This window comes from Rosa chinensis, chromosome 6 (assembly GCF_002994745.2).
Source record: "Rosa chinensis cultivar Old Blush chromosome 6, RchiOBHm-V2, whole genome shotgun sequence".
Taxonomy (NCBI): domain Eukaryota; kingdom Viridiplantae; phylum Streptophyta; class Magnoliopsida; order Rosales; family Rosaceae; genus Rosa; species Rosa chinensis.
Window position 1 is genome coordinate 31,018,973 of NC_037093.1, and position 72,089 is coordinate 31,091,061.

Here is a 72,089-nt window from a genome sequence, read left to right on the forward strand (position 1 = left end):
TAAAATAGGATCACAAGATTGGGATAATGTTTGATGATATTCTTTAGTTAATTATGATTTATAAAAAGCATATGAATGTGTAGTAGATATGGTGTATGAGTAACTTTAGTACAGAATATGAACATGTGGAAGATGAGTTATGATTCATAATAAACCCTTGTGAGAATTTGAGCCATGTGCCCTTTCTTTGTTGAGTGATAAATGGAAAAATGAATTATATTCTTATTTTCTTGGCGATGAATTTGTTGATCTCATTATTCTTTCATCTTGATTGATTACTTGCCATAGCTCTTAATGGACTAGAGAATGCTAGAATTCACTTTTATGCTTGTTGAAACTTTTATTAATATATGTCCCTGATTTTGGAAAGGATAAAGACACTTAGGATTTTTACCACCATAGCCAAATATAGCATGTGTCCCTATTTGTGCCCGTCATGGGACTCCCCTAGTTTAACCCCTTTGAGCCTACATTGAGTTTTTTTATTTCATCACCTTCTAAATCCCTTAATCTTTAACCCTTATATCCTTACCCTTTGTTCTAAAAACTTAGTGGAGCATATTTTTTAGACTTTGCTTGGAGTTTTGGTGTCAAGAATGATTTTTGAAGACATGAAGAAGAAGTGTGGGGGTAGACTTGTCCATGAAGAAAAATATATGTAAATGCCGTGTGAAAGAAGAGAAAGAAAGAAAAAAATTGAAATAGTAAAATATATATATATATATATATATATATATATATTACAGCAAAATAAAGAAAAATTGTGTTAATGTTTATTGTTTATGGATTTTAGTCCCCTATACTTAGTGAGTTTGGAGATTGTTTTGAAGTGAAGGCCCATTATTGAGGAATTTGGTCTTTGTCCAATTCACACTTGTTCAGAAGAAGGTTAGAATGAAGCATGAGCCCAACATGATGACATTTGGCCCTTTTATAAAGTCCAAAGGAGGACATGACGTCTACACTGCATGGTGGAATTTGAAATTTGTCTCTACATCTACAAGTACTCTACTAGGTTTTTAGGATACTTTGTGATTTCCCTATCCCTTCATTTCTTTAAACCTTAAGCCTTGGCCCCATTACAACCTTTTATATAGGACATTTTTGATCCTTAAGATGGGACAACCTTTGATCTGTGGAAGATGAGTTATAACTGTTAAACATATGGTTTGGGTCCATTTGTGTATGTAATTGATATCTTTCATGAGATCTTTTGACAAAAAATGATATATATATATATGTGCTTTCGTTTCTTATACATATGTGATATCTTTGCTATTCTTTCACATATACTTGAGTAAATAAGCTTTTAAGCATGAGCCTTGAATCTGAGAGAAGAAAGAATGATATATCCATGTGAGGTTTGAATCATGACTTGTTTGAAATATGTTGAGCTCCACCCATCACTATTGTTTACCCCTAAGTCTTACATGCTTATATGTGGATTATCTTTTGACAAAAAATGATATATATATATATATATATATATTTGTGTGTGTGTGTGTGTGTGCTTTCGTTTCTTATACATATGTGATATCTTTGCTATTCTTTCACATATACTTGAGTAAATAAGCTTTTAAGCATGAGCCTTGAATCTGAGAGAAGAAAGAATGATATATCCATGTGAGGTTTGAATCATGACTTGTTTGAAATATGTTGAGCTCCACCCATCACTATTGTTTACCCCTAAGTCTTACATGCTTATATGTGGATTATATTTTGTAATTAGCTCTTGAATATCTTGATGATGTGATTCTTGGTTAAGTGCTAATCTTTGTGACTTGAAAGTATGAGATTTCTGAGACAATATGTTAAAGGGCAATAGAGTCTTTTGTGTGTCTTTGTTGTGACGTTTCTGCCTTGGTTTTTGTCTTAAGTTTCTACGTTTTTCTTGTTTGTGAGTCTTTGTGTTTTTCGTTTTCTGCACTTAGTATTTTTCGTTGGTTTCTTTGTTTTGTGTCTTAATCTTTTTGGTTTGTTATGTTGATTTTGCTAAGGGACTAGTAAAAGCTAAGTGCGGGGGAATTTGATAGGAGCACAAACTGTGACATTTTTAATATGTATTTTCCCTCATTTGGCTAATCTATTCTCTTAAAATTACTAACTCTAACATAGTTTCTGTTTTTAGGTAAAAAAAAGGTTGGAAATGGAGAAAAGAGGTGCAAAAGAGTATAAATGAGCGTAAATGAAGGATGAGTTATTTTACAAACTTTCCTCTTTCATTTTAGGAAATATTTCCTATTTTGTTTTAGGGAACTTTCTTCATTTGAACTTTCATATTTCTGATTTTCTTGTTTTAAAGAGAGAATTTAGGAGTCCATCAAATTAAGAACTCTTGAGTGATGAATTCAAGGAAAACTTAAAAGAAAAGAAGACTTACATAAATCAGGAAGAATTCAAGGAGATAAAAGGGAGTGTTTATAGTCAATATTTATTCTTGATTATTTTATTTTCTATTGATTATAGATACCAATTAATTTATGATATTTCTTGATTATAGGAGTTCATTGTGTGCACAATTCATGAAAGAAGAAATTAGTGCAATTCAAAGGAGAGGAATAAGGGATGTATCTGGTCACTATTCAAGGAATATACAATGAGTCATTAAGGGGATAAGAGATCAAAAAAATCAAGACTCTATCAGAAGAAAATCAAGAAAATTTGGATGAGAAATCACCTCTAGATGATTGGCTAAGATTGCATCACAAGAGAGGAGGATTTCACTATAAATAGCAGTCGTTCTCTACTCCAAAATCATCACTTCTTCACACAAAATTCAGTTCATTAGCTTAGCTCTCTTCTCTCCAAAACCCTCTCCAAATATTCAGAAAAAGCCTTTTGTCGTGAAGAGTTTTAGGACTTCTCCAAGGCTGTTCGTGTTCTTTAAGGCCTATCCCTGTGTTCTCTTGACGTTCTCCAAGCTTCCTTGAAGATCAAAAAGTGTAATCCATGGCCCTTATTTTTGTTTTCATACTCTTTAGTATTGAATTTTAGATTTTGATTATGAACTTTGTTATTGGAGTTGGATTTTTGTTAAGAACGAGTTTATGTTAATAATTTTCAGATTTGTTTCTTTATGTTCTTGAGTTGTTTATGATATCTTTGCAATCTGATTTTGTGCAATCCTTTTAAATCTTTAAGCGTATGATTTTGGTTGAACAATGATGTTAATCGGCAGGTTAATAAAGCCAAATTTGTGTTCCAATTCACCTAATCGTTTTAGGGCAGAAATTAAAGTGGTAAAGGTACAATGGTCGAGATTATATGCTACATGTTCGTGCGTTTGTAACTTCTTATGGATGCATACATGTTTGAATTCAGAATTCTAATTGCACTTAATGATTCATATTTAATGTTGACGGATGCTCTTCAATATTAACGTGATGTTTTATATGAAATATTTTAAGTTATGGACTTTTCCTAACTTAGGAGATTAAAAAGAAGAATTAAAACTCGATCTCTTCAGACTTGTACTTCGAATTCATTTCTGATATTTACTGTTGGCATGATTTTAGGTTGTATAGATTGAAACAACTCGTTGCATGTTGATATGGTTTGAAAATTCTGATTTGAGTGTGAAGAAGTCGATCACATGTATATAATTATCTCTTTGTTTTATTTTTTAGGAACTTAGAAACCAAAAGTTGAATCCCCCCTTTTATGGTTGTTTCTTGTGTAAATTTGTAGATAAATACTTGTTTTAAATAATTGACCCATCTTTGCAAGAGTACCCTCAATCCCCGGTTAGAACGATCCCTACTTGCTTATATACTAACGAATGACAACAGGGTTTTAAATTGTGAGGCTACTTTAGCTGCATCACTCTGCTCTGAATAAGATATATATATATATATATATATATATATACACATACATATATATATAAATAGTTGTAGAATGAGAGAATTTGGGAGAACACTAAGATACTTTCATTGATAATAAGAAGAGCCTCTTTGTATAGAGGATTATATGTACAATTCCTTGGAGTACAAGTCATCCTAATCAAATATGAATGAGGAGATTTTACCATTTTATAATTAGAAGAAGTAATCATGCTTGGGTCAGGCACACAAGATTTGGGTTTCCTTCAACACTCCCCCTCGTGCAGTCCAAATATTGGTGTTTCTTACATTGCCTCATTAAAAATCTTGTCGAGTAACAAAAACTCAGTGAGACCAAAATAACATTGGTCAAAGAGGAAAAAGAGTACAACACACCCTTCACATTTTGAAAATACAAGGACCGAATGTGTTTTCTAGAAAATGGGAATTGATAGACACGTTGCAATCTGTACTGGGCAGAAATCAAAAAATTCACACAGAAAGCCCAATTTTGGTTACGCAGTGAAAACCTCAATTTTGAGATTAAAAACACTGTCGGGCTCTTACTCTTGAGAACCCAAACAAAATCAATCAACTTATTGATGAAGGATATGGTTGTTTACAAACACATATAGCTCTCTACGCGGCTACAATCTCTAGACTCACTAGAGAGGTGCTTGTCTTGAATCTTGACCTTCTTCTTCACTTGAACGATCTGCAAATATAGCTCCACTTGCACCAGCAATCTTCTCTACTGATCTCGAGAGAATCAATGCATGTATATGAACACTTAGACACGGAACAAGTGTTTAATGGACTCCTATGAAATTCTTTCTAAGCAAGCAAGACACACAATAATTCTTGCGTCAAAATCCTTACACAATCAACGTTTCTTTTATGAATATATTGAGGAGAAAATTAATTCTCAACAATTAAGACTTAACCCTAATTGGACTCCTACTAGGAAAGATCTTTTAGTAAAATATATCCATTAAAATGAACAAATCCTAAATCACCTAGAACTTCAAAAACACAATTTTATCAATTGAAAAATATCTTTATAAAATAAAATCTAAAAACCAAAAGATACTTTCTAAAATTGGACTCCCAAAAACGTAGGGTTGACTAGGACTGACTCGATGATTGCAATCCCGTGTTTATGCATGAGATGCAATTACCTAAAATTCTCCGAGATCAGTTTTGATGAACTTTGTAGGCTCTTCAGTGCTTTGTATAGGGATGCCAACACATCAAGTGTAAACCTTATACCTACAATCCACCCCTTTGGCATTCCTATACAAAACATCCTATTTTAGGCACACTCCCCCACAACAAGTACTTGAAGACCATCATATTCTATCAGCAATATGTCTTTCCTGAAACACTTATCAACACACCTTGTAGAAAGCAAGTTAAAGATAAGGCATAGGAGTGTCAACACAATTTCAAGATCAATATCAAAATATTTAAACAATCAAAACACAAGTTGATCAAATTCACTAATATCTCCCCCTTTTTGTCTAGGAATGACAAAGGCAACTTATGTAACTGAAGCTATGTAGAATCAATCAGTTGGAAATAGTCCAAGTATCAATACTCCCCCTAAGATTGATCATGCTATAAAAGATGCAAGAATGAAATGCAAACACACAATGAGTGGATTTGTATCCTTGTACAAATGACAGAAACAAAAACATAACTTTTAGACAAGAGTGTTAACAATAATCCTCAAACATGAAAGTAATAAGTTAAGGTCACATGAGTGAAGAGATTTTGACAACAACAAAGTAAGCAAGAAGATGATCGAGTATTCTGTACCTTTGTTGTGTAAGTGAACATAGCTCAAAGTGGGGTTTGTAAGAATCTCAGAATTAGAGAAAGTATAACACACATAAGAAGTGAAAAAAATTATCACAATCAACTCAAATCTCCCCTTATGATACCGTGTGGGCATAATATTTTTTTTCTTTTTGCCTTTCACACACTATGAAACTTTTTCACATGTTTTTTCTTTTTTCAAGAAAACTAAGACTCATGTAACAAGTTTTATGCCAGCAACTCCTAAGTCAGTTGACTTTAGGGTACTAGATGTAACAAGGACATCCCAAAGGACATATCAACTCGAGTCAATAGTTTCACAATCCACTGGGGTGACAAAACCATTCCATTTTCTTCCCAAACCTCATATCGTTCACCACGATCAAGGCCTGTTTACTTTGAGAATAGCCTGGCCTTGCTCCAAATATTTGTACCTTTTTAACAGGGAGCAACAACAATATTTACTCACTTAGTATGTGTGAACTAAAATCAAATCAACTAAGAGGATACTTACCACCACAAAGGAGTATGTGTACATGTGAGAATACAAAGTGATAAAGATATGTTGTTCATGCTCAAGATTACAAAGTGATGCAAGAACCCATTCAAAACATGTTATTCGACTCATCATAATCATATTTAAGGAAAGGATTAGAACACTTGTCAATCTAAGTTCAATTTGATCTGTCAAACACGCTGGGATACAAACCTCACATGCAATCCTGATTCTCCAGAAATCTGAAAACAGAAATAAAAAGAGCAATGCACCTATACTAATATGATATCATACACGATGAATTAATGCAAAATGGATCAAGCGAAGTGAGAGTATCAATACTTAGAGCATCCACTAATGGTGCTTCTAAGTGATTCAAATCGAGCTGTGTTTAAGGGCTTAGTAAATGGATCACTAATTTATGTTCAGTAGGAACAAAAGCAAGCTCAAGCATATTGTCAAGATTATCCATATAAGTATAGAACGGTGTCGCTAGTAGCTGTAATAGGGGAGGTGGAGGTTCTTCGATATGTAGAGTTCGATTCCACGATATTGGAGTTTTGGTATTCTCTCTGTAAAGATAATACATGCCTATATCTATCATATCTTTTAGGTATCGAAAAATAGTCTTTCCACCAGTCCAATGACGTTGTGTTGGTGCTAAGCTATATCTAACTAACAAGTTCACCGTGAATGAGATACCTTATCTTGTGCTTTTTGTTAAGTACAATAATGCGCCTATTGTGCTTAAATAGGACACTTCGGCCTCTAGCACATCTTTACCATCATTCTTGGGATGAAAGTGATTTTTTAAGATCAAGACTTCGAACGATCATGGGAATGCTAACAGGCTTCACTTCATCTTCATTAAAGTGCCTGAGCATCTTTTGTATATCTTCATTGACACGTGCTCAAGTTCTAAACTGAGACAAAACCAACATGGTCAACCCTATATACGCTTATACTTCTCTAAGGGTAGCCAAACCACGGGAGATAAATCTACCGAATTGTTTACATTGGTTGACATAGCTTATCCCCACGAGTATGAATGCAGACAGATAAAGAAAAGAAGTTGCAAGGGAGTGGTTATGAACATTTTAGTTTAATGGGTATTTAGAGTTTAGTACTGACAAAGTGTATCAATGCTGAGATGAAATGTCACGCCCCTGATTTTTAACACAAATAAAAATCGATATATAATCTCATAATTATACATGCTCGATTGTTCAGCTATCAATACAAAATACATGGCACTTCAAAAAAGAATTCAATTGGCCACAGTGCAAGGCCGTCGCTAAAAGCCAAATTGCCGTCGGAAAAGACCAACGGCAACGGCTAGGCGACGGTAAAATTGCCGATGTCGTTGGTGGTGTCGCCATTGCTATTTGCGACGGCAATTACGCCATCGCATGAATTTTGGCCACGGTATTTACGCCATCGCATGATTTTTGGCGACGGCATAATGGCGACGCCATTAGCGATTTTGCCGTCGCCAAAGGTCATTGGCGACAGCAACATTGCCGTCGCAAAAGTGCATTTATTGATTTTAAAAAAAAACAAAAAAAAACCTAACATGCAATTTTGCATACCAGATTTTCTTTTTGAGCAAAAGAAGCCATATATATAAATCATAAATTTCATGTTTTTTCACATTATTTCTCACCAATCTTGAAAAATACAAAAACATTCAAAAATTGAAATACATAATCCTGACACCCAGTAGGCTAAGTATCATGACCTACATACTCTGAGCTATTAAGGTGATTGAAAAGCTTCTTTGCCTTGATGAGCCCATATTCAATTGCTGACTCATAAACCTTGGACGTTGTAGCAGTCGATACTTGATAGGACTCATTGTTTTGACAAATCCCCTTGATTAATGCATCTTGTCCCAGAACATATCCCTTGGCAACCATTGTTTTGACAACTTCCGCTATGTTGAGCTCATTAACCAAATAATTCCATGCAAATGACGCATCTTGAACTCCGATTGGATCATTACTTGATATCAAGCTGTCTATCCCCTCAATCTGTGATGTCAGCTGTTGTACAGTGAGGATCGATGTCAAACTAGCTGTATCGCTCGAATTGATAATCAACACCACAAACAACCATATAATCAGCACTAGCCATCCTAGAGTGCTCACAGTGTTCTCTCCTGAGCCAAGTTTAGTAACAGAGGATGTTAGAAGTTCCTAACAGGAATTGCATTCCTGAGATCAATGAAGATTAAGCATGAAATACATACTATGTGAGAAGAACATCGTCGAGAAACTAAACCTACAAGGAAAAAGCAGTTTCAGTAAAATTACACAGCTAAAATAAAAAATTTACAGGCAGCTGTAGTCATATTCTTACTCCATAAACTACAGAAATCTCAAGTTATTCACCAATTTCATAACCATGCCAATTGCTGCACATGTCAAACCACAATCATGATTTTCAGGACTTTTTTTGTTTTTCAATTACATCACCAAGTGATTTAATAGGCACCCCACACCCAGGCAACATCTAGGTCCATCAATTAGGGAATTTGGGCATTTTTCTTTCCAGAAAGACACCTTATGACTATATGAATCAGAAAGTCTCAAACAAATCAGAGGCCTTAAAATGTAGAACATACTAACCAAAAAATAGTCATGAGCTGTTCCCTTGGTGGACCACGGAACTCGTGATTAATCCTGTGCTCTATAATCCAAACAATGACTCCCACAAAAAGGAAGAATGCACCGGTGACTAACCACATCTCAATAGTAAATGGCTTCAGGAAAGCCCAAGGGTTTGATTTTACCTGTTTGACAGGAACAACTACAACTAGTCCTGATTCCATGTAAGGCTGTGTAAAATCAACCATTCTTGTCATATTCGTAGTTATTGTAACATCCCCAACGGCTACATCAAAGTTCTGCAAAAAGGAATTGAGCATTAGTCAGCAATCCAGAATCCCAAACCAAGCCCATGTAGTAATAGGATAATACACTTCTGACAATTCTTTATCAAGAAATGATAATTGTAACATATATATACAGGTTAAAATCATTCAGTGTCTGAAATGACTTTGAAGTTGCTTTGTGACAATTACAATCTTTAAGTTTCTTGATGTGAATTATATGGGATTTATAAAACCTGAGAAGTGCCATCATTTGGATTAGTATTAACACCCACATAAGAGATAAAGAAAGAGAACAAGAGATAAATTACCTGCATCCTAGCCTCATCCTGTTTCCCAAGACCTCTCCATATAGTTCATCCTGAAACATGATACCATTAGAAAGAAAGGGGGTAAAGGTAAAAGCAAGAAATATGTCGAGGAGACTAGAAGTAGTCCTTAAAATCATATTGCTCCCATGATACCACTACTGAAAAATCATATAGCAAATACATATAAATGCATCAATAGCATATCAATCAAAATCTGAATCAGAAGCATTCCCATATCTTATGAATTCAAGAGGGAAGAGAAAAGCAGTTACTGCTCACTCCAACTAGGTACGCAGGTTTATTCATGATATGTATTTCAACTAATATAATAGTATATAAGAGTCCCACAATAATGGCAAAGAAGTAGTAAACCTCCAAAATTCTAGTGACCCCTTGTCATTAAGCTCTAGTATAATCGTGTAACTTTCTGGCTAGAAGTAAATATAAGTCGTAAAAAGTTATCTCAATTGGTTTCACCATTCAGTAAATTATCCTCTTAAGTTAAACTGATCGTATTCAGTCCAACAGGAAGCCTGTCTGGGTTATCCAAGTGCTAATGATCATACCTACACAATTAATTAGCATTGAATTGAGAAAAGAAAATATATATCACTTTCAGACATTGGTGGAATCATCGGTCTCTTCTGTTTCTTTATCGGTGTATTTTATAAGAGTGTTTTGTACGTGATTACTTATCCAGGTTCATAGTTTACAGATTACCATTGCCCGAAAAGAACTAAACTTGAATGTATCCACACCATTCTAAGCTTAACCAAATCAAAACCTCTAGCATTGCTTCACAACAAAACTGGCAACGGAATTGAAACAATGAAGCAACATAACCATCCAATCACTTTAACAAGAAAATAACCAGAAAAATTCAAAACAATTTCAATTACATTATCAAATTCAAAGCTTCAAAGCAACAAAGAGAGTACCTTAAACAATCAGTCCGACTCCTCCGCCTCCAGTTATCTATGACCCAGTGCCCATTTCTATACAAAACATCCATGAATTGAAAAACTTACTCTCAGTTCTGAAGGCGTCTTTCTTTTCACTAGGCCAACCTTCATCGTTCCGCCGCCAACCTTCACAGCAGCCGGCGTAAAGAACTAGATCCAGCAACCTCGGCCATACCTTTGCCTCAAAACACTATCGACTGCAGATCTTTCCCTAGATATTTTGAGCATCGATTCAATATGTTAGAGAAAGGAACAAAAAAATGAATCTACGCAGTCCAACATCTCGATTAAATCACCATTGATTACAAGAACCCTAATTTGTCATCTGAGAATAAATTACCAGAAAAATTGCATCAGAATCTGGCAATTTGTATAATTTGAGCATCGATAGAAGAATGTCTAACCTCATCGAAGAAGAGAGTTCCAGAGAAGAGGAATCGAAAATCAAAATCCGCGAAAATCTGAGTGCGAAGTCGCGTCGAGGGAGATGAATTGCTGTGGTTTCTGTCGATTTGCCCCAAAATGAAAATTTAGGGCAAAAACAGAGGAGAGAGCGAGTTACTAGAGAGAGAGAGATGCAGAAGTGAAGCCAATGGAGAGATGTCGATGTTTTGATGCACAAGAGGAGGAGACGACCTCGCTTAGCAGTAAAAGAAGAAAGAGTCATGAGACGGAAGATGGTTGCAGTCGCAAACCCAAGTGATTTTAGCAACGGCATCTTATTGCTGACACAAATTTATTATGCTTTTGCGACTACATGTTTTGCTAGAGCAAATATATGAGCTTTGGCGACGGCAATTGAGTGCCGACGCTAACCTTGTGTAGCGATTTGAATTCTTTTTTGTAGTGATGGAGACATCTTCCCTTTACAGCAAGTACATATTGATGCCCTGAACCCACAATTTCAAATATTAACCCGCTCCACAGAGTCATATATTACAAAACTTATGAATTAAATTGTCATCACAAAATAAAATGTAAATGCTCCTCAGAGCTTACTACATAACGGAAGTCATAACAATGGCAAAGCCAACAAAATTTTCTTCCTAGCCATTCAGCTGCCAGCAAGCTACCTCAGCTTCAGCCACGATTACCCTGACCTGCAGGATTAACCCCTACACCATATAATGGTGCACCGGGTTTCCACACACAAAACCTGGTAAGCTTATGAAAGCTCGTATGAGTAACTCATGAACATCAATCAACAACTCACACATATCAACTTAAGGAAAACATGCAACCATAATTCCTTCTAACCTTCCATATCCTTTCCACTGAAAGGACAACATAAGTCACCGCTGTGACAATGCTATATTTGCTAACTTAACCATCAAGAAGCAATTCAAGTATCGTCTAGACAATAAAAGAAGAATACTCTCGGAACTCTCCTTTAAACTACATACTTATGAGTCTCCAGCAACCTCGACCGTTACCCCCATAAGCTATAATGGCAGACAGACTAGAACTCTGACTGAAATCGTAACCACTCGTCCAGCCAAGGACGTGATTACCCATTCCTACATTGGTCACCATCTGCGACCTGTCACCATCTGTGACAAAATCATAATAATTGAAACTCTGACAATTAAATATGATACACAATTCCTCCCCGGACATTTAAAAGAAAGAATCCCTGAAATTCTCTTTTAAAAACACATACTCATGAGCATCAGATAGCTCCCCGCTACCCCCCATGATGTACCAACAACAATTCAATCCAACCTGGACAAAACAACACATCAGCACATACCTCAATCATATCTATCGTTAACCTAACACATAGAATATGATTCACAAGTCCTCCTAGGACATTTAAAAGAAAGAATTCCTGAAACTCTCTTTTAAAAACACGTACTCATGAACATCAGATAGCTCCCTGCTACCCCCCATGATGTACCAACAACGGACTAGGGCTCTAACTGAATGTAACCACTCGTCCTACCAAAGGCATGATTCCCTAATTCCTTGCCTCGGTCACCATCTGTGATATATGATCTTCAAACCCCGTCTGGTCTTAAAATCACCCATTAAGTAGGTCACACCGACCTAGAAACGTTACAAACATCTAGTTTCGGCTTTCCCAATCCCTGCTCACCATCTGTGACCCTTGGTACAAGGACCAATACATTTAAAATGAGTCACGCTTGACTCAAAATATAACATCAAGCTCAATACTTTTCAAACAATAGAAAACATCTTTTTCCACAATATCGTTTCCTGAAAAGTCACATTCAACAATAATATGAACACCATCATGCATATTATTCATCACACATCATCCACAAGAGTATATATATATTTCATGTAAATATATATATACGTAGTCATTCGCTCAAGAATGCCTACTAATACCAACTATAGTTTGCAGTTAAAAGATTAACGCCAAAACAATAATGGTAATTCCGTTCATAAAGAACCTTGTGAGATTACTCACCTCGAAACTCCCGCTGCGTCTTCAATATAGAACAAAGCAGCTCAACCACAATTTAACCATCCAAGGATACTTCGTCAAGTATCTAATCACATACAGTTTCAACTTAGCAACAATTCACAAACGATTTAAGTCCGAAACCCCTGTTTTGAACTAAAATCCCCAAAGTGGCGCCAATCAAGGCGAAACCACATTCGAGACCTCCCAAAGTCTCCGGAATACTTCCACGATCAATTTTTCCAAACCACAAGTCGATCGGAACCTCGAATCCTCACAGATCGAATAAATCGACCGGTATGAAACTGTAAAAATTATAACAATTCCATACGAACTCCAAAATTTGCATATTATATGTCGAAACGCTCATATCAACGAGTAGAACAATAAAATACCAAAAACAGTTCTCTACATGGCCGGAAAGCTACCAGAACGCCGCCACAGGAAGTGGCGCACCACCGCCGGCCAAAACTCAATATTTCACAAAACTCCCAACATCAAAGCTGTTCATCTAAGCATGCTTGTGAATTTTCATAACTAGCTCGAAGTCAGAAAACAAGCATAAAGGGTTGAAAACTACCTCACAAGCTTTGGATTTTTGCTCAAACTGAGTTGAACCGATTTCCACATAAATCGATCAAAACAAACACCATAGATCGATTAGGGAACCTTCTCTGAACTCAACCAAGGAAGCATGGAGCCACGAAGTTGCCGGAGCTGTGTTTTCCGGCCAGGTCCGAATACACCAAACTCCGCCGCCTTCTAGGGCCATCACCGCAGCGAATCGCTGCTAGAGGACACCACAGGGAGGAGCGGACGGCAACAACGAACCGATATGGAAAGTTTCGTCCCCGGAGACTTGCGGGTTTCTAATATGTGAATCGAGCATTCGGTTTATGTTTTATAGACTCACGGCACTGTGACGTACTCAAGCTGGTGAGGTGCAGTTTGGGGCGTTACAATATCAATTTTCTAGAAGAAGTTATGGCCAATTTAGTGCACGAAGATTAATCTGCCCGGAAATCTGCTTTGCGCGAATAAAGAGAGTTTGGACATGAATATTTTTTGGACGAGTTTGGGAAGGTCTCTACTCCATATTTGATTTGATTTGGAAGATATATTGCAGCCATGAAGATGTGGACCAATGAGAAAATTCGAGAGGAAATCTACATCAACACAAAGAAGGAAATTGAATCAGAATTGAAGAAGGAGACCTAGGGTTGACGTCTAAAGCTTCCTATATATAGAGAGAGCATTGAGCAACGTTTTTATCATCATCAAACCTAGAATCAAATTTGTAACTCCTTCCCTTTACTTTCTAAATTTCGATCCCTCTCCATTGTTCAAGCATTGAAGCCTTGAAGCATCTCCACCTCCTTGCCGTGGTCATCATCAACGTCCTCCATCCTTTTGAAGTCGTTCTTGCGTTCTTGAATCTCTTCAAAAGTGTAACCATGTAATTCTATCTTTTGTTTTTGGTTTCTTTGTTTTGTAACATTAAAAACAATTATACTAGCGTTCTATGTTTTTATTTTAAATGGATGTTTCGAATATTTGTGAGAATAAAGTTTATGTATTGATGTTTAGTTTCCAATAATCATGAAGTATGAAAACGTTTTAGGATTTTCAGATAATAATTTGCGATTTCTTTATCTGTTATTGGATTTCTGTTGATTTTGTGCTTCAATCCCACCTTTTTTGTGTTTATCTTAGTTGTTTCGAAACAATTAGGGTTTGCATATATTGATACACTAAAAGTAAGTGTATAATTTAATCCTAAAAATGTTATCGTTAGTATATGGTAAATAGGGATCGTTCTAATCCAGGGATTGAAGGTACATCTGTCATTGTAAAACAAATAAAGAATTGGGTTTTTGTCCATTTACACCATTTTTAGAGATTTTTTTCCCACTTACCTCACTAAGTTTTTTAATTCCCTCTTACCCAAAACACTCTAAGGAGGTCTTCCCTAATAACCCATTAAGATTTTTTTTTTTGTTTTTTTTTTTTTAATACCATTTTACATTCACCTTTGTTACTTAGAGCTAGAGAGAGTGAGAGAGAGAGAGAGAGAATGGAAGAGAGAGAAACCATAGGAGACTTCGCCAGAGCCCGGTCACCGGCCGCCGAAATCCGGCCAACTTCGCCGGAATCCAGTCACCGACCTCCGCCCACCAGAATTTGCTGAAAATCTCACCGGAAAGGTTTTTTTGCCCCTAATAGACATCTATTGCCCCCCCCCCCCAATAGACATTTATTGCCCCCTATTGCCCCTCAATAGACGCCTATTGCCCCGATAGTCTATTGCCCCTTAATAGACGTGTATTGCCCTCCTATAGAAGACTATCAACCATGTATTGCCCCCCAATAGACGACTATTAGCCATGTATTGCCCCCCAATAGACGTTTCGATTAGCGATCATTAAGCTGAGGATAGAATAGTAATTTTCTTTTAAATTGGGTTAGTGGGAACAAAAATCTGTTGCTGGGGTAAGTGGAATAACTTTTGCTCATTTTGGTGCTATTGGTCAAGGACCCTATTTTTATCATCGAATCTTGTGTTGTAAATTCTAATAATATTAGATGCCATATAAGCTTCAGTCATCTTTCTATTATTGCGATCGATCCTTTTTTGACCGATAGTTGTGACCCTAGAATTTTGGTTCTTAAAATATCTTTTGTCGTCAAAATAGAATATGTGCACCTTTTATATGCAATTATGTATATATTAATTTCACACAGCTGAATGGAGCTTGAACAGAGTACATGGACTTTTTTTTTTTTGGAAATAATACACTTTGGTTTTTAGCGGTTCACAAATCTTTAGAAATTTTTGATTTCTGAAATAGAACCAACACCTGCAAATGAATTGTGAAAGATAGCAATTATATATAGATGGAGGATATATAACAGCTCTGTTGCTCTATATCGGCACTGCAGACCGAAGAATTATTGAAAAGCAAATAGAATACAAAATAAAACAATTCAAGCAACAGATAGATCTCGATCTAGGCTGCAAGTTTCATGGTCGAACCAGTGAAATCTAACTTGAAGTAGCAAAGCAAGCAACAAATCTGGATCTAGGCTAGTATGTGATCGAATGTGGACTTCATGTAGTTCTTGCCGCTCTGCTGAAGCTGAATGTACTCCTTGTAGTTCATGGCAAGATACTTGGGAGGTTTGCCTTCTCTTTCACACAGCTCTGGAGCTGGAGCAATGGTTGTATCTACAGAAGGTCCATGTGGTATGGCTATTGATATCCTCGTTGCTTTGTTGTTCACAGTCGCCCTATGCATCACACTCTTGTATTTACCGTTGGTAAGAATCTGCAATCAATCAGGTATATATAATTGGCTCAGTGAAAAAGGTGCATCTACCTCTTTCAGAAAAGCTAGGTATAAGGTACAAATCACTCTTAAGTATGCATGTGAGATTCTCAACTTTTAATACAAGTGTTTATCTGGTTTTCCATTAAGTAGTTAATTAGTACCTGCATTTGATCAGCAAGGTTAACAAAAAATCCATTGGCAGGGCCGTTTACGGTGAGCCATTTTCCTTTGTGTTCGACTTGGAGGCCATTCATCTCATTCTGGATGAGGAGTGTGACTAGACCGTGATCGGTGTGATGTGGTATACCAATGGCATGTTCCGGCTGAGGGCAAGGAGGATAGTAGTTCCCGGCCAACAATTGTAAGCCACGATCCATGTTCATCTTTTCGTATATGTAATTTGGCTCCAATCCCAGGCTTTCGGATATTGCTTTTGTGATTTCTAGTGCCACTTCTCTTGTTCTTTTGCCAAACTCCATTGAAACCTCACTAAAACAATTAATATTTCAATGAACACGCGCGTACAGCTGGTATATACCGTGAAAAAGAAAGTGCAGTGTTTCGATATATCATAAGAGGAAGTGAAGGTACCTGAAGGTAGCCGGTTTGTAGAGGGAGTAAAACTCAGGATGGGTTCTGACCTTGAAGAAGTCCCTCCAAAGAAGGACCTTATCCAAGGCAAGGTTATAACTGGTACCATACTTGAACATTTCTAGCACATCATTCCCTGATTTGAATTCCTTCTTCTCCTCGTCTGGAAGACTGAAGAAGCCATGACATGCGTCAATCATCGCCTTCATTAGGCTCTCTGGTACTCCATGGTTAATTGCCTGTAGGTTAATCAAGTAATTAAAATCATATATTCCCCAGAATAAGGTAGCTAGCTAGCTAGATATATAATTAATAACTCATGAACAAAAGGATCATGTACGTACTATGAAGAAGCCCCATTCTTGACAAATCTTGACGAGGTCATGGATGATTTGGGAGCGTTGTTCAGGAGTACCAGATGTGAGAAGTGACATATCGATGATAGGAATTGCGAATTCGGGATCTTTTGGATCTGCTTCGTCATTGGGGTTTATGTTGAAGGCATAGGCTGAAGGGACAGTGTTTAGAGCAGAGGACTCAGCTAGTGATTTGATGCTGGTAACAGATGAGGGGGTCTCTAAGGCCTGAGCAACTGCAGCCATGGGAGAGTGAGCTTTGCTATCTAGCTTGCAAGTATATCAATCAATCGAGAGAGAGGGGGCGGGGGTTTTTGGATGGGGTTGAGTTTATTGTGGAGGTGGATGAAAATATAGCTCAATTTATAGGCAGAACAACAAATTCCACGTTGTTATAGACCTAATAAATGTATTAGCCGTCATGGATTCTAGTGATGGCGATCGGAATGCACTTTATATCTTTTTCATTTTTGTTATGATCACCTGCTAGTGTTGTTCACCTACCAGTTTGTTAAGCAGAACAACTGATACATTATATACAAAGGCAGTCTAGATCGATGATGAGAAGATAAAAAATAAAATATTTTGTTTAAATGATACTTTCAATTAAAAAAAAAACTTGATAGAAATTTAAAAAGCTGGTGGGAGAAATGAAAATCATACAAAAAGTTGGAAACTAAATTGATTACAGGTAACCAACCAATGCTGTTAATATAGTAAACAAAGAAGTCACATGGAGGAGTTGAACCTCAGTTGCTCTAGACTCGTTATAAAAAAATGAAAACTGACGAGTCACATGAACTGATGAAAGTGAGTATGGAGAGTTGACCAGAAGGAAAAGGGATGGATGGGTTTCCAAAAACCAACTGCGGTTAAGATTGAGATTGATGCTACCTTTCAACTCCGTTATTTGTTGGACGACTGAACTGTGAGATGCTGCTATAAAGTTAATTAAAGTTGCGACTTGCGAGTCAAACGGAGTACAGCCCGCCAACACTGGAAAATATGAATGACAATGCTAGGCCAAATCCACGCACTAACAAGGAGCGCACATGGCGTTCTCTTTTTCTTTTTTTTTATATTTATGATAACATAGTAATTTCTGTCTCTTTCTGTTTTTTAACTCGAATTTCATGGCTGTTTCTGAACAATTATATAAATAATGCAACGTTTAGATTGCAATGACCTCCTACCGAACGAAGTCAATTTCATATTTGGTGAGCTGAAGATTGGAGAAAGATACTATGCATTCAAATCTTAGGAGACTTCAGTCGGTGAAATTGCAATGGAAACGTGGTTTAATAATGTAAAGTTTATATTTCCACTTTTTTCTTTTTTTACTTCTGGAAGTGAAAATAAATGGATACACTACTAGCAAAATAACAACACACACAGATTTACTGTAGTTAAAAGCCACAGAAATCCATGTGAAATATAAATACTAACATAAATCCGTGTGAAATGAGCATAATTGAGCCCACAATAATTTATACAACAAAAATATCAACGGAAATCCGTGTGCATAAACAACAGTAACAGATATCTGTGTAAAAACTAAAACATTTTCACACGGATATCTGTGTGAAAATCAATTAACACTGATTTCTGTACGTATTATAAATTAGTTTATTTCGAAATCGTTAATTTTTTATATTATGTGATTTATGGAGGGACGGATTTCCGTTACAATAAGTTTTTGGTACAGATTTCTGTGTGAAATGAATATCAGACGAATATCTGTGTGACATGTTAACACTGAAATCCGTGTGAATAAATAACAGTAATAGATGTCTGTGTAAAAACTAAAACCTTTTCACACGGATATCCGTGTGAAAAGAACAATTAGCTATAAAATTCGGTGTGAAAAAGTATACACGACTAGCAAAATAACAACATACACGGATTTACTGTAGTTAAAAGCCACAGAAATCCTTGTGAAGTAGAAATACTAACAGATATCTGTGTAAAAACTAAAACATTTTCACACGGATATCTGTGTGAAAATCAATTCACACTGATTTTTGTACGTATTAGAAATTAGTTTATTTCGAAATCGTTAATTTTTTATGTTATGTGATTTATGGAGGGACGGATTTCCGTTACAATAAGTTTTTGGTACAGAATATCTGTGTGACATGTTAACACCGAAATCCGTGTAAATAAATAACAGTAACAGATGTCTGTGTAAAAACTAAAACCTTTTCACACTGATATCCGTGTGAAAAGAACAATTAGCTACAAAATTCCGTATGAAAAAGTATAGGTGTATACAACGTTGACCACTTATTTGATATCGAAATAACGGCGGATTGAGTTAATTTTTTTACACAATACCTATTAATACACTATAAATAGATGGGTAATGTCAAATTTATTAATTTTCAATTTTTATTTTTTAGTTCGCACAAAATTCTTATATGTCTACTAATGTGGTATAACTAGTTTATTAGTTGTAAAGAAAAGTATACCTTCCATGAGCAACAATGTGGAGGAAATAGACTTTATCAAAATCGACCGTTGGATGTTGTCATGATTAGAATAAATAGTTATGGTCAAAATTTCAACTATTTTTATTATCGTTTAGGTCTCGATTTACTAGATTAACCCCTGAACCCTAAATACCACATAAAACTAATATGCACATAACCGCTCATTCGCAACTTATTTTTTCGATTTGTTAGCTCTCATACTCTCATGAATATGAGGTATACCAAATAATGTAAAAATTTTGAAAAGTTTATCTCTTCGTGGTTTTACTCCCCTTCAGAAAGTATAGGTGTATATAAGGTTAACCACTTTATTTGATATTGAAAGAACGGCGGATTGAGTTATTTTTTTTACACCATACCTATTAATACGCTACAAATAGATGGGTAATGTCAAATTTATCAATTTTCAATTTTTATTTTTTGGATTGCACAAAATTCTTATATGTATACTAATGTGGTATAACTAGTTTATTAGTTATAATGAAAAGTATACATTCCATAAGCAACAATGCGTAGGAAATAGACTTTATCAAAATCGACCATAGGATGTTATCATGATAAGAATAAATAGTTGTGTTCAAAATTTCAGCTATTTTCGTCGTCGTTTGGGTTTCGATCTAGTCCGTCAACCCTAAACCTTAAATACTACATAAAACTAATATGCTCATAACCGCTCACTCGTAACTTATTTTTTTGATCTGTAAACTCTCATGCTCTCATGGGTAGAAACTATATCAACTAATGTAAAAATTTTATCTCCTCAAGAGTCGGCTCCCCTTAGGGAAGTAGAAGCGTTTAAAGGGTTGACCGGTTTTTGGTACAGACATCTGTGTGAAATGAATAACACACGAATATCTATGTGAAATCTTAATACGGAAATCCGTGTGAAAAGAACCATTAGCTACAGAATTTTGTGTAAATAATAAAATGACAATTAACATGACAGTTATTAGATACCGAGATAAATACACACAGATATCAGTTGTAAGTGTATATGTATTTCACACGGATTTCCGTGAGAATTCTACTTATAATTTAGAATCCCGCTCACCCTTTTTAGCTAAATTCTAATTTCCCACCCTACTTAACATTATTTTGGAAAAAATGAAACCTAACCCCAAACCCAGATCTCTCCCTTCATCTCTCATCTTGTTTCCTCTTCTTCTCTTCATCCCCACTCATTGATGAAAAGGCCGATGCCAATAATCCGGTCATCAGGTGAGCCCATCATCGGGTGAGTACTTCTCTCTCATCTCTCCCAAACTCAATTGGGGCTTGTTTCTGATATTTTGTTTTTATTTTTTGAATTCCTTCAGATCTAAGGAAGAACATGCAGCTGGTGTTGAAGAAGTGTGAGCCCATTTTTGAATTACTTGGAAAATGAAGTGAGCCAAGGAGGAGGACGGCGAGGAATTTGATGAGGAATTGGAGGAGTCTGATGATGATGAGGTGGCGGAAAATGAAGAAGAAGAAGATGAAGATGAGGACGAGGAGGAGGAAGAAGAAGGAAATGTAGAAGAAGAAGAAGGTGGAGGCAAGAACGAAATCGAGGATGGTTTCTTTAATAGAAAGGCTACGGAAGCAGGGGAATATGGGAATGACAAGGAGGATGAAGAGGATGAAGAAGAAGATGGTGAAGATGAGGAGGAAGAGGATGATGCCCAGGAGGTGAGGCTGGTCTTTTATTTACTTGGTTTTGGTTTAAGAATTTTGCTGACTTTTGCTCATTCGAATTCCTTTTGCCTGTTTAGCTCATGAATGTAGGGGAAGGTGAGGACGACGGGGATGGCATGGATGCAAGGTACTGCATTCATTCAGTTACTTGGGTTTTGCAATTACTGATTGATTATAAATACATTGTTCATATTCCGGGAGCGATGTAGTTGGTTAAGATTCATATTCCAGATTTATTGCCTCCCCTGACCTAATATCAGCTCTTGAATTTTGATATTGTCTTCATCAAGGTTTTGGATTCTGTGTTTCTTTGTTGCTATATATTCAATGCAGAAACTGAGATCTCTCTCTCTCTCTCTCTCTCTCTGCACTAAGGATTATTTAATATCCTTGTTAAAAATTTACAAACCTTTTAGCAGATTTCATGCTGGATCTGCTTTTGCTGCTCTATAGTGATACAAGATATCCTAATTTATGCTCTTCCTGATTTGCATTGCTCGTTTTCATTATACATTGGTTTGTTGATGTGGTTGTGATTGAGATCTTCCTTTAAAGCACAATTGCCTTACTATATCCTTATATCGGAACAGTGCCTCCTTGATTCACCTATATGTTGCTGTAATCCTAAGAAAGAGGTAGCATGAATTTGAGAGTGCTTGTATGATGCAATGTTCTGACATTATTTTGCTGCTTGGTCAATCAGAATCCATGGAAACTATCTAGCAGAGATGCCGTTTATTGGAACCCGCTATATGTATAGGCGTCAAGGAATGTGCTGCCGGCTTCTAAGTGCGATTGAATCTGTAATGTTCATCTCAAATATAGCATCTTGCTTGTCTTTACATGTGCTTTAACCTATGACTTAACTTCCAACTTTCTTTTCTTTTTATTTCGGGAGTTGAAAACGTTTTTGCAAGTTGCTGCCTCTTGATTTCACGGATCAAAATATGGTTAAGATTTTCTGGTTTCATTTCATTATGTCTACTCCTCAGTATCTGAAATTATATTTTTCCCTTTTTTTCATTTGAGAACTTGTCATACTATAAAGTGTTCAATCAATATTTTCAATCAATAAAAGATTGATATCTTTCTGCTAGACATAAGATACATTTAAGATATCTTTCTGATATCCCGTATAATCAGTTTAAGGAAAAACAACAGTACAGGAATAAAACTATATAATTATGCTACATTTACTTGTTCAAGATAGAGTATTAAAGTTGCATAACATTTGGTTCCTTTATTTTGGATTCTGGTGCTTTGTGTACTTGGTGTACAAGCAGGTGTACCGTAACCGTAATGATGAGTCGTGGCCATTGGGCCTGTGACTCCAACCGTGGATGAGTGCTAGCATAATCTCATATCATATAGGTGCATGTAGAACTTATAGATAGAGGAACACGAGTCTCTCTATCTATTGTCAATTAATTTTGAATGAAAATAAAGTTGTAATGTTTACACATACGTCATCATTCATCACCATTGTGCACTACCATTCATATTCTGTGCTGTAAATAGGATGACAGATGTGATTGTGGTAGGAGCAAATTTAAACCAACCTTCAATAATACCAAACTATAATAGAAGCTAGCTAAATATCTACCAAGACATTGAATCATGGAGCTTATATAGGCAGATAACAGTTAGCATATAAATGCAAATTTATTTGATTTAGAGCACATTTCTGGTTATTCGCGGAAGGTATTAGGCAATGAGCAAGTTCCGTGACTTGGTCTTCAATGTAAGTAAACAATTATTGTGGGAGATATATATTCTTCAAACTAGGCAGACCTGTACTATTATCTTCTTGTCTTTGTAACTGGGACAAAACCTTTTTATTTTTCTTGTAATTAAATTATATTGTTCAATCAATAAAAGATTGATATCTTTCTGCTAGACATAAGATAGCATTGCTATACATTTCTCTCTTCCTAATTGTATTGGTATTATTCCTCATATACTATCACTTGAAAGTTGGGAATGGAACTAAGCTGCGAGTAAATATTCAGATTACAGAACACTTGGAGATGCTCACTTGCAAACACAAATTACATATATGTAGTTGCTCACTTTAAGTTTTATAATCTGTCATTTGAACAACTGATCTAAGCATTTGAATTGGAAGACTAATGTATGCATTTTGTAAATGTTTCAATGTCCGTATAGCTGCTGATCAGCTGAAACCATTGTGTTGATGATCGAACATAATAGGGAGATCAGATTTTAGATCACCAAGCAACTTGCAGCACACGGACAACTCTTTTAAAGAAGAATCAGATAGTAGTGTAGTGCCTTAAAGTTATAGGAGGAACAATATAGAGCTAGAGGCTCTGGAAACAATTTTGGAGGCAGGAAACTCTCTTATATTTTGCATTACTATTTGATACACTATACTGATTAATGTGATATATGATGTTTCTCATTTTGATCAAGAATCAATTCACTTCAGTTATAACTTTCATTATTGCAAATTGTCAGCAACAATAAATCCAGTGGCAAAGCGCGGGGTACCATTGCTAGTGTATACTAGGAATGTAAAGAACATCTTGCTATGAATGTAAAGTTTATTCATGTTCGATTGAGTTGTGGATTTGTTCACTTGATTGTAAATATTTGAAGTGTATTTATTGTACATAAATCAAAACTATTATTATGTTTGGGTTGCAAATTAATTAGCAGAAATTTTTTTTTTAAATGCTATCACTATTACACACAGAAATCAGCATGGTTCTAAAAAACGCTAGGCGCTAGTTGGGCGGTAGTCCGGGGCCTAGCACCCAGAGGCCTAGGCGGGAGCCTAGGCGGGGACTAGGTGGTTTTTAATTTTTAATTTTTATTTTATTTTTATAACATATAAAGAGTAGTTTCTCATATTCATTACATATAAAGTGTAGTTTGTCAAGAGTTATTTAGGTGTGTTCTTGATGACTTAATCATTTATGAGAATCCTTCTCAAAAAAAAAAAAAATCATTTAAGAGATTATTCAAGACAGAAAATATCATTCTTTTTTCTTCTCTTTTTTTTTAGAATAGACCGACCTTGGTTCGTCTATTTTAGCAGCAAACTAAGCAGAAAAATTAATACTATAATTAAAGGTGTCAATCACCTTTTCCTAGATCCATCCCATAATATTTAATACATTTTTCTAGATCCATTCCGTATTCATACAATCACACCCACAGCTTTTTGACTTCACCTTTCTCTTCTCCCTCAAATTCTCGATCTCCCTTTTTCTCACAGACCCACCATGGATTTAGCCTCCAAGCTCCATCGCCTCAACCTTCCTTGCCGGCTCCGCCCCTTTCAACGCCCGGATGACCTCTCTCCCACCTCGCCTCCGCTCCGTTTCGCAACGAATCACCGCTCAATCAACTATAGGTAACATCAACTTACAAAACCAGTACTTTATTCAAACCCAGAAGACCCAGTTCTCATATATGAACCAGGTTGTCACTGCCGTCGATGGTCGAGAGAGAGATCTTGGTTTTCAGTTTTGGGTTTTTGTCCGACGGTGAGAGAATGAAAAGTGAGAACAGTGTTGAGAGAAGATTGTCGTCTTAGACCGAAAAAAAAAAAAAAAAAAAAACTCCCTCCCAGACCTGGCGTCTAGACCGCCTAGCCACCTCCCAGACCGCCTAGGCGGCCGCCGAGCAGCCTCACGCCTAAATCAATCGCCCAGGGCAAAATCGGGTCGGTGACGAGACGCCTAGCGCCTAGGCCGTTTTTTAGAACATTGGAAATCAGTGAGAATTAGGGTACATGGATCTCACACAGAAATCTGTGTCAATAAGGTTATGGGTTTTGACACAAAAATCCGTGTGAAACACATTTGGCACAGAAATCCATGTGAAATGGAGTTTATACATTTGCTACAGAAATCCGTGTGAAATAGAGTTGTTCACACGGACTGTGTTCCATTATGGTAATTTATATTTATAGAAAGATAGTGGGGTCCACGTCTAATATTCACACGGATAACATAATCCGTGTGAGATGAGCATTACCCCCCCTCCAAACCACACGGTAACTCAATCTGTGCGTGTACCCTGGGTAAAAGCTATCACACACTGGAATCCATGTGAGAAAGTCTTATTACCCACAAATCACACACTGAAATCCGTGAGAGAAAGTCTTATCACCCACAGATTTTAATCTGTGGGTAATTTTGTTTTGCTAGTAGTGATAGCACTACATCCAAACATTTGTTTGGAATAATTATGATGGCTATACCCCATTCGTTTGTAAGACTTTTGTTTTTTTTTTTTGTCTGAATGATCATTTCATAACACAAAGCCACAAGGGCGAGAACAATATAGAAAGGAAACAAAGGAGCAAAAGCAAGAAACAAACCCTACAAACTGAAACTAGAGAGAAAACTAAATTAAAAGAACTAGCAACCAGCTGAATTTGTAGAAGGGGACCACGCAGACCATCACTTCTCAAAACCTAGAGGAGAGTTTGTAGGTCAATTAGCTCATTCCTGAGAGCACAACCTAATTTTAGCAAGTTTTGCTGCTGCATCCGCAACATGGTTAGTTTCTCTGGAGATCCAGCTCCATCTGATCCTATTGAACAAAGGCATCAAGTGAGCAATTCTGTTTAGCATTAGGGAGATCTTCCAACAATAGATGGTGGAAAGGTCGTCCAAAGCATCGATTACCTCCATAGCAATCACTTTCCAGAACAACAATTTGAAGATTCAAGTGGGCAGCATGCTTAAGACCCTTGAACACAGCATCTGCTTCAGATTCAATTGAAGAATTGTGGTTCCCATGACTACTACATCACAATTTTATACCTGGGAACTGCACCTTGTTCGAAATCGGGAAAGGGGTGCTTTGCATATGAAAATTGGAAATTCAAATTATATACTAATCTAGTTGGAGTGCTTTTTTTTTTTTTTTTTGAATAAGGACGTCAGATTATATTGAGATAATAGAACTATTGTGTACATAGCGTGGCTAAGAAGCCACTGATCTCCACGGGAACAAACCCACTCCAATACAAGTTAAAATCCGAAACTAGTGCAAAGTACTTGGCAAGCTTATGGGCTACCTTCTTAGCATCTCTACAGATATATGTAAAACTTGAACCTGGTAAAGTCTCCAAACAACTTGAAATGTCATCATAGATCCTTCCCAAAATCGAGGTATTCTCACATAAAGAAGAAATAACATTGATTGCTCCTTGATAATCAGATACAAAGCTCACCGGGGAAAGCCCATATTGCTGTACTAAGTGACAGGCAGCTCTGCAGGCCAAAGCATCTACATTTTGTTGTGTCACATCCCGTACCCAAACTTATCCCTTTACTAGTCATGGGGACTGTAAACGATAATTATCCTTACTTTTCATTTTTGTTTCGGACTTTTTAGGGGTTTTATGATAGGAGCATTTTAATGCGATGTTTTAATAGTTATTTCCTCATATTTTACTTAGTTATTTCCTTAAATAAATTAGTTTTAATGTAGTTTCTATTTTTAGGTGCACTAGAGAAAATGGAGAAGAAATGAGCTTAAAGGAACATGAGAAGCAAGGGAACGTTGAAAATGATAAGAGGAAAGGCACGAGGGCTGCAGAAATAAGCTGAAATGAAGAAATGAAGTTTTCCTGGTCCAACCAGGAAATCCTGGTCTGACTAGGAAACCTACTCCTTCCAGGAAAAGGAATCCTAATGACACAAGGAGTCCCAGTTGAACTAAGAAAGCAAAAGAAGATTCTGAAAGGTTCAAGAACATTTCATGTGAAGAGTCCTCGTTGGACTAGGAGTCCTGATGACAATAGGATAACTGGGTGGACTAGGAGAGCCCAAGAACAAGCTCAAAACGTCCTCTACAAAGGTGATATGGATTGGGAGTCATTTTTGGCAAGAAAAGATGGTTAAAATTAAGATTTTGGGTCCGCGTTAGACACAAAATGATTTTGGCCGAATTTCAAGAATATTTATGGATAATGACATCTCAATGAAATCCTAAATGCATCTAGACATGATTATGGCCAAAGGGAGACTTCGACAGATAAGGAAGGAAAATTTCAAGGGATTGCAACAAGCAGAAAGGTTGAAAATAGGTCCAGATACATTCCTTGATGTCCACATTCACTCTTGGCTGAAAATTGAGGAGATAAATCAGAAAATAATCATGTAATTAATGCAAAAATAATCTCCCTTAAATCAAAGTGTTATTTTGGAGGTTTCTCATTGGTTGGATGATACAAGAATGATGACGTGGATTTATCTGGTTGGTTGGAGCTATGTGACGCAAGCAGATAATTCCTAGAAATTAAAAAAAGGATCTAGAAGGCTTGGACATCCTCCTATAAATAGGAGCGTCATTGACACAACTTCTTCACACACCAAAAATTCTCTCCATTCTCTAGTCTTCAGAAACTCTGTGTCTCAACCAAGGAGGAGAAGAAGTCATGCAATATATCAAGATCCTAGCCGCCATCCACCCTTGTGTCATCCCTAGAAGATTGCTTGCTTTCAAGGATCTTCAAGTTCTTCGTCTCAAGGCTTGTCATTCATTTTTCACGGTGTATTTCATACTTTCTTTTGTTTTCCTTTGTTTGATTCGTAGAGTTATGAATTCTAGTTAACGTGACGTTAAGGGCAAAGTTTAAAGCCCGTTTATATGTTTTGAAATAAAGTTGCAATTTCCTTATATGTTAATTTTTATGTTGCTTATGTGAGATTGCTTGATTAATTTTGGATTATAGAAAACTTTTATATGTATGTGTTCTTTGGTGGCCAACTTAGGATATATGCATGTAATTGGTGCTAGATTTAGGTAAACAATTCACCTAATAGTTTTGTGACCCTATTTCATAAGTAGTGAAGGTTTTGGACAAAAGTCGAAATCAATTAAGGAGGATTGTAAATAGATGAGCTTTCTCATACTAGGTTGTGCACTTTGGTTGACATCCTTTCTTCGTTCTTCATGCGTTGAATGTGTTCTTGATTAGCTAGCTTTCTAGACTATGATTGCATGTTCAATAGGTTTAATTTAGGTGGTTTCACTTAGATTAAATATTGAAGGAAAGTAAAATGTGGGAAATTGTTTGCTTTTTAACGTTTCACATGGTCAACTTCTTTCTCATGACATAGATAATCAACTATAGGAATTGTAATTGGATTTCTTGCATATGGATGTGGTTTTTGTTCCTTGCGTTCCATCTCTTGTACATATGTTTTTACATTTTCTTTATTTTATTTATGTAATTTTTGATTTAATAATCCTAAAACCCCCCTATTTGTGTTTACTTGTATATATTTTTATTCTTTGTTTTATTATTGTAAATAATACTTTATACTTTTTATTGATTCTATCTTTATTTGTCTATGCAATTACAGGTGTACCCACAATCCCCTGCTAGAACGATCCCTACTTATTCTATACTGACAACTACATTTTATAGGATTAAATTGCGCGCTAGCTCTAAGCGTTGTCATTTTAAGAGTTGACTTTTTGTTCGGGTCCATTTTTGAGGAAACTTTCTTCTAGAAAGATGTAGAGCACATCAAACCGAGTTCGTATACATGCGACACGTTAAAATCGAAGTTGTAAAGAAGAAGTTATATGAGTTGAAACACAGTGACAATTTGTAAATTTGGGAGATCTTTTGGTATATTGGGGTGTTTCCCAAAGGGGTAACCCACTAATTTCAGGGCTTCCATTTTGGGAAGCCGGAGAGAGAGAGAGAGAGAGAGAGAGAGAGAGAGAGAGAGAGAGAGAGAGAGAGAGAGAGAGAGAGAGAGAGAGAGAGAGAGAGAGAGAGAGAGAGTAGGGATGGCAAAAATCCCCAGCGGGGCGGAGCTCCATTGGATACCCACCCCTAATGGGGGGAGAATTTGGAGACAAATGGGGAATGGGGATGGGGATCCCCAATCCCCGCTATCTAAGATTGGGGATGGGGCGGGGATGGTATTGTGATCCCCAAACCCGCCCCAATAATATATACATATATTTAACTTATATATATTTTAGTTTATTTTTTATAATATAAAGGGTTAAATACTTGTTACTCCTCAAACTTTTGCCCGAAAAACAGTTTAGTCCCTCGCCTTTCAAATTAAACTGGATAGTCCTTATTCTTTCTAATTCTCATACAACAGGTCCAAAACATGTCTAAAATGACTATTCTACCCCCATGATCTTTTTTAATTTTTGTCTCTCTCTTTTTCTAATTTTTCTCTCTTTTTTTTTCCTTCTCTTTTGTACTTTTCTCTCTCTCCCTCTCCACAGATCGATCTGCGCCTGGAGAAGCTTCAAATCGGCGAAATTGTAGAAGATCTTCTAGACTAGAACGACGACGAAGCGGTCACAGTGGAGCTTGACGGCCTTGACCTCGGAGCGGAAGGAGAGCTCACCGATGCTAGATCATGACCTTGTTGGGGGCGTAGAGGGGGTTGGGGTCGTCGCCGACGATGGTGAGGATGTTGTAACGGAAGCGCATCTGGACCAATCTGACAGCGCCGCGTGGGCCGAAGTCGCGGCTGAAGATCTCACGGAAGGGGTCGCATTTGTAGATGCGGAAGTCGAGGTTGGTGCCGGTGGCGAAGCAGCTGTGGTTCTGGTTGAAGGAGAGGTTGAGGATCTGGGCTGGGGGAAGAGTCGGAGTCGGAGTCTGGTTTTGGGCAGGGGAGGGACAGTAGGAGTCGTCGGGGGCTCAGTCAGAGGCTATTAAATCGGGGACCGGGAATTAAATGGGAGAGAAAGGAGAGAAGGCAGTGGGTGATGAAGGAAAAGCAGGGGTGCACTTGAGCCGGAGGCGGCGGAGCAAGTGTGGGCAGAGTAGAGGTCGGATACGAGCTTGGAGAGAGAGAGAGGAGCTGGGCTGGGGGAAGAGTTGGAGTCGGAGTCGGGTTTTGGGCAGGGGAGGGATAGTAGGAGTCGTCGGGGAGAGAGAGATACGAGCTTAGAGAGAGAGAGAGAGAGAGAGAGAGAGAGAGAGAGAGAGAGAGAGAGAGAGAGAGAGAGAGAGAGAGAGAGAGAGAGAGAGAGAGAGAGAGAGAACCAGAAAAAAAAAAAAAAAAAAGAGAAGAAAAAAAGACAGAGAAATTAGAAAAAGAGAGAAAAAATAAAAAAAAGATCTTGGGGGTAGAATAGTCATTTTAGACCTGTTTTGGACATGTTGTGTGAGAATTAGAAAGAATAAGGACTATCCAGTTTAATTTGAAAGGCGAGGGACTAAACTATTTTTCGGGCAAAAGTTTGAGGAGTAACAAGTATTTAACCCTAATATAAATCACTAATATATATATTTACTACTTTACTTTAATAGCTACTGTTTTACTTTAATGGTGTTTTGACTTTTGCACTTACTGAATTATGATTTATGAATTTAATCATATTTTAAATTTATTTATTGTAGATTTTGATTTTAAAAAAGGCAATATGAGAAAAAATTATTTTATTTATTAAATTCTTATTGGGGATTTGAGGCGGGTTTGGAGGCTTAGTCTCCAATGGGGATGGGGACGGGGAATCCCCAATATATTTTTATTGGGGATTGTGGCGGGGATGGGGTTAGAAAATGACCCCGGGGATGGGATGATATTGTGATACTGACAGGACCCGACCCAGGAATCACCCCAATTACCTGGATACGAGCCTGCGGGGCCCACGTTAAGCGAAATCCTACTGAAAATTCGGCAGAACCTCCCCTAAATATGGGCTACCCAAAATTTCACAAACTTGGACATGATTACAACTTTAACTTCTACTCAACTTACAATAACTTATTTACAACCCAAGCACATATATTACATTCGGAAATTTCAAATCCCAACATAACCTTCGTAAGCAACCACAATCCGAACAACAACATCCATCAAATTTAAAAGAAAAGGGGTTATCAGAGCAACACTAAAACTAAGCCGATATCATACAAGGTAGGTTAAGTAATAACCTACGGACAAAAACGGAAGCGCTGATTTCCAAAGTCCTTTGAGCCTGGACGTGATCTCTGCTAATCTGAAATCTGGGCATTAGAAAACGAAGGGCCCAGGGGAAAACATATAAAATCCATTAGAGTGAGTGGACAAAACCGAAACGAGAATCAAAACAATTTATGGTATGCTTCCCCATTTCTCTTTCCAACAAAACAACCATGCAGCGAGACTTCATAAAAAAAATTTCCAACTCACTCTTTTTCCAAGAAACTCATTTGATGACTAGGAAGGACTGCTTCCTAGGCATCTCATGCCATCGGGGAGGGACTGCCACCTGATGACGCATCGGAAGGGACTGCCAACCGGAATAGGAGGCGGTGATTAGTTGGGACTGCCAACTAGCCACAGGTAGTAGACGAGACTGCCGACTAACTACCTCAAGTCATCTGGAAGGGACTGCCAACTAGATGACGCATCGGATGGGACTGCCAACCGAGCTGTAGTCTGGAAGGGACTGCCAACCAGACTATTACCTAGAAGGGACTGCCAACTAGGTAAGATACGCATGCGCCAAAACTGGCCTCCTTGTCAACTGCTTTCTTTTTAAATCCTTTCTTTTCCACAAAGTCACATTTACTCAAATAATATTCCAACTGAAAACTAAATACCATGCTGCATGTATTATTTAAACAAAATAAAAGTCCACTCACAAGTGAGTCCCGCAGCTACTCCTGCTGCCTGCCTGTGTCCTCCTCACTTGAGGGCTCAGTACGTCCTGTCACAATTGCATAGGATATAATTAACTATAATAAGGAAATACTCTCAAAAACAACTCATTTCCCTCGGAATAGGCATCCGTTGTTCATAAGTTGTTATAAAACTTCCACACTTCAATTTGGGATTAAATTCTATAATTCCAAACAATCTCAATGCCCTCCAACTCAAAACAACTCAACCGATTTTTAATTCGATTCCTCAACCATTCAACGACCTCACTTAATCTAAACCTTCACAAGGACCATTCGATAACTTAATAAATTTTAATTTCACTTCCTTCATCACAATTTACCACCAATTTAATATAAATCCTTTTCCAAAATTTCCACATTCTTTCTTAACTTTCCCTATTTCCAATTCACAATTCCAACTCCAACATTCTCAAATTCTCTCTACTTCCTAACAAATAATTTACAATAGCCCTTTATCAAGAGATTTCACCCAACACTACAAACATGACAATTCCAACAACCATGCTGAACAACAAAATCCAACAAAAACTCAATATCCAACAATATCAAGTTAACACAAAACTCAAAGTTTAAAACCGATACCAAACAACCTGTCTATTCCAAAATCAACTCCATAACACACACAACCACCTCTATACCTGCAACAGCCACCAAAAACAAGCAGAAAAAGTTGAAATTCACACCCAAAGAAATTCAAGAACTCGGCGGCACTGTTCACGTCTCCAAACACCCTCAAATCTTCCTCCACCGGCCAACACAAGCTGCAATAGTTAGATAAGATCATCAACAACAACCCAGCGACCCAAGACTCCAAAGAAATCTGGCGGAAATCGCCGGAAAAACCAAATCGGAGCCAAACCCCGATTTTTCCCCTTTTTGCAATTCTCCTCAAATCTCTAAAACCGAAGCTACCCAAGGTGAAAGACTTACATGGCTAGAAGGAGAAGGAAGAGAGGATCATGCCGTGCCCAACGATTCGTCCTGGGGTGGCCGGACGGCGATGAATTCGCCGGAGGAAGTGCGGCGGCGAAAAAGAAAGGGGGGGGGGAGATGGCTCGGGTTCGTCCCGTTCTCTCTCCTTTTTTTTTTTTTTGATTCTTTTACTTTCTCTCTCTTCCCATTTGATTTTAACCCCTCCTTACCACAAATAGAAGCTCACAAAAAGAAAACCATGCCAAAAATAGAAATTTCTATTTTGGTCATAACTTTTCCGATATAAATCCAATTTAAACAAACTACGTGTCCACGAACTCGATTTTTCGTATTCTACGACAATCTCAAAGAAATTTCCTAATTTACCGGACTAAAGAAAAAGTCACTCCTCGGTCAACCACGGTAAAAAGTAACTAGTAGGTACGGGGCATTACAGATCCCCATCCCCAAACCGCCCCATTGCCATCCCTGAGAGAGAGAGAGAGAGAGAGAGAGAGAGAGAGAGAGAGAGAGAGAGAGAGAGAGAATTGGCCCGCAGCAAGCTGCCCGGCCTCACCGACGACGTTTCCGGCCACTCCCGGCCTTGAAACCAACCCTTTCTGGACCGCCTCGTCTTCCTCTTCCTCCCTGCGGCAGCAGCGTAAGACGTTAATGACAGTAGGCAGCATAACAAACTATATCCCGGCGAGCACGTTTTCGGTTTTTTCTCAGATTTCCGACCATTTTAGGCGGCGCCACCATCTAGGCTTTTCAGCCCCTTCCTCCACGGTCCTAACCCACCAACTTTCTTGCTTCAATTCAGTCGGAGGAAGGAGAAACGAAGATTTGAGCAAATTTTGGGGATTTCGGGTTTGAGGTAAAATCTGCCCTATACACTTGAAATTGATCAATGTTGTAGTTATGAAAGATGTTTAGAATGTTGAGATGATGATGTTGGTGAAATTTGGTGATCGGAATCAGAGTTGGCCAGCGGCATGTGGAGCCCATGCACTGCCGCTGTTGGTGGCACGTGGAGTCGTTTCTGAATCTCTATTTTTGGCTAGATAAATCCATTGTAAATTATAGAACTTGTAGATATGATTTTGGTGGAAATCGGAGAGGTTTGTTATTGATTTTGAATTTCTGAAGCTCAATAGTTTGGTTATCGATTTACGAGAATCCGACCGTCGAATTTCTCTCAGTTCCGCCCTAGAACCTTTAAATTAATGAATTGTTGTTATTGGTGAAGTTTGGGTTAAATCAGATAAGAAATGGAAATATTGATTTATGAGGATATGTTGTTGGAATTGTATTTAATGGTCGAATTGTTAATCACAAATTATAATTGTGTACAGGGCGATGTATCGAGCTACTGCTCGACGAAGAAAACTGTATGCATGGTCGCCTAAATAGTACTATGAGTGGAAATTTGATTTTAAATAATTATGCATCCAGTATTTGATTTATTTTAATATGTTCCTGTTGAGATTTAGTATATGATTTTAGGATATAATGATTTCCTTTAATTGTTGATTTATCGGAACCTCCTAATTTATATTTAGTGGCATGCTGATAATATTTGAGTATATGATTTATCGAGATTTATTGAAATATGCTTCCGGTGATTATTGTGGATTTACAAAATTAATATTGAGTTTCTTTTTTCGGAAGCATTTATTGACCAGGGCAGGCTGTACCCTTCTAGGGGTTGATGTTCATGAATGAGATATCCAAGGGGTGAGCATTCCCTTTGTTGTGTTACAGTTTGGCCTCTAATAGAAATTTTGTTGCTTCTGAATTTACTAGCAAAGGCTCATTTGATATAGAAACTCCCGTCCCACAGTTCCTATGTTCATGCTTATATCTTTCTTTAAGTTATATTAGGTGCCTAAACCCTTTATTGGCCTAAACCCTTTATTGGTGCCTAGTTCAGGTCCCTTAAGGTTGGGGGCTGCCTTTATTAACACTTGTTGAACTGTCTTCACACTTATGACCTTTTTCATCTTAGTAAGTATAGCCTATGTGGGATGATGTCTAGAAAGGGGACAACGTTCATGACGGATTTTTGAATCAAAAGTGCTTCGAAATTGGCCTAAACCACTATGTGGGAGTAGCTCATGCCTGTTAATGTTAGAAACTGAAGGCTCTAATTAATGTTAGAGAGAGAAAGAGAGAGAGAGAGAGAGAGAGAGAGCAAGACACAAGAAGTATAGTGGTGCTACGCCCACTTGAATATTTTACTATGTGTATTTGGGCCTTGTGGCCCAAGTTGATTACAAAGTGTGTAATGGAGTGATCTTTCTAAGTGGGAGTAGAGGTCCCTTTTATAGGTAAGGGAACCCCTCTCATTTACATTTTCTTCAATGTGGGACAAAGAGTCCCATTTATAGTCTTCAAAGCATGTTGCAAGCTGGCAAGGCCAGGAAGGTTGCTTCCCGGCGAGGTCTTGGCCGCCTCCTACCACCACGAGGTAGGTTGGATGTCGGGTTACGAGATGTATGTCTCAGTTGGGCCCCACCATGGCTTGTGGGCCCCCTAAGAGAGTGCTACTTATACTTGGTGATGTAGCAAATCTTCCATATTGTTGGAGGTATGTACAAGTCTCCGAAGTCCCCAAGTAAGAGGAGCTTCTTGGTTGGGGAGTTATACACATAATGTCATTAAGCATAAGTAACGTCCGGGAGGCGCCTAGCACCTACACATCCCTGAACTCTTTAAGCAACAAGGGACTCTTTAACCTGTAAAACAAATATAGGAACATGCGCACGTAGGATGTTTGTTGTATTGGGAAACATATGTGAGTTAAAATGATATGCATTGGCATATACGAATGTATGAGGTGAATGATACATGTTGATGTATACATGCGAATGGTGCAGAGTATGATCGATTATGACATATAAACTCGAGAATGCGTATGGTTATGTGAACATATCACGAATAAGCATATGATGCGCGTGGTTCTCGCAAGAGGAAGAACGAGGTCGACTTGACGAGGTTACGCTTGATGTAAGTTGAATAAGTGCCATGAAGGCAAGCGTTTGTATTTCATGAGTGATGAATACGCGAACGCTTGTGTTTGTTTGGTTTTCACTCGTATTAATGGAACGGGAAAAGAATTCAATTTGTTGCAAACGACAAATGGTAGAAGAATTCAATATTCCATTAATGTGTATTAGGTTGGGAAGTTGTGAGTGTGAAGCTCAGGATTGCCTTTATGGGAAAAGCGCGGAAGCTTGAGGGTGCCAGGGAGGCGTGAGCGTGAAAGCTCGGGGATGTCGGGAAGGCATGAGATTGAAGCTCGGGGATGCCGTGAGGCCTTAACGGGTAGCTCGGTGATGCCCTAAGGCATGAGCATAACCATTGCTAATTATGTTGGGCTGTATGTTCAAGTCCCCAAAGTCCCAAGTTAAGGAGGGCTTTCTTGTGGGGTTGATACTAAAGAGTAGCTTTGTGCCGTATATCGAGCATAATTAGTGCAAGTGTGTCATCCATCTAGAATTTGTCGAAGCGAACGCTTATGCCCTTTCGGGTAGGCCCCTGCTAGGCCCTCCGAGGAGTCCCCCACTCCTGGCTATAGACCTCCGTATGGTTGGAAAATTGTTTGATGAGGGGAGCTACGTATAAGCAGTGGGCGTAAGGTAGCGAACCTAATCTTTGATACCCAAGCATCCCGGTTAACTGCCGGATCAATGGCTGCCTTAGGCTACGTTAACCGGTCCTTTTACTCTTTCCTGGAGGAGATAAGCTTGACTACAATGTCGTGTAGCGGTCATTCTCATTATGAGGCGTTGCCTTACGGCTTGGCGGTTGGTCGTGGACCATAGACTCGTGGAGTCTTAGACCAATTTAGGTCTCTTTCCCGTGGGGAGAGTTTGACAAAGTATGGTGCCCGAAGGCTAGACCATATGTTTACATATAGAGTATATGTAAAGTTTGTAATTGTATGAACAATAACAAATAAGTATAGCAACTAATAATATATGGATCTTATGGCCATGTGACATGCATATTAGATAATTGCAAGTGTGATGGGTGTCTATATAAAATTTTAGGAGTAGCTTCCGATGAAAGCTATGAAGCATTGTGAACCTAGAGCTTAACTAAAGCATGTTGGATGTGTTTGAGTGAGTTAGATTATGTTCAAGCAAGTTGGGTGTAGTTGAGCGGGTAGGAGCTGTGCGAGCATGTGGGGCGTGACCCAAGCAAATCGTGGCCATGCTCGATACTGATGGAATTCCTGCAAGTATACAGGGTGGATGTAGTATGGTAATGGAAGAGAAGGGGTTGTCGTTCCCACGAGGATATTAAGTCAATTCACAATATGAAAACCTAAATGAATTAAAACTAAAAACACACAAAACAAGAAACACAAATCGATTAAGACACACATAATGACTCAAACTAAGACTGATTTTCATGGTTTTGAAAAGAGTTGTTGATAATGGGAAAATAACTTGAAAACAGAAACTTAAAAAGTGAATCTAAATAAACTGAAATTGAAAAGAGTCTATAATGATTGAAAGTAGGAATATGATGATGATGAGCCGAGAGTGTCAGAATCAACCACAAGCAATCTTATCTACATTTTGAACCAACCAATGGATTCTTTCGTTTCTCCAGATGATAATTCCCATATCTAAATCCTTCACAGGTACTCTAGACCATAGTTTTCCTTAAGTGCATGATTCTCTCCCTCTCGGGTAAAGGTCGTATATCCTAACTATGTAGTTTATTCTTCTCAGGTATAAATTTAACATGCAGGACTCATTACGCTTTAGAAAACAAGGGAATCAAGCAAATCATTATTCTTTCTGAAGTAATAATGTAATTTACAATTCTTAATCACATGAAGTTAATACGAATTATATTGTAGCTATGCCTCAAATTCATCTTCTAAGAACTAGATGCAAAGCCCTAATGGTCGCGAATCAATAGAACTTTAACATAAGCAACGATTCAAGTAGAGATTAAGAATTCATCTGAAAAGAAACTAATAATCCATCAATTGAATATCAAAACATGTAAACAATCATGCTAGGGCCTCATCCTAGCCCTAGAAAAGAGGTTTAGAAAAATAAAACTAAATAAAACATAGGAAAAACATGAAGAGAATGGAAAGGGAAAAGAAGGGGAAGATGGGTGAGTCGTCTCCGCTCCTTAAGCGTCTTCAATATGCTCCCGAGAAGCCCTCCTCATGTAAAATTTGTGCTCCCTTATATAGGGAAGATTTATGGTCATCTTTGGCTTCAAGTTTCCTTGCAAAACTTGGGTTTAGATTCCTTTCTTCATTTGGAATGGGAAAACCTTGAAATATGTCTTGTAGAAGTAGGAATAATTCATCATTTAATCCTCATCTGAATTAACTTCCTTGAAACATTAGGATTGATGATCTTGTGCCACGAAACTTGAGTTCTCCCACGAATGTTTGTAAATTCCCGAGCTGGTTTCCTGTCTGACCTATCTTCACTCAAATAATCATAACTTTCTCTAGAAGTATCGAAATCGAGATCCGTAAAATTATACAGAAAGTAGACATCCGTAGCTTTCCATACATATATACAAATTGTCTGATTCTATCTGAGAATTTCCCAGTAATTTGGCGAAGTTTGGTATTTTGCACAGGCAAATTCCCAGTCTCAGATTGCACATTGCCTTTCAATCCTAGTTAGCTCATTGTAGCTTCTTTTCTTCTTTCTATGAAACAAACCTTCAAAAACATTAAAAGATGTAAATGAATCATAAATAAAGAGAACTAAACATAAAAATCAAGATTACGAGGCATAGAAATGTAGGATAATATGAGCACATTAGATACCCAAGCGAGTCGTAACCCAATTAAGTCGTTATCCAAGCCTGTTTAATTAAGTCATAAGTGTCACAAGCTTTTAGATGTGACATAATTTGTTTAAGTGAGTGTCACATGTTTATTTAATTGAATTGCAATTAAATAGAAGCATGGAATATGTGTATAGCATGTACTTGTAATGAAGTTGCTAATAACATTTTGCATTTTGTAAACATGCTTAAGAATCATTGAGACCGGTATGTGAAGCATGACATATCTAGCATGTGAGGCCTAGAAAGTGTTGCCAAATCTACGAAATGTTGTAGGCATGCTCAAAACTTATGAAAGCAGAGCATGGCAATAGCTCAAATTAAAGAGCGTAAAAGAGAAGATATAGTTATTTATCTTATGCCGATTTGGAGTGAGTTGGAGTTGTCCAAGCATGACGCTCCATGTGATCGACGAATGACCGCAAATAGCTTGTTTTGGCTTTGTTCGTACAAGAAGGTGCCTGATTGGGTGAATGTGCTCCTCCAAACAAAAATGATTAATATGAGTTTATGCTTTGCCATAAAAGTGTCATCAGTTTGTTTATTATGAGGTAAAGAAGGCAATTTTTTCCATAATAGTTGTTAATGTTTGGATCCGTGGGGATCTAATTAACGTAAAAGAGAGCGAGAGAGAGAGAGAGATAGAGAGAGAGAGAGAGAGAGAGAGAGAGAGAGAGAGAGAGAGAGAGAGAACGACACAAGCGAAGTATATTGGTTCGTTTCTCACCTTAGCGGGAAATTACGTCCACTTGAATGTTATAGTATGTGTGTTTGGGATTACAAAGTGTGTAATGGAGTGTATTGAGTTGTGGGAAGAGGCATTCCTTTTATAGGTGAAGGAAGCCATCACCTTTACATTTTCTTAGATGTGGGACAAGAATCCACTATTCTAGTCTTGAAGCCATGTTGTGAAGGCAACTTTACAAGGCCGGAAAGGTGGCTTCCCGGCGACATATTTGCCACTTCCGGATACCGTAGTGTAGCTTGAACATAGGGCTACAAAATGCCTGTAGCGGTTGGATCTCACGAGGGTGTTGTTTATGCTTGGTGAGGTAGCAAACTAGCCTTGCTAGTAGAGGTATCTACAAGTCTCCAAAGTCCCTGAGTAAGAGGAGCTTCTTGGCTGGGGAGTTATAATCATGAAGTCATCAAGCATAAACAATGTCCGATAGGCACCTAGCCCCTACAAGTCCCCGAACTCCGTAAGCAAGAAGGGACTCTTTTAACCTACAAAATGAGACAAAAATGCGCATATGTAGAATGCTTGTTGTTTTGGTTACCGTTTGTATTAATGGAATACGAAAAGAATTCGATTTGTAGCGAACAACAAATGGTAGAAGACTTCAATATTCCATTAATGTGTATGAAAATGTAAAATATTGGTAGTTGTATATGTGAATCTTATGGCCATATAACACGCACAATAGATAGTGGCTGATACGCTCAAAGCAAGCATATAATTTAACCCTAGAAATATCATTAGTAGTATAAGCAAGTAGGGATCGTTCTATTCCGGGGATTGAGGGTACACCTGTCAATGTAAGACAATTTAAACAATTAAAATAAAAACAAAGTATAATATTCACACATATAAACATCATTTACGATTTAAAGGGGGGTTTTAGGTTTTTGGTTTTTGAAAATTAAAAGAAAGAATAAAGCTAAGTATAAACACAAACACAAATACAAGAATGAGACATAAGAGACAAAGATCAAAACCAAGTTCATAATTAAATTCGATTCAACCCTACAATTGTTCTTCCAAGTCATGAGAAAGAAGTTGATCATGTTAAACATTTGAAGCAAATGATTTCCCATATTTTACTTTCCTTTACTAATTAATCTAAGTAAAAGCACAAAGATCAATCCTATCAAACATGCAATCAAAGTCTAGAAAGCTAGCTAATCAAAACATGTTCAACGCAAGAAGCATAGAGAAAGGTTATCAACTTAAGTGCACAACCTAGTATGAAAAAGTTCATCTATTTGCAATCCTCTTCAATTGAATTCGACTTTTGTCCAAAGCCTTTACTACTTTTGATTTAGGTTCACAAAACTATTAGGTGAATCGTTTACCTAAATCTATCACCAATTACATGCATATATCCTAAGTTGGCCACCAAAGAACATAAACATATAAAAGTTTTCTGTAAAGCAAATTCAATTGAACAAACTCACAAAAGCAACTAAAGAATCACAATCATAAGAATCGAAATCTTCATTCAATCATAAAATTTCAGAATTAAAACTTTGTTCAAACATCAATGTCAACTAGAACAATTCCAATGAAATCAAACAAGGTTACAAAGAAAGAGGTTGAATTACACCGTGAGATGGAGATGGGAATGAAGGATAAAATGTATGGAGTCTTGAATCTCGAAAGCAAGCTTCAAGGTGGAGAATGGATGATGATGCTCATGGCTTGGTTCTTCTTCTTCTTCTTCCTTGCTTGAAACGTTGAATGCACTAGAGGATGGAGAGAGCTTTGGCGTATATAGTAATTTCTGAATTATGGGGGGGGGGGGGGGGGGGGGTTCCTGAGACGTCTAGGGTGTAGAGTATATATAGGGAACGGCCTCCTTGCTCTCCAAGCCGTGATTTTCTATTGATTTTCCCAAGGAATTAATTTAATAACTCCACATAGCTTCCACCAATGATAAATTGCCAAGTAAGCCCTAGTGTGTCATCCAACCAATCAAAACTCTCCAAAATAAGTCTAAATCCCTTAAGTATATATTATTGCCGAAATATATAGAGATATTTTCTGATTTTCTTCACCAATTTCGGCAACAATATATTTAGAGAAAATAGGGGACGAATCTAGACTTGTTTTGAACCTTTTCTTGATTTCTTTCCTTAAACTCCACCCTAGAAAATCTCTTGGCGTAATCTTTTATTTTCTTCTTGATTTTTCACGCCACTTTCTCTTTTCCCTTTGGTTTTCACGGCAAAGCATCCCTAGGGTTTAGGTTTTGCGTCACAAACCCTAATTTCATGGGCTTTCATGGGCCTTGATCCATTTTGCCGAAAATCCAACTCAAATCCATAGAGTTCTTGGGCCTTGTTGCTTCAACTTCAAGCCTTTTCATCCTCCAACGTCAAGACACTTCATTTTTCCATTTCTTTTTCATGGTTGCGTTGGAAACTTGCTTGGTAAGCCTTCCTCCATTTCGCAGGGTTTCCTGGTTGGAACAGGAAAGCTTATTTCTTCATTTCTGCTCAATTGTGTGGCCCTTTTCGTCTCATATTCGCTCGTCTTGATGTTCGCAAGCTCCTCTTTCCATTCGTGATTCGTTTCCACTTTTTAGCTCGGAGGTCCTGAAAATAGAAACTAATATGAAAAATAGAAACTTTCCTGTTTTGAGAAATAGAAACTTTCTAAAAATGAAAAATAGAAACTTACTAAAAATGAAAAATAGAAACTTTCCTAAACTAAGAATGGAAACTTGCCAAAAATGAGAAATAGAAACTACAGAAATGGAAACTTTCTACAATAAGGAACTTTCCCAATCAAAGAATGGAAACTTTCCCAAATAGGGATTTTTCAAGGAAATGGCACAGAAAATGTAGGGAAAAACAGTTAAAACGTCGCATTAAAATGCTCCTATCAATGGCAAGTGTAATGGGTGTCCAAAGTAATTTTGTGGGAGTAGTCCCGGTGACATAGAATGAAGCGTTTGTGAACTTGGAGCTTAAGTAAAGCATGTTGGACATGATCGAGCAAGTTGGGTTGTTCGAGCAAGTTGGATGTAGTTGAGTGTGTAGTCGTGGCCATACTCGATACCCAAGCGAGTCGTAACCCGAGCAAGTCGTTTATTCGAGCATGTTTAATTAAGTCGTAAGTGTCACAAGCTTCTATATGCATGTCACATGAAAGTGTATTTAAGCATGTATGTGTGTAGCATGTACTTGTAGTAAAGTTGCTAATAATATTTTGTAGGCATGCTTAAGGGTCATGGAGACATGTATAGACATGGCAACAGCTCTAATTGCAAGAGCGTAAGAGATAAGATATAGTGACTTATCTTATGCCGATTTGGAGTGAGTTGGAGTTGGAATTGATATATGTACCCAAATCATGTTGGAGTTGTCCAAGTATGACGCTCCATTGCTTTGGCGAAGCACCGTAGTAAGAGGCTCGTTAATTGAAGCGGTACTTGACAATTGTATCTCCTTAACATAAGGTAAATGATTAGCAATTTAGTCATATTTAATGAATCGACCAATAAATAAAATTGATTATTTGCATGCACTCGGGCGGGTAAAAGTATGAGAAATGTTGTATTTCAAGTAATAGGAGTATGCTTACATTGATCATATAAAATGGGAGATGGTCATATAAAGTGAAATGATGATTGATAAGGCATAGAATGATCATATGCCTAGGAGGAGCTTGGGTACAATGCAATTGTGCATATATAAAGTAGCACGATACGTGTGTACAAAATATAATGATTTGATTTAGCATAGTTTCCTGGCATGGTAATTATGCATGACTGTGGCAATCACTGATATGTAGATGCTAATTAGATGGCACAAGTGAGGTATCCTTTGACATACATAATATGCAGCGGTGACGTGCATGGTTGTGTTAACATGAATATGTACCCATACCCCTACAAGGCTATTTGTATGGTAAGGAGCATGAGATATCGATGGCACCTGGCGGTGGGGGCACACACGTGTCACGAAGTTGTCTGTACTTGAGATTTATAGAATTTATGAAGGTATATGCACATGAAGCAGAAATGGTTGTATGTACCGCCAAGCAGCCCATAATTAACTTAATGTGGCCAGCGATAGTGTACTAAACATACGTGTGAGCGGTGTACGTAGCTATGCATGCCACGGTGGGCTGCACGCTTGCAGTGATATATAAGTGTGCCAAGTGCTTTTTATATGTCAACAACTTGCATATGTCCATTTGCGGCATATGGTGAGTTTATGTTTATAAACGACTAAGAAAGCAGTGAAAGTCAAGAAGTTTATCTTTGAGCTGGAGATCGATCAAGTGTCGCTGATGGTGTTTTAGCGGAGTCGGTGAGGCTAGCGGGGCTGGTTACCACTGGGTGGCTGGCTAGCGGAGGAGGATGGATGGCAGATTGGATGGCAAGCAAGCGGAGACTGCTGGCGGAGTGCGTTGTGGCTGCTGGCAATGGTGCCTAGCGGTTGCGCAGAGTGGCTAGCGGTGGAGTGCTGGGATGTCCAGCGGTGAAGATGCCCAGCGGAGGCCATTGCCGGTTAGCGGAGCGGAGATGCTGGTTGGCGGAAGGGAGATGGTGCTAGTGGAGTGCACTGGGCTTTGCTGGCAGGTGATTGGAGGAGCACTCGACGGAGCTTTGTCGTTGGTGGTGGTTAGCGGAGAAAGAGTTGACTGGGGGGTGATGGCTAGCCTAGCGGTGATGCTAATGCTTAGCGGAAGCTGCCCCGCGGTTGTCGGTCGGCGGAGTGGAGCTTCGTCCAGTGGTGCCATTCTGCGGTGCTTGGCCAGTGGAGGCTGCTGCCGTTGGCGGAGCGGAGCTTTGGCCATCGGAGTTTTGGCCGGCGGAGGAAACTTTGGTCAGCAGTGGATGCTTTGGCCAGCGGTGAGTGAATTGAGTATCACAGCGCTGAGCATCCAGAGTGAGGTTACCGCTAAGTTTGTGTGTCCATAGTATATTTCTGGGTGACCGGTAGACTGAAGCTCCTCCACGAGAATTGAAGCTCCGCTGCCACTTGTAGTTCATTCTGTCAAGAATTGAAGAAGAGAATGGCTAGCGGTGTGATAAGTCAGCGGAGTATTGCTGGCGTTGGCAGTGTCACTGACGTTGCTGTGGTGCAAGTTTCTCTTCAAGTGGGTGTCCAAAGTAAATGGGCACCCAAAGCTGTGTTTGTTGGCTAGGCTTCTAGCGTTGACTCTGGCAGAGATGAGATGAGTAGCAGCAGATTCACGCTGGTGGTGTATCACTGGTGATAAGATTGGGTGCCCAAAGTAAATTGGAACCTTAAATTTTTTTTTTGTGAGTTGGCGTTGACCAACTTTCATCAGCATTGACCGATGTTGACTAGAGTTGGTCGGCGTTGATCGGTGTTTGATCAGCGTTGACCAAGCCCTATGGGCGTTGACCGGATGCCAACGGGCCAAAGTTCATGGTACATGACAAAGTCTTTGTGTTGGCTTCCCATAGACGGCGCCAATGTTAATGTTTGGATCCGTGGGGATCTAATTAACGTAAAAGAGAGAGAGAGAGAGAGAACGACACAAGCGAAGTATAGTGGTTCATTTCCCGCCTTAGCAGGAAACTACGTCCACTTGAATATTGTAGTATGTGTGTTTGGGATTACAAAGTGTGTAATGGAGTGTGTTGTGTTGTGGGAGGAGGCATTCCTTTTATAGGTGAAGGAAGCCATCTCCTTTACATTTTCTTAGATGTGGGACAAGAATCCACTATTTAAGTCTTGAAGTCATGTTGTGAAGGCAATTTTGCAAGGCCGGAAAGGTGGCTTCCCAGCGATGTATTTGCCACTTCCGGATACCGTAGCGTAGCTTGAACATAGGGCTACAAGATGCAAGTAGCAGTTGGATCCCACGAGGGTATTGTTTATACTTGGTGAGGTAGCAAACTAGCCTTGCTAGTAGAGGTTGACAGGACCCACCCCGGATTTCGCATTGAAATCCAAAGAGACCCTGCGGGGCCCACCTAAGAAGAAATTCTACCAAAAAAAATTGGCGGAACTCCCTCTAAAAGTGGACTACCCAAAAACCTGTAGAAAGACATTTACACTTCTAAAATAATCCACCCTTAATCTTCTGGAGCCACCCTGCTCCCCGTATCACAACATCTCCAATTTCACAAACAGTTCTGAACTTAAGAATATTAATATCCTGGGTTATCAGAGCAATCTAATGTACAGACAAGATGATAAAATATAAGATAAATGACCGATACTTTTAAAATGCGGAAGCTATGACAGCTATGCCTCAACCCCATGTACGCTCGACCTCAAGCTAAACTGACCTGCAAACTGGGCATTTGAAACCGAAGGGCCCAGGGGAAAACATTTAAAATCCGTTAGAGTGAGTGGACGAAAAATAAATAATTTCGAATGAATAAGTAAAACTTAACGCTTTCCCAAGTTATTCTCTAAAACCTCGCATGTAGTAACAATATTGGAAATACTTTTAATCATCATCTTTACTGCAATCTTAATCACGTAAAAAATAGAACATCTTGCAATCTCTTAAAATCTCATCCTCAATCCTTATAAAAATATCCTTTTCAAGAGGCTCGTTTGATGACTAGGAATGACTGCTATCTAGTCATCTCATGCTATCTAGGAGGGACTGCCACCAGATGACGCATCGGAAGGGACTGCCAACCGGAATAGGAGGCGGTGGGTAGAAGGGACTGCCAACTAGCCACAGGTAGTTAGAAGGGATTGCCAACTAGCTACCTCATGTGATCTGGAAGGGACTGCCAACCAGGTGACGCATCGGAAGGGACTGCCAACTGGAATAGGAGGCGGTGGGTAGAAGGGACTGCCAAGTAGCCATAGGTAGTTAGAAGGGACTGCCAACTAACTACCTCATGTCATCTGGAAGGGACTGCCAACCAGGTGACGCATCGGAAGGGACTGCCAACTAGGTAATATACGCACGCGCTGAAGATAGCCTCCTCAATAAACTGAATAGCCTCCTCAATAAACTGGAAACAACCTCTTTCAATTACTTGCTTTCGGAAAGAAACTCGCTGTTACTTCAATAAAACATTAAAAATTCACCAAAAACATAACTCAGGATTATCTCGCTAACTCAAACCTCAATATCTCAATGAATCCTCGAAAGCATGAATCAAATACTCTGTAAATCAATAAATGCTTTCAGAAAGAAATCTCAATCTAACTCAAGGTTGATAAGTGCGGAGCTCAAAACTCAATAAATCTCAATAATTCAATCATGCTCAAATATTTTCTAAATCCTTCGTACTCGTATATCATCATAAAAACTGATATTCGAAATCAATAATTCTCATAATATTTTCTGAATCAGTCACTTCTCGAAAATCATTTCCCAACTCAATAACTCATAAATAATTAGATTGAAAATCTATTGAAAGCCCTCGGGAAGGAAATCCACTAAAAATCCCGTAACTCATAGAGCATAATAAATCTCAAGAAATCAAGCTCATAAAATCATAATACTCAATAATTCAAATAATAAATTATACCTCCATCAGAAAATAATAATATACTGCATGCACATTTAATTTAAAATAAATGTCCACTCACAGTACTATTTAGGCGACCACACAAATGCTTGGTACGTCGTCCTGTACACAATTATAATTTGTGAATAACAATCCGGAAATTAAATACCATTCCCACATCATATCCTCATAAATCTCCTATCCACTTCTTCTTGGATTCAATCCAAACTTTACCACTATTACCAATTCATCGATTAAGTATTCCAAAGCGGAAACAAGGGAAAATACGAAGGTCGGATTCCCATAATCGACACCCGTCTCACTAAACTTCAGAAATTCCTAATCCATAACAAATCACATTTACAAACTCTACAACAAATATAGGATTTAACTAGCTAAAAAAAAACAGCATATAAATCACTGTTCATACACCGCACTATTCACCGTTGCACCATTCATGCGGTGAAACTGTTCATGCGATGCCCAACTCCTCCTCCGGCCACCAAATTTCATCCACAGCATCATCTCAACATTTCCGATAACTTTCTAAACTGTGACAAAGTCAGAAAATACCTTGAAGTGGCAGAACAATTAAGCACTCCGAAGTACAGTGAAATTTTCCAATTATGCTTTCTTCCTCCATGCTTCGATTTGGGTTATGAAACTTGGCGAGCATGAAGAGTGGCTCAAGGCGCTTCTAATGAACCTGGGTTTATGACCGGAGGTGGCTGGAAATCGGCGTTGACCAATTTGCTACAGTAAAAATGTTGGCTTCGATCTCCACATTTCCGGCTAAATCGTCGTAAACAACTCCCACATGCGTATTAAGGAGGAGGAGACGAGTCTATCGATGGTCGCAGCTTGCCATTCGGTGGCCTAGAGGTGGTGAAAGAGAGAGTTGCAGAAGAGAGAAAGAGAGCACGGGGGAAGGAGAGAGAAAAGAAAGAAAAGTTACTCGGTCACAGTAACCTTTTAAATTTATACCAATCTACCATAAACAGTAACTTTCATATTTCACTTATAACTTTCGCATACGAACTCCGATTTTTACGAACCAAGTATGCACGCGCTCGGTTTAACGTCCTCTACGACTTTCATGAAGAAAAGTTTTTCAAATTTTGACCCGAACAAAAAGTCAACTTTTAGGGCCCTTAAAATATCGAAACGGAGCCAAAAAGTAAACGTAAATGTCGTTTACCCATCGAACGACTCGTAAACTGGTAAATTTAGGTTCGGGATGTTATAGAGGTATCTACAATAATCAAGCCTAGCACATAAGCAATATTGGTGTAAATTTAAAGGATGTTTGAGAAGGAGTAGTGTATCAAGAAAAGTGTTTTTGCTGAAGCGTATGTAGGGGGTCATCATGGGCCGGGCTAGGGCCAGCCCTACCCTAAATTTTAGGGCTTAGGGTAGGGCCAGGCCGGGCTTTGACCAAGTCAACAAAACTTAGGGTCGGGCCGGGCCGGGCCGAGGCTTCAATATGTAAGCCCTTACTCGCCCTTAAGGCCCATTCCGCAAGGGTCGAAAGGGCCGGGCCGGGCTTACTTAAAATAAACTCAAACTGGAAAAATATATATATATATATATATATATATATATATATATCTTCAATATATGCAATTAAATAGAAGTCCCTTAAAACTTAAGAAGGTAGTCTGCTGTCTCATGATATCAATTACATCAAGTGAAACTAAAACTTTCAATTACTTCTTTAAAAGAAATGAGAAGAACAGAGATATGAAGAGCAGTTGATGATATCAATTACTTTACTTCTTCAACAACAAACAATTACAAAATAAATCATTCTTGGGGACTTGAAGATTCTTGTGTCAATGAACTTCCACCATGCTCTATTGTACTCAGAATTTCCTACAATTATGAATAAAGATTTCTAATTGATCAGTACTCATTCAATTTATATGTGAATATGCAAATTTTTTCAGTTCAGCAACATACACGTACAAATACAACTAGACATATATATGACTTTAGTTCAGCAACATATATATCATTATTTCTCCCTTCACATCAAGCACACCCCACAATCTGCTAAGGGCACCCATTACTCAATTGTTCCATTTAGGAATCCATAGTTCAATCCCAGCTAACACTTGGTCCAAAAATCACGACATCAATCAATTCCCAAATCCCCATTCTCACAACAATACCAACACAAACCATAATCGAATTTTCCCATAACCAAAATAGGCAGTACACCCAGTTTTTGCGAGGATTACCAAAAGAACAAATCTTCCATTCGAAGTTTTGAATATACCTTCGACAGTCAGAGTAGCTCAATCTGAGCTAACAGATTGCTTGGCAAGCATGAACTTGCAGTCTCGGTTCTCGGTGAACGTCGAGCAAAGCAGAGTGCATCCTCGTCCTCTCCTTCAATCCGAAGTGCAGCAAGGACCCAAGAGCATCACTTCTTCATTCTAGGACGAGAACCAACGTCGAGAACAAGCCCAGACATACCAGAATTGCCGCCGTGCAAGGAAACTCCGACGGTACCCAAAATCGAAAAGCATTAAAAATCGATTAATTCCAACAAATAAGTATACCCAGATTTAGCTCCAATCCAACTGAACCGTTTGATAATTATTAGTCGATCAACATGAAGCCATGAAGGATATAAAGCATTCAGTGATTCAACATATATACCAATAGGATATAGACTGGACACATACCAACATATATACCAACTGGACAGTTTGATGATAATTGAGTTTTCAACAGCAACCAAATATAGAAGAAATTTGCTAGGAATAGAAATAGTCTTACAAGATTAGTCTTACTCCATTGCCGACATATGAGAGCTAAATCCAACCACAGAGAGTCTTCTTTGCATTTGGGAGTCTTTTTCTTCTTCCTTCTCTCTCTCAACCCAACTTGAAAACCAGAAAGGTCTGTGGAACAGAGAAGATTGGGGAAGTGGAACAGAGAAGATTGGGGAAGTGGAATAGAGAAGAAGAGAGCGGCGGATCGGGAAGGGTCTGTGGCTTTGTGCGAATTCTCTCTCCAAATGGCTGCCGCCTGAGGTATGAGGAAGTCAGATTAGAAGTTTAGGTCGAGCCTTGGATGACCTAGAGTACTTTGGACTTGGACTCGGACTCGGACTCGGACTCGGGCCAGGTAAAATGGGCCTCATATATTAATTGGGTTTAGGACAGATTGACAGATCATACCCATTTTCTAATAGATAGATTATATATTTCCATAATTCAATTTCTATGTATTATGTAATAGAAAATAATAAATATGAAATATAAATTTTAGGGCCGGGCCGGGTAAGGCTTTTAGGGCCTGCCTGGGCTTGGCCCTTACGGGCTCAATCGGGCCGGGCTTCATTTGCTTGACCCTTACCCTACCCTATTTGAGAAAGGGTCGGGCCGGCCTGCCCTAATGAAAGGGCCGGGCCGGGCGGGCTTAGGGCCCAAGGGCCATATGATGAGGCCTAAGTGTATGTAGATGGAAAACAGCATAGATCCAAAATGATGGCAATTGTAAATGGTCTACATGTCATATATATTAATATATGCAATAGTGATTGACATGAAGAAGATATGGGTTTATGGTTAGGCCCACTATTATTTAAGATGCCAAGATGGTGCTTTGTTCAACAACACGGTAACAGCTAATATAAGGGTTGCGTGCAGCAAGCGATTTCGCTAGCATACATAGTGAAATATTTGTGAAACTGCAGCTAGCATGCTTTGACAAGTGATAAGCTTGTGCGATATACTTGTGTATAAAATGTACTTGTATATGCATGTTGCTAATAGAAATATGTGCTTATGATTGTAATAGATCATGCTTGAATAACATGTGTAGCGACATCAATAATTATGGCATGTGTAGGAAGGTTAAGGTCAACGATACCATACTATTGATAAATAATGGGTTCATTGATCTACTACCTTACTAGTACTTGATTTTAGCTAATGAAGCTAGTATTGACATCTACCTTCACTAATGATATGCGTATGTGTCGATGACCAAGTAAAGATGAAGCATACGGCCAATGGACTAGTACCAACTCTATGATGTTCTAAGAGCTAGCATGTATATCCAACACTTAGCATATGGATAAATAAACTGAATGGTGGCATAGGTAATGTAGTATTATTTGAGAAATAGCATTTGACCACGTCAGAGAGTCTTAGTTTCACTTGGGAGTATAGCAGATCATAAACAATATTAAATTAACTGTTTTGTGAGCATGCCTATCTACATGCTGTTGGAAACGAATAGTACTGATAGAAATATGAAGCCTGGCTTCAAACCACGGTGAGCGAGAGTGCTGAAAAGAAAACTTATCTTGCTATCAGTTGAGATTTTGAAGATTCTAGGCGCTGTGTTGGCTGGTTGCAGGGAAGAAGATGGCGCGGGTTGATTGGAAGATCTGGGTCTTGGATGACCCACGATGAGAGGTGGCGGGTGTCCAAATGAACATTGGTGGATATGACAAGCTTACACTTGCAGAGGGAATTAATATGGGGTGCCTAGAGCATACGGTGGTGAGATGGGCGTTCAATGGTGGGGATGCTTAGCACTTGATGCTCGCTGCTAAAGCATGGCGGTTGACGCTCGCTGCTGTGCTCGTTGACAGTGACGACCGCGTTATCTCATTGGTGTCTATAGTATATTTCAGGGTGATCGGAAGATTGACGCTCCACCACAATTGAAGCTCTACCAAGAGGATTAAAGCCCTATTAAGAAGAGTGATAGCGACGCACTCTGTCAAGATGCAAGGGCCTTGACGTTCTGTCAAGAGTATCCACCAAGAATATCGAAGCTCCGCCATAATTAAAGCTCCGCTAACCGTCAAGAGTTCGCCAAGAAGATTGAAACTCCATCACAATTGAAGCTCCGCTAACTGTCAAGAGTATCCGCCAAGAAGATTGAAACTCCGCCACAATTGAAGCTCCGCTAACCGGCAAGAGTATCCGCCAAGAATATCGAAGCTTTGCCATAATTAAAGCTCCGTTAACCAGCAAGAGTATCAGCCAAGCAGATTGAAGCCCTGCTAACAAATTCAATCAAGAAGCTTCGTCTAGAAGCTCGATAATTCTATTATGTTTGTTGCTAGCGTTAGCGCTTGTTGGAATGAGGAGGATGGATTGGAGCTCCACTAATGAGAGTCTGGAGACTGACCGGCTAATGATTTTGGAGCGTAAAGCTCAGCCAAAAGTTCTGTAAAAAAGAATGAGTCGTTGGCCGTTGTTGCTGGCGGGTGATGTGCCGCTGGCATTGGCTGTCGGTGTTGGGTCGTCGACCGCTGGGCGTCGCTAGAAGGAGATGTACCACTGGCGCTGGCTATCGGTGCTAGCTGCTGGCCTTGCTAGCAGAAGATGGCCGCTGGACACGCTAGCCTTGCTAGTGGAAGACATCACCGCTGGTACCGCTGGGCCATTAGTGTTGGTACCGCTAGCCTTGCTGGTTGTCTAGGCTTACCACTAGCCTCGCTAGTGGACGACACTGACTGGAGGCCTCTGGGTTCGCTAGCCCACTAATGTCGCTGATGCGCTGGCCTTGGCAGATGCTTTGCGGGGAGTTAGCCTCGCTAGTCGTAAAGATTTTTTTTTTTTTTGATTGCTGCTACCGCTTAGCATTGATGGAGTCAGTTTCTCATGAAAACATTTGAATTTTGAGTTGGCGGAGCAAGGATCATGTGTAGAAGCTATATATATATATATATATATTTGTTAGCATTAGGCAAGATGCACTGGGCACTGATGATGATCCAACAGATTGATGATCAAAGAACTTAATTTATAATCATGGAAGATTGAATAACTTAAAGAAGAAATAGAAAAAATTTCTTTAAGATTCATTAAGCTGGCTTAACGCATGGTAAGTGACGAAGCCCTTTGTATCGGCTTCCCACAGACGACGCCAATGTTAATGTTAGAAACAGAAGGCTCTAATTAACGTTAAAAAAAGAGAGACAGAAAGAGAGAGAGAGAGAGAGCAAGACACAAGAAGTATAGTGGTTCATCTCCCCCCTTAGCGGGAGATAGCGTCCACTTGAATATTGTACTATGTGTGTTTAGGTCTTGCGGCCCAAGTTGATTACAAAGTGTGTAATGGAGTGATCTTTCTAAGTTGGAGGAGGGGTCTGTTGTATAAACCTAGTACACACAATACGCAATATCTGGGAGAATTCCTTGTTTATTCAAATACTGAATGTTGGCTTATATAGCCTTACAAAGAAATAGATAGAAAAAAATAGCACCCCACGTTGTACACTAACCAAACAACGTAGATCATAGAGAGGAAAAATTCAAACCTAACGTACTGCCCTCATAAGTAGGGTTTAACGTACAGCCCTCATAAATAGGGTTTATTAGCTGCAATAACTAAAACAAAACCCTAACAGAATAACAGCTAGGCCCTAGCTGTTCCAACATATCCTCCCTTAAACTGTTTGTACTTGTGCAATCAGTTTATACCTGGTACCATGCACATCCCAAGCAGCTCACGAAGCTTCTCAAACACTTCAAGCTTCAGGGCCTTCATCATGATGTCTGCTATCTGATTCTGTGAGTTGCAATGGACCAACTCCACTGTTCCATCTTTGGTAAGGTCACGTACGTAAATATGTTTGCTTCTTCCATGCAGCACCGGGTTCTTCGAAAGTTTTATAGTGGAGTTGTTATCACAATACACGGTTGTGCTTCTATTCTGAGCATGGCCAAGCTTTTCAAGAACTCTGCGCATCCAAATTCCTTGACAAGCACAGGAGGCTGCAGCTATAAACTCAGCTTCGGTGGTAGATAAGGTAACTACATGTTGCTTTTCAGAAGACCATGAAACTGCACCTATGCTAAGCAGAAACACGTATCCAGATGTGCTCCTCCAGTCATCTAGATCACCTGCGTAGTCACTATCCGTGTATGCCTCATGCTTCTCATTCCCATTTCGTTTGTACAGAATCCCCAAATCAACAGTGCCTTTGAGATACCTGAGGACTCTTTTAACTGCTTGCATGTGTAGCTCAGTCGGACTTCCCATAAACCTGCTGATTAGACTTATCACATACATGAGATCTGGCCCAGTAGCTGCCAAGTACATCAAACAGCTAACAACCTGCTTATACATAGTGGCGTCCACCTTCACACCACTTTCATCAACTTGAATCCAGGGACAATAGGGTTCCTAGATGAGTTGCTCTTCTCCATTCCGAATCTCTCCAACACCTCCTTTGCATACTTCTTTTGGCAAATGTAAATCCCATCCTCATTCTGAACAACCTCAACTCCAAGGAAATAACGCATCTTACCAAGATCCGTCATGTCAAATTCTTGTTTCATAGACTTCTTAAACTCCTCGAACATGTATTCATCATTGCCAGTAAATATAAGATCATCAACGTAAATACTAACAATGAGAATGGTACCTTTTTCTCCTAACTTCACGAACAAGGTATGCTCATTTGGGCACCGTTCAAAACCTTTCCTGATGAAGTAGGCTTCGATACGACTGTACCATGCACGTGGAGGCTATTTGAGGCCATACAAGGCTTTCTTCAATTTATACACTTTCAACTCATCACCCTTCTTCACAAACCCTTGTGGCTGATTGATAGGTGCACACTATGCGACAATATTAATGAGTATATGCTCCATTTTAGCCTTGTTTCTCCTTAAGTTTCGTGTTTTGAGTCATCGAGTCATTTTAAGAGTCTTGTAGAGTGTTTGGCGTGAAATAGGCAGAAACGCAAAATTCATGAAGAATCCTAGCTGGATCAGGATTCCACACCGTCATGCTAATCTGTGGGCCTTAAGAGAGAATTTACGGGTGTATTTTTCTGAAATTAAAATGTTTTAAATTCTTTTATTTTATCTAAAAGAATTTAATTTTGTGCCCTTTATTAAATCAGGTTGACCAAGCAATGAAGAAGGGAAATAAAGTGAAAGACGTTTTCAGTTGGAAAATAAAGGAGAAAGATGTTTCAGCTTGGAAATTAAAGGAATTTCCCCATTATGAGAGGAGTTAAGGCCTTAAAGGAGATGTTTCAGTTGGAAAATTAAAGGAATTACGATGCAATCCCATCCGTCCAATGAGGAAGGGTATGGTCGACAAAAGCTAACCAATGCTCCCCTATAAATAGGCAACATCAAGAACTAAATTGGCATCACTTCCTGGCCAAAAACTTTTCCGAGACTCTGCCCAATTCACTCCTTAAACTTCCATCACCCACAAGACCGTGACACCAAACATTCATCAATCTACAAAGCTCTAAGGCGCTGAGTCAAGGACGCTCCACCACCATAGCAGAGACGAGTTCATCACCTTGTTGCCAAGCCGCTGAGGAAAGCTTCAAAGTGTAACTATGACTCTACTTATAATTTTTGTTTCTGTTTTGTGTGTTTCAATTTGCGAGTTGTGTAATTGGAGACATGAAATTTTCAGAATATTTTTATTAATATTTTTGAGATTTTCAGTTTAATATTGAGTTAATTTCGAGAATTCTTTTATGATGCATGTTACAATCTTGTGCCCTTTTACGTGTTTAGGTAATTTTAAGAGTTAGGTTCATAAGTTTGCATGCTAGAATAACGGTGAGAGTTCTTGTGTGTGTGCTTAATTTGCCAAGAGTGATTGTTATTTGTTAAGACGCTGAGTTAGACAAGTAGTAATTAGTTCTAACGAGTGGTAAAAATCATGCTTTAATGATTAAATGATTCTGGAAATTGCGTGTTAAATTCTATGTGTAATGGTTAATTTGCACGTGTGAGTTGATTTGAGGGTTAGATAATACTACTAGTTAAGAGAATTACGCTGAGTGTTTTTGAAAATTAGCAGTATTAGGCATGGTAAGGACTTTTCCGATCCAAGCCTACATTAGAATGAATCAGATAAGTGGATTGATTCGCTGAGACTTTTCATTTGAGCTCTTATCTAGGCATTAAAGATGGGCACATTTTTGTAGCATGTTGAAATGGATTTTCTGTTTTTACACTTAGTAATTTCTGAGTGGTATTGGTCTAGGTTAGGGAAGTCGATCATTGTATATAGTTTTATTTGTTTCGTTTTTATTTTAAGTAGATTAGGAACCAAATTTCAAAACCCCCCATTTTATTCTTTTATTTGTTAATTGACCTTTTTGTGTAGACGTACCCTACAATCCCCGAACTGAACGATCCCTGCTTATCCTATACTGACAACTACATTTTGCAGAGTTAAATTGTGAGGCTATTTCAGCCGCATCAATTTTTGGCGCCGTCGCCGGGGATTGTTAAAATCCCTAGCGCTTAAAGTGTCATTGAATTTTTTTAATTTTTTTATATTTAGAATGCATGCTAATTTTTGTACTACACTTGTGGAATGGTGACAAATTGCGATTTCGGTTAGGCCAAGCTTTAATTGTGATTTAGTTTAAGTTTTATGAGTGTTACGAAATTAAGCATGTCTTTTATCATTGTTGTACAATTTGTAGAAGTTGTTTTTTTAACCATATTGTAAATTGAATGTGTTTCACTTAGATTAATATACTTAGGATATGAATTTAGCTAAATACTTAATTGTTGTTAGTGTGTAAAATCGTATGAGTAGACAAGGGCCCTTTTGTTAATATTGGTCTAAACCCTTCATTAGTACCTTGCTTAGGTCTCTTGAGGTTGAGGGCGGCCTTTGTTAACACTTGGAGAACGGTCTAACATATAAGTTAATTTCCCAGCTGAGTAAGGGGCGCATACTCAGCTTGGAGAACGGTCTAACATATAAGTTAACATATAACCTAATATGGTGTCTTAGGTTGAGACCCTGGGTGATGGGTTCAATTGGATCTCAGAGATACTATAGAATGAGCCTAAACCACTATGTGGGAGTGGCCGATAGGGGCCTAAACCTCAATGAGGGAGTAGCCTCCGTAGTATCACTAAAATGAGTCCTCCCTCTCACTTACCTCTTAATCTGGCCATTCGGCCTTCTGAAACAAAGGAAAGAGACTTATGTCTGGGCGACTATCCCTATATCGTATCTCACTAATAGTAGTGGTTTCTATTGGGCTCGACATACAACTTGGAATCAATTGAGATATTAACTATGTTTATAACAATAATAAAAAAAATGATGTGTGACCTGCTTAAGGTATATTGGATTAAACATGACTTTGTCGAGGGTAGCTGTTCTATAGTCCCATTGCACAAACGAGGTCCTCCCTTCTTCTTGAGCTTCTTCTTCCGACTGATTTGAGGAAGAGCTAGTTGCTCCTTCTCCTGTAGCTTCTTTTTCATCTTCATCACTTTCCCCAGACTCATTTCTCTCTTCTTCACTGTTATTCCAGTCTAACACATCAAGCTTCACTTCTTCAGCACTTCTTTTCCAGTCCCAGCTTGCATCTTCTTCAAAAATGACATCTCTGCTAATCATAATGCGCTTAGAGGTAGGATCATAGAGCCTGTAGGCTTTGCTTTCTTCACTAATCCCCAACATCACACACTTGAAGCTTTTATCATCCAATTTCTTCCTTCTAGCTTCTGGAACATGGACGTGTGCAATGCAACCAAAGACCCTGAAGTGGTGAACCGATGGTTTGATGCCACTCCAAGCTTCTTCTGGAGTCAATTCCTTCACTACCAAGGTGGGGCTTCGATTCAGAATGTATACAGTCCAGTTGACTGCTTCAGGCCAAAAGAACATTGGAACTTGTTTCTCTGACAACATGCTTTGAACAATATTCATAATGGTTTGATTCTTTCTCTCAGCCACCCCCTTTTGTTGAGGGGTGAAGGCAGCTGTCAATTGCCTGCTTATACCATGTGAACTACAGAAAGCATTAAACTCCTGAGAAGTAAATTCTCCTCCCCTATTTGTTCGAAGACATTTAATTGAAGCCCTTGATTCTTTCTCAACTAAACTCTTGAAGTTCTTAAATGAAGCAAAAGCTTGAGACTTTTCAGATAAGAAAGACACCCAAATTTTCTGACTATAATCATCTATAAAAGTGATCAAGTACCTTTTTCTGCTGCTTGACAGAGGTGTGATTGGTCCACAAATATCCAAATGCACTAGCTGAAGTTTGTGTGAGGCCCTCCATAAGCTTTTCTTTGGTATGGACTCCCTGTGCTGCTTGCCTATCATACAGTGTGTGCACAACTTAGATGGTGTCTTTATTTCCAGCAAACCCTTCACAAGCTTCTTATATTGCAGAGTTCTTAATCCCTTATAGCCAAGGTGGCCGTAACGACAATGCCATAATTGAGTACTATCTTCAGACGCAGTTTGGAAGCAGGTTGAGGTCTTAGACATCATGACTGTAGGGAGCACAAACATTCTATTGGCGGTCATATTGGTTTCCATAATCAAACCTTTCTTCGGATGATAAACACGGCACTTCCCATCTTGAATCAAGATTGCAACCTCCTTTTCTTGTAGCTGACCTGACAGGGTCCGCCCCGGATTCCACCCTGGAATCCGAAGTGGCCCCGCGGTACCCACCTTTAAAGAAGGTTTACCAAAAATTTCGGCATAACCTCCCTTAAAAATGGGCAACCCAAAACCTGTAGAATTTCAATTTCACTTCTAAACAACCCTCCCAAAACTTCTGGAGCCACCCTGCTCCCAAAACCGCACAACTCCACAATTTAGAGTATCAAATTATCCAATTAACTCAAATTACAACCAAGTTATAGGTTACAATATTAATACAAAATCTCAAGGTTATCAGAGCAGGCTAAAACCAAAAGAACAACGATATACATAGTAGGTTAGCAACTAACCTACGAGGGATAGATGACAGCGGTGGTGCTAAGCCTCAACTCCTAAAGCCGAACAGCTACACTGCGAACTGGGCATTTGAAACCGAAGGGCCCAGGGGAAGGTACATAAAAAAACGTTAGCGTGAGTGGACAAAAATAAACAATATCAAACAAAAGGGATTTTATACTTTCCCATATTTATTTCTTTAAAATTCCCGATGCATGCAATGATTAACAAAAATAAAATAAGAGGAGTTCCGCTCATGAAAGCCGACTAGCCCCGCTAGTCACAAACGAATAAAGGAAATGGTTGAAACTCAGATACTCAAGGAAATAAAACCAGCCCCGCTGGCTATAATAAATCGGACTAGCCCCGCTAGTCGAAAATAGTATAATGAGTAGGGGAAGACGATAGCCATACGAGTGAGCCTCCCAGGCTCGGGTGATAGCTACCCAGGCTAAAGTACTCCCATTACTCCCATAATATACCCTTACGCCACTATGTGTAGCGATAGGATACTGGGCTTCAGAATTACTGTCACAGAGACAGTAACCAGCGCCACAAAGGCGGAAGATCAATGCTAGCAATGATAAGTCACCCAAAGTATGGCAAAAGAAAATCCGAAAACCAAGTAAATCCATAAGTACATAAAGCTTCCCCATATCTCGTAAATGAATTTCCAACGACGTGTCCCACACGCCAAGATAATCTCAAGTTCAAAATAAATAGGAGATAAATAAGTATAAAGATTTACTCCATCGAAATCTCATTTCGAAAAAATCTCATAAAAATCTCAAATCGCCGAGTATAAATAATATAAATAGTATAAATCCAGAAATCACATCGGAAATAAATAAATAAGGTAAGATAAGCAAAACCAATGACGTGACCCCGCACGCCATAAAATCTTCAAATAATCAAATATCCAAAACCATTTCTGAAAATAACCATATGCTCGGGAAAGTAATACGATAAACAAATTATTATCTCAGAAACAAATAAATAAATGCATGCATCATTCTTTGAAAATAAACGTCCACTCACAGTATGCGGCTAACGTGGTACCCAAGCGTAAGGATCCTCATCAAGCGATGGGTCGGTACCTCGTCCTGTACACAATTATATTCCGTAAACAATAATTCGATAAACAAGTACGATTCTATAATGAATCCCAAAACCCTACGAAATCCCACATCACCATTTCTTTGCGGATTCAATCCAAACTTCACCATTAATCTAACTCCGTCGATTAAAGTATTCCATATCGGAACAAAGGAAACCCGAAGGTCGGATTCCCACAATTCGACAACCAAAACTTCCAAACTTTGGAAATTCACAAACATATCCAAACTCTTCCAAAATTCACCAAACTTCACATACAAGCTCCACAACATTTATACAATTTAAAGGGCTAAAAACTGAAATTAAAACACTGCCCACACACGCCTCCACGCACCGCCAACAGTGGTAGCGCGTGGGCCCCACGCGCCGGCGGCCACTACCTCCGATGGCCACCATATTTTGACAGTAGCACCTACTCAACACACTGATCAATTTTCTCAACTACAACACAACCCAATTTTACCTTTAAACAGTCGAAACCGGTCGGTGAAATTTTTCCAGAAAACTCCAAGAACCCTAGAAATTTCAAATCGTTAATTCAACCTCTACACTGCAAATTGAAATGAAAGACCTTAGGGGAAATGATCTATGTCAAAAACCGAACCTTCGAAGCCGGTTTGGTGGCCTGAGACGGCCGGAATAGCCGGAAATCGTCAAAACCCGCAAGTTGCTACAGTAACCTTCCCAGCAAGAAATCGAGCTCCTCCGACCAAATCACCCCAAAATACCACCACAGATGCGTTAAGGGGGAGGAGACGAGCTTGGGGATGGCCAGATTTTGTCGCGGGTCGGCCGGAGGAGGGAGAAATCGGAGGAGGAAGAATCGGGCCGAAGAGGAAGGAAATGTCGGGGGAGGAGAGAGAAAGAGCCGGGTAGGTTTCCAAAAATGGAAACTTACCACAGTAACTCGGCTATTTATAGAAACTTACCATGAACAATAACCGTAAACAGTAACTTTAATCTTTCGCTTATAACTTTCACATACGAACTCCAATTTTTACGCACCACATATGCACGCGCTCGGTTTAACGTCCTCTACAATTTTCATGAAGGAAGTTTCCTCAAATTTTGACCCGAATGAAAAGTCAACTTTTAGGGCCACTAAAAGTATCTAAACAAGTAAAAGTTGAAAGAAATTGTCGTTTCCCGTCCAAATGACTAGTAAACGGTAAAATTTTGGTCCGGGACGTTACATGACTGATGCTAAGCAAATTGTTCTTCAGCTCCGGTATATAATAGGCATCTGTGATCACATGTGTGATTCCATTGATGTGTAGTCTAACATTTCCCTTCCCCATCACTACCATCTTGGAGTTGTTACCAAGCTTCACATATTGTCGAAATTGCTCATCAATACTTGTGAACCACCGCTTGTCACCGCTCATGTGATTGCTACACCTTGAGTCCATAAACCAAACTTCCTCCCTTGTGGCATTGTTAAGCTCAACATGTGCCATGAACAACATCTCTTCACCCTCATCTAACTCTACATAATGTGCACCTTTCTCCCAATCAGGGCATTCGTATTGGAAATGCCCTAATTTGTGGTATTTATAGCACTCTACCAGTGCCTTGTTGAACTGTTGCCTGCCCCTTCCTCTACCTCTGCCTCTAAAGCCTCCTCTTCCTCGTCCTCTTGCTCCAACTCCGTCTTCATATGACACCTTCAAAGCTTGCTCCTCTCCGGTATGGATACGCATTCTTTGCTTATGAACAAGCAGACTGCTTTGTAGTTCATCAATAGACATTGTGGTGAGATTGTTGGATTCTTCTATGGAGCACACCACGTAATTAAATTTCACAGGCATCGACCTTAGAATTTTCTCCACAATCACAAGCTGCTCCATTCTTTCACCATGAGCTTTCATCTTGTTGACAATGGTTAATGTCCGAGCAAAGTATTCATCGACCATCTCTCCATCTTTCATTTGGAGCACCTTAAACTCTCTTCGAAGTGCCTGCAGCTGAGCTCTCTTCACCTTTGTAGAACCTTGGTACTTCTGCCTTTTCTTGGCTATCTCTTTGATGAGAATCGTTTCCATAATTGTTCTGTCAATGGCTTGGAAAAGGTAATTTTTCACCTTTAGGTCTTTCAATCTTGCGTCTTCAATGGCCTTGCCTTGTGCCTCCGTGGGTTCAACTCCATCTGCTACTACTGGAATCACACTCTCTACCAAGCCCCAATACTCCTTTGACCACAAGAAGTTTTCCATAAGCATAGACCAATGGTCATAATGACCATCGAATCTAGGTATGGCAGGCTGAACATAATTGTTCTCTGTCACCATCTCAAACTCACCCTCTAACTTTGAGTGTTTTTCTCACACTTTAGTTCTATGTGTTACTCTCACACTCAACCCCTTATCCTTCTAAGACAACTGCGGTTTCTTAGCTCTCAAACTCTCAGACTCTCGATCAGGCCTTGTGAGGGGCTCTGATACCACTTGTTGTATAAACCTAGTACACACAATACGCAATATCTGGGAGAATTCCTAGTATATAAAAAAAAAAATGTTGTGTGACATACTTGAGATATATTGGATTAAACATGACCTTGTCGAGGGTAGCTGTTCTATAATTCCATTACACAAATAAGGTCCTTTGTTCCAGTATCTAAGTATGTAAATGTAAAGGTAACTCAGAAAGTTTAGGAAAGACATAATGTTTGTATTTCGAACCATGTATATGTTACTAACACTTGACCTAGCACTTGTGAACAAGAAGAAGAGTCCAGGCTGAAGGACTATAAATATTAAGCGCTGTATGGGAGGCAACCCATTTCAACCGAAGCTATGGAGGAGCCATCAACGAGAGTTTGACATTTCTATCCCTTCACTTGCTTAGGTTGAATTGTACTTGTGTCTTTGTTTGTTTATTTTAGCCTTCCCTTATTTTCGTAGCCCCCCATATTTAGGGTCTATATACCATATTGTTTTGCCTACATTGAGAATAATGTAGATTCTAAGTGTAGGGTGGGTTTACACCTTTATTTTAGTTTTTAAAAAAATTGTTGGTTTAGGGTCTTTTTGTTTGTTTGAGTCTTAGGATGTTCCTAACGTCTGGGATGAATATGTCTCTGAATTCATGGCTGAAGGTTTTCACAATCGAAATAGGACTTAATTGAATTATGTGGTTAATCGACGTTGTGATACTTGTATGAAGATTTGAGATAGGATTGTAACTTGGTTCATTAAGCATGCTAGGATTAAGTCTAATTCAATTGACCCTAAGTGAGCTGTTGAGCTAAAATACTTTCTTTTTGAGTGCTTATTGATGAATTCATAATTTTGTGGCTGTATTTGTAAAACCTCATCATTCTTTGAAAATCCAATGATCATGTGCCATAGATTTTAATGGACTAGAGAATACTAGAACTCGACTTTTGTGACTGTCAAACCTTGTATGCCATAATATGCCCTGATCTTGGATAGGATAGAAGACATTAGGGTAACCACCATAGGCAAACAAGCATGTGTCCCCAATTGTGCCTGTCGTGGGACTCCTTAGAATGAACCCCTTTGAGCCTACGTTGGAAACCTTTGTTTCATCACCCTCACTACCCTACCATGAGCATAGTACAGATTTCTCTACCCTTGTGCTAGAGACTTAGTAGAGCATGACATAGTGTGTGGGGGTGACGATGAAAGACAAGTGTGGGGGTGGGGAAAACCCAAGAGAAACAAGAAGAGAAAAAAAAAAATTTTGCCGTAAAAAAAAAAACAAAGAAAGAAAATGAAAAAGGAAATAAAGAAAAATGGCAAAAGAGAAGAAAAATTGAAAAGAAAACTCTTGGGAAATTGTTGAAGTGTGGTTTTGGACTTTCAAATTTGTAGAAGGCTCAAAGTTGAAAATTGTGCCTTTGTCCATTCCCATGTTGGTTAGAGTGAAGGTTGAGCCAAAAACAATGATAATTGGCCCACAAAAATGGTGACATAAGGTGGTCCATATATGCTCTGCTAGGTCCTTAGGATTTTTGTATCCTTAATCTTCATTTCAAAAACCCTAGCTTAGCCCCATTACAACCGGTTTTAAGTGCTTACTTGATCCTTGAGATGGGCAGCCTTTGGTTAGTGGAGTCAGGTACAAAGTCGAGCTTATGGTTTATGTCCATTTGTGCACTTAGTCATTTCTTGAGGTCTTTAAAAATTCTTCACAAAATGCGTTTATTGATGAAATATGCAAGCTGTTTGTTGCCTTACAATTTGTTCTCTTGCATATACTTGAGTGTGAAGCTTTTAAGCATAGCCATTTTTGAGAGAAAAATCGGGAGTATGCCCTGTGAGTTTGGATTGGACTTGTTCGAAACATGCTATCATTCACTATATAACTTAAGTTCTCCATATCTTGCTTAGTCATATGAATGTCACATGTTTATTAACCATGGAATTATCTATGCGATTTTGATTATGTGTTTAACGTGAAAGTCATGAGTTTGGAGTCTCTGAGACAACAGTTAGGGGAAGTAGAGTCATTTACTTGTTTTTTGTCGAGTCTTTGTTTTGTTTTGTATTTTTGTTTTGCTAAGGGACTAGCAAAAGCTAAGTGTGGGGTAGTTGATAGGAGCAAAAAGTGTGACGATGTTATTGAATATGTGCCCCATTTTAGCCTTGTTTCTCCCTTAAGTTTCGTGTTTTGAGTCATCGAGTCATTTTAAGAGTCTTGTTGAGTGTTTGGAGTGAAATAGGCGGAAAAAGTAAAATTCATGAAGAATCCTAGCTAGATCAGGATTCCTCTCAGTCGACTGTTTTTGCGGTCTTTACATTTTAATTTCCTTCATTTTCTCAAGAAAAATCTGATATTCTCCTGCTTGTTGTAGGAAACCTTGCTTGGTGGAACTCTTGGAAACAACAACGATGGAGTCATAGCATTTAAGATATTTGACCAAGGAATGAAGAAGGGAAATAAAGGAGAAAGACGTTTTCAGTTGGGGAATAAAGGAGAAAGACGTTTTCAGTTGGGGAATAAAGGAGAAAGACGTTTTTCAGTTGAGGAATAAAGGAGAAAGATATTTCAACTGGAAAATAAATAAGAGAAAGACCTTTCAGCTTATTAAAAGACTCCATTATGAGAGGAATTAAGGCCATAAAGGAGACGTTTCAGTTGGAAAATTAAAGGAATTATGATGCAATCCCATCCGTCCAATGATGAAGGGTACGATCGACAAAAGCTAACCAATGCTCCCCTGTAAATAGGCAACATCCATAACAGAATTTGCATCCCTTCCCAGCCAAGATCGCTTCCTGGCCGATTACTTCCTGGCCAAAAAACATTCCAAGACTGCCCAATTCACTCCTCAAACTCCAACACCTACAAGACCGTGACCACTATCCATCCATCAATCTACGAAGCTTTTAGGCGCTGAGTCAATGACGCTCCACAACCATAGCAGAGACGAGTTCATCACCTTGTTGCTAAGCCGCTAAGGAAAGTTTCAAAGTGTAACTATGACTCTACTTACAATTTTTGTTTCGGTTTTGTGTGTTGGATTTGAGAGTTGTGTAATTGGAAACATGAAATTTTCAGAATATTTTTATTAATATTTTTGAGATTTTTAGTTTATTATTGAGTTAATTTAGAGAATTCTTTTATGATGCATGTTACAATCTCGTGCCCTTTTACGTGTTTAGGTTCATAAGTTTGCATGCTAGAATAACGGTGAGAGTTCTTGTGTGTTTGCTTAATTTGCCAAGAGTAATTGTTATTTGTTATGATGCTGAGTTAAACAAGTAGTAATTAATTCTAACGAGTGGTAAAAATCATGCTTTAATGATTAAACGATTCTGAAAATTACGTGTTAAATTCTATGTGTAATGGTTAATTTGCACGTGTGAGTTGATTTGAGGGTTAGATAATACTACTAGTTAAGAGAATTACACTGAGTGTTTTTGAAAATTAGTAGTATTAGGCTTGGTAAGGACTTTTCCGATCCAAGCCTACATTAGAATGAATCAGATAAATGGATTGATCCGCTGAGGCTTTTCATTTGGGCTCTTATCTAGGTATTTAAGATGGGCATGTTTTTGTAGCATGTTGAAATGGATTTTATGTTTTTACACTTAGTAATTTCGGAGTGGTATTGGTCTAGGTTAGGGAAGTCGATCATTGTATATAGTTTTATTTGTTTTATTTTTATTTTAAGTAGAGTAGGAACCAAATTTGAAAACCCCCATTTTATTCTTTTATTTGTTAATTGACCTTTTTGTGTAGGTGTACCCTATAATCCTCGGACTGAACGATCCCTACTTATCCTATACTGATAACTATATTTTGCAGGGTTAAATTGTGAGGCTATTTTAGCCACATCAATTTTTGGCGCCTTTGCCGGGGAACAAACCCTGGTCACACAAGTGGGAATACTTACCACTATCAATTTATTTTTTATTTTTTATTTTTAAGCATGTTGTAAATTGTATGTGTTACTTAGATTAATATACTTAGGTTATGAATTTAGCTAAATACTTAATTGTTGTAAGTGTGTAAAATCGTATGAGTAGACAAGGGCCCTTTTGTTAATATTGGCCTAAACCCTTCATTAGTACCTTGCTAAGGTCTCTTGAGGTTGAGGGCGGCCTTTATTAACAGTTGGAGAATGGTCTAACACATAAGTTAATTTCCCAGCTGAGTAAGGGGCATACGGATGGTGTCTTAGGTTGGGACCCTGGGTGATGAGTTCAATTGGATCTCAAAGATACTATAGAATGAGCCTAAACTACTATGTGGGAGTAGCCGATAGGGGCCTAAACCTCAATGATATTGCGTATTGTGTGTACTAGGTTTATACAACAGGGTCCCTTTTATAGTTAAGGGAACCCCTCTCATTTACATTTTCTTCAATGTGGGACAAAAAGTCTCATTTGTAGTCTTCAAAGCATGTTGTGAAGGCAAGTTGGCAAGGCCGGGAAGGTTGCTTCCGGGCAAGGTCTTGGCCGCCTCTGACCACCACAGGGTAGGTTGGATGTCGGGTTACGGGATGTATGTCTAGGTTGGGCCCCACATGGCTTGTGGGCCCCCTAAGAGGGTGTTACTTATGCTTGGTGATGTAGCAAATCCTTCATATTGTTGGAGGTATGTACAATGCCAAAATAGATTTTGTCTCTCGTGTTCGCCCTCCCGGCCCCCACCTGGCCATTTCAATAAGGTTGCCCAAAGGATTTGAAATGGAGTTTGTGTCTAGGCAACTATACTTAGGCTGCATGTCCACATTGATTTACCACTTGGAATTACATTCGAGATCAACAATATTTGTAACAAAAGAAAATGTCACTATGCCAAAAAAGCTATCAGACTACAAAAGGCTGATTTTCTATCGTCTGATTTTTTCAGACAATAGATAAATTAAATGTGTTGTCTGAATACACAGAGAAACCATACTTGTTTCATTTGGAAGACATGGTCAGATTCAGACAACAGTTAAATGTCATTTGAAAAGATTGAAATTTTATATATTGACCCCTAGCAGAAATTTCAGACTTCCCTCCTACAAGTTTTAGGCTTTTCCCTCTCAAATGCCCAAACCCTATAGCTGATAGTCAATGGAGTGATATTCAAACAACACAGTTAACAAATTGTGTTGTCTGAATAAGGTAAGTTAATTTTTTTTCTTTTCTTTTTGGCTTAGTTGCAAAAGACTCACTCATTGTCTTTCTCTTTCTCTTTTCCCATCTCTGCTCGTTCACTCTCCCATTCTCTCCTTTACCAACAAAATCCCCTTTCTCTTTGTCTCCATCTCTCCCATCAATTTCTTTCTCAAAACCCTGTAGCCTCCCCAGATTCTCTCTGAATCCCTACCCTTCATCTAGAAATTCAGAGCCAAGACCAATGTAGTCAAGTACCACGGTGATGCCATGAAAGAGAACACCGTCCAGGCCGTGGACGGCCTCACCTCTACATCGCCTCCGCCTCTTCCTCTTCCTGCTTAACCCTTCGTTCAGATCCAATCCCGGAAGGTTTCTCTCTCAAAGACAATGTTTTTTTAATTTGGACATTTAGGGTTCTTCTGGTTTTGGGGTTTTTTTGGTTTGATATTTCTCATGATTTTTATTTTTGCAGAATTGGTTAAAGAGGTAGTGCTCGATTGGTTCCTCTTTGACCCGCTTTTAGAACATGACAAGGCTTCCTTCTTTAACAATGACCTCCTAATTTTGGATGCCTTTGTGATTCATAAGGTAATATGAAAGAAATTTGCAATACTAATTTGATTCTTTTCTCTCAATTTAATTATAATTAGAAAATGGGATCTTCAATTTTTCTTTAGATTGGTACATGATAACAAAAGTCTACTTTAAGTATGTTCTCGGTAAAACTAGAAATAAACATTGAAAATGATAAGCTTGGTGTGTGTTTATGCTATTTAATTCAGAGATAGCTGTAGGTCTAGACGTTTGTATAATAGAAGAATACAAATGCCATTAGTTTGTTTGTTTGTTGGTTTTTCTTGTTGATTAAAGCAACTGCTACATTTGTTGATGAACCTAGTTACGATGACATTGATTGAAACAAATCAGCATATTATGTACTGAGCATTAGAGAATTGCGTGTTCAAACATCATGTAACATGTGCCTATGCTTTTCAAAGTTTGTGGGCTTGTGAGCAATTGGGTTTTTTGAATTTGAGTTGATATATGTGTTTTGTTGGTGGCAGGTTTATGGGAGTGGGGGCTTGGCTCCTTGGCATTACTTTCATAGGTTGTATCGCCACAAGTTTTAAACTGATTAGTCTTTTAGGCATTTAACTTTGGCTAAAGTCTTTGAGGCATTTCCTTATCAATTGATTCGATTTTGATTCGTTCGATTCTTTTTATGAACAAAAATTTGATTTCAGATATGGATTTTATAGGAGGTTAGATGTAACTAAGTACGGAGGTTGGGTGCTCCACTCTGTCTACCTTCAGAAGGCAACTTTATTTATTTCCCACATATATGGGTTCAATTTCGGAGTAAGTAGTAGTAGCTTTGATTTTTGTCAGTCTTCTTTTGTGATGTCTATTGAGTTGTATGTTACATGCAATTCTCTTTTTTGGGTTTTAGCTTGATCAAGAACTGATATAACTAGCTCTCTAACTCTTCTTTTACTTTCCATTTTTCTATTTTATGATGCATATTTAGTATGATGCAATATTGTTCATGGTGTTCAGTTTTGATTTGGCTTCGAAGAGATTCTAAACCAATGAGCTCCAATGCCTTTCTGACTCTCAAGTATTTTCATGGGTAAACTACATCACTTATTTACACACTCTCTTTCTAATTTCTCTTAGTCTCTTCCCCCTTCCAATGACTTTAATCTCCTAAAAGCTCTGTTTTCAGGCTTCCAATGAGAAGAATATGCTTGGAGGATCTTTATAAATGACAAAGCAGCTGAAGATAAGGCAGAGGATAAATAAACATGTAGGTTTTTCCTAGACATCACACATATACTTTTGGCATGCACTTGGAATATGCTATTGTATTAATTGCTCCAGCTGATAATTGAGTTTCTTGGTTTACTAATTTGTGTAGTTTGTTATTTGATGGTGTCCATATGATAATGGCCTTAACATATATCTTGGTTCGAGCACATAACTTAGATGTATCAATTTCTTGTTAAAACTACATATCATTTATAAACTGGAATTTATTATGTGTAGGATTTTTGCGTATGAAAACTCTAGCTGGAGAACAAGAGGATGATGGATAGCTCTACTAAAGAAATAGAGGAAAAGGCTTTGAGGTTGTTTTTGGTGGCTTTCTCCGGGTACTTCACATAGAATGCTAAACCGCCTGGGGTACTGATCCATCTCCTAAATCTTGAACCAAGAACACTGCATTAGAGGGGTAAACTGTGCCGGACGGTTTACGCCTCTCCGATGCCTGAGTGAGACACTAATATATGTATAGATCAAGTAAATAGAGGATCAAGGAGTTATTACCCGTAAAAGGTGGTTGTACTAATGCTTTAATACTCTAGCATGGGAATGAAGTTTCCCCTATCTTCGATGTGGGACGCAGGCTGTTCTCCTGATGCCTGATCAGCCCTCTGTAATGTAATCAGATGGGCTATGCTAGCCATGCCCCGGGCTTTGGGTGCCCGGGGTTACATCCCATTTGATCCCCGCCATGGTGGGTCGTGAACCCGGCCCATGGCATAGTACCTGGGAGTCCTGATGGGCCCCAGCCAATAGTGCTAAACCTAGTGAAGACAGTATGTACAAGTCCCCCAAGTTCCCGTTCAAGATGTTTCTTGGGTGGGGACTTAATATTTTAGTCACAACGTTTGGCACTGGTGTGCCTGTAGGGAGTCCCCCAAGTTCCAGTGCAAGAGATGTCTTGAGCGGGTTACGCTGTAGGTAGCTAATCTACAGTGCTCCCCGTTTAACCCATAAAGGTTAAAGAAAACCTCTAGGTACCGTTGGAGGTCTTGAGCCTCCGGTACCAAGTGGGGTTTTCTGAGGGCTTGAAGCTCTGGTACTCGATGGGGTAGAACGAGGACTTGGGCCACTGATACCCGGAAAGGTAGAATGAGGGCTTGAACCTCTGGTACCCGATGGGGTAGAACGAGGGCTTGGGCCTCTGATACCCGGAAGGGTAGAATGAGGACTTGAGCCTCTGGTACCCGATGAGGTAGGACGAGGACTTGTGCCTCTGGTACCCGATGGGGTAAAATGAGGACTTGAGCCTAATACCCAATGGGGTAGAACGAGGACTTGGGCCTCTGATACCCGGGTAGAATGAGGACTTGAGCCATTGGTACTCGATGGGGTAGAACGAGGACTTGAGCCTCTGGTACCCGATGGGGTAGAACGAGGACTTGAGCCTCTAGTACCTGGAAGGTTAGAATGAGGACTTGAGCCACTGGTACCCGATAGGGTAGAACGAGGACTTGAGCCTCTGGTACTTGATGGGGTAGAATGAGGACTTGAGCCTTTGGTACCCGGAAGGGTAGAATGAGGACTTGAGCCTCTGGTACCCGATGGTTGTTGATGCATGTCAGCCATGTGAGGCAGAGTGGGCTGTGCAATAAATGCCCGTCCCATCAACTGACGGTTTTGAGGCATGGGGAGATGCATGGGACATGTGTAGTGATCCTATGGTTGAAGGCCTTTTGTCTTCAACGGATGTGATGCTTTGGAGATTGAATTTAAGTGGGAAACAGACTGTTTCCCTTCACTTTCACGAAAACTCTCTCAGAAAACCCTGAAGATTTGCAGCGAGGAAAAGGAAGAGCTAAGGGAGAAGTAGTGTGCATACTTGCGGAGCGATCTACCGATCGCCTGTTTGGAGAAAAGGTTAGATCTCTCTAGCCTTGTTTGTATGATTTTTTTTGTTCTGTCGTTTCTGTTTCTGCCATGGATGCTTTATGTTGTACGTTTGGTTTTATGTGCGTTGTTTGCATGTGTAAAAAAGAACAGGAATACTAATAGTGTGGGTTGCCTATAGGTAGTTTCTGGGGAAAACTAGGCTTTTCCTAGGATTTTCTGTTGATTTTTGATTTTTGGGTTTGTTCGATTTTCTGGGTTCTGAAAGTGGGGAGTGATCTGTGCCTTTACTAAGTCTTAGATCTACGATTTAGGCTAACCCTTGTGTTTCTAATTCCAGATAGCGAATTTTGAGGCCCAGGTTGACATAGTTCTAGGATGGAATCAGAAACCAAGGCTGGGAAAGCGGGATCGTCATATCAGTCTTTTGCGAGACAATCGGAAACAGATATCGATCGGTACCTGGGTCACAGTAGTGCCCGTGTGGAATTAACAAAGAATACCGGATCCTCGATTGGGGTGTTCTCTGAGAGTAGCGAGGGTACTGACGGTGATGAAAGCGAGGATGGTCTTGGGGAAGCGCAAGAAGTCATGGTGGCTATTCCCGAGGGCATCCCCAAGCCTAGGTATACACAAGTGGACGGGACCGTATGCGACGAGCCCGGGAGAAGCATGACCATGAAGGAGATCATCACGATGAGGCTGAAGTGGGGAATACCGGACAAAGTAGAGCTTAGGCTTCTGAAGGCTAGAGAGATGGCTGCGAATCCTCCTTGGGGATGGGTGGCGCTGCACGAGAACCAGCTCCACCAAGGGCTATCGCTACCGCTGTTCCGATGCCTACAGTATCTCCTGCGGATGCTGAACTTGTCACCGGGGCAATTGACCCCGAATGCTTGGCGACAAATTTTGAGTATGATGGCCATGTAGAACTTGTGCCAGCAAGGGTGGCCCACCATCAACGAATTCTGAGCTGTGTACCGGGTCTTATACTCGAGGAAACAGTCTTATCAAGGGACCGTGACGTTTGCCGCCCGGGACTACGAGCCCCTTATCATGGATATGCCCACCTCTCAGAGCAAGAGGTAGAGGAATAAGGTGTTTCTTGCTAGAGGACATTGGCAGATTAGGAATAAGAAATGGAACCTAACAGGTATGTTTCAGGCCATCGGGGACCAGTCCTACTCACTGTCTGAGGTCGAAAGAAAACGGATAGCTCGGGTATACGCTGTATGGAGTGAAGAAGAAAGAAGCTCCTATAGGTTCATCCGGTACTCCGTACTA

At 39.0% G+C, this 72,089-nt stretch overlaps 2 protein-coding genes and 1 long non-coding RNA gene across 5 annotated transcripts; 1 reads left to right on the forward strand and 2 right to left on the reverse strand.

Moving 5' to 3' along the window:
• Positions 1 to 7,859: 7,859 nt before the first annotated feature.
• Positions 7,860 to 9,342, reverse strand: LOC112171180 (glutamate receptor 3.4-like). Its single transcript, XM_024308402.1, has 4 exons — positions 9,337 to 9,342; positions 8,763 to 9,040; positions 8,384 to 8,415; positions 7,860 to 8,293 (listed from the first exon to the last, which is right to left on the reverse strand). The coding sequence occupies exons 1-4, from the start codon at positions 9,340 to 9,342 to the stop codon at positions 7,860 to 7,862; spliced, it is 750 nt and encodes a 249-aa protein (XP_024164170.1).
• A 6,249-nt stretch (positions 9,343 to 15,591) lies between these two features.
• Positions 15,592 to 17,344, reverse strand: LOC112172834 (2-oxoglutarate-dependent dioxygenase 19). Its single transcript, XM_024310330.2, has 4 exons — positions 16,991 to 17,344; positions 16,647 to 16,885; positions 16,217 to 16,544; positions 15,592 to 16,052 (listed from the first exon to the last, which is right to left on the reverse strand). The coding sequence occupies exons 1-4, from the start codon at positions 17,246 to 17,248 to the stop codon at positions 15,807 to 15,809; spliced, it is 1,071 nt and encodes a 356-aa protein (XP_024166098.1). The 5' UTR covers positions 17,249 to 17,344; the 3' UTR covers positions 15,592 to 15,806.
• Positions 17,345 to 20,549: 3,205 nt separating this feature from the next.
• LOC112173240 lies at positions 20,550 to 23,747 on the forward strand. Of its 3 annotated transcripts, XR_005800996.1 has the most exons (5): positions 20,553 to 20,725; positions 20,808 to 21,159; positions 21,243 to 21,292; positions 21,869 to 21,968; positions 23,332 to 23,747. It is a non-coding gene; the product is annotated as an uncharacterized LOC112173240 (long non-coding RNA). The 3 variants fall into 3 exon arrangements; XR_005800995.1 differs by having other exon boundaries at positions 20,550 to 20,709; positions 21,869 to 23,747; XR_002925492.2 differs by having other exon boundaries at positions 20,555 to 20,725; positions 21,869 to 23,747.
• The last annotated feature ends 48,342 nt before the right edge of the window (positions 23,748 to 72,089 follow it).

Coding starts and splice junctions, on each gene's coding strand:
- LOC112171180 (XM_024308402.1), bottom strand. Junction 8,416..8,762: donor CAGCTCATGACTATTTTTTG/GTTAGTATGTTC, acceptor TTTTCCTTGTAG/GTTTAGTTTCTCGACGATGT. Junction 8,294..8,383: donor GACGATGTTCTTCTCACATA/GTATGTATTTCA, acceptor AACTTGGCTCAG/GAGAGAACACTGTGAGCACT.
- LOC112172834 (XM_024310330.2), bottom strand. CDS start 17,248: ATGGCTGCAGTTGCTCAGGCCTTAGAGACCCCCTCATCTGTTACCAGC. Junction 16,886..16,990: donor AAGAATGGGGCTTCTTCATA/GTACGTACATGA, acceptor ATTAACCTACAG/GCAATTAACCATGGAGTACC. Junction 16,545..16,646: donor TACAAACCGGCTACCTTCAG/GTACCTTCACTT, acceptor TAATTGTTTTAG/TGAGGTTTCAATGGAGTTTG.